The following is a 72,089-nucleotide window of genomic DNA, read 5'->3' as shown; positions in this document are numbered from 1 at the left end:
CCAGTCACTTATACTTGAAATTCAAAGAGAAAGCAGGAAGCAAATTCTCAAACAGTGAAAAATGGTATCAGATTGGCTTGTGATCTTGCAATATATAAGACTGATGGGGAAAGCGATGGATTTTTCTGAAATACAATAAACGGGTCATTTTTAAATAGATCAACCAAAGTATTTCTAATACTCTACTTTTAAAATCATTTTTGGTAGGAGAGGGGCTATTCCACAGAAAACTTAAAGTAATTTAAATACTGTTTTTTCACCTTCTGAATTGTATTAATCAAGTGTTTCATTTTCCTTAATAATGATTTACATAATATAGCTCCATATATTGAATACATGAATCTTATCACCATGTTAAAATTTTTTATCTTGACTTCTGTATTTTTGCTACTAAATTCAATTGTATGTTTGATTTTTAGAAATCCTTATGATTCTATTATCAATTTTTCCTCTCAGAAATTTAAAATTTACCAATGAAAGAATATTTGTCCTAAGTTCTAGAGCAAACTAGTCACTGCAAAAATACTTTGTGTTCTTTAAAAAGTGTTTATTTCTGTTCGGTTTTAAGGCACAGCATTAGATCATCCTCCTGAAAAAATTCTTTGTAATGAGTGACATTTAATATAAGTATAAATCTGATTAACATTAGTACAATATTGCTTAAATATTTTTTCTTAACCATGTGCAACTTTATGTCAGGTATGAGCCTATTCAATTACTGTTGCTACATTCTAGAAGCTTATATTAATTTCTATAATCAAGTGTATTTGTGAAACAAAGCCCATTTACTTGCAATTACAATATATTTTATTAATAAATGATTAAAGTCTGTTTCCATCTTTCTGATTGATAGAAAATATAACAAATGCATTAATGGACTTTACAAGAAGTCTTTCATATGTTAATATACTAGTATATTTACTTAATAGATTAGTTTTAATATATTAATTTATGAATAAAGTAATGTTTTATGTGTTATGAATAGACTTTTGATCTTATGTACATTTTGTGAAACCAGAAATATTTAAAGTACCTTTTTGAATTATCACTTTGCATCTTAAATATTCTGTGTTCGCGTCTAACATAAAGTAGAGAGATTCGGGGCATTGAAGTATGCCTTAAACTATATGGTTTTAAAAAGAACTGTAATTGCAGCTGACTAATACATGACAGAAATAGACATGCACATCTGTGTTCTATAAAAGCCATAATTACATATATTTTCAAAACAAAAATGTGTTATACAATGTGTTTTACTGAGATTTAAAAAGAGATACTTTAAAGACCTTTCGAAACATGTTTCAGAATGTCACTTTTTTGGCAAGGGGCAGGGTGACATACATCTGAGGAAAGTGAATGAAAATTATTTTGCCGGTTTCCCTATCCATCCTGTCAAAAAATTTTGCTATTATCCCTGTCATATCTGTGAAGGTTTATTAAATATCTGGAAACTCGACTGCATTTTTTTGGTATGTTTTAAAGCAAATTACTTTGAGTGTAAAATCCATAAAATAGTTTTCATGATGATTATGACATTTTAAAATTTCAGTGGTAAACTTAAAAACAATTTGATTACACAGGTTGTTAAATAAATAACATTGTCAGTACAATCTAAAGTTCCCAGGAATGGGATTGATTTCTTTGTTCACACCACCAACATTTACTGAACACTTGCTTGGATCCCAGAGGAAATAAAAGATACACAGTCTAAGTGACATAGATCAGTGAATAAAGCAAACAATAAACAAGAAGATTTATACCGCTTGTCCCTAAGAGTAGGAGCCATGGTGGTCAAGAATTTGGGATTCTATATGTATTTCTTGGGCTTGTCAATAATGTTTTTCTCATAATTTATGAGATAAATTTTAACATATCAGGGTAGAGTAGATGATTCTCAAGATAATGCAAATCCTCTGGAAGGGATTTTGGATGTGTAACAGGTTGGGTTCTCTTGGAAGCCATCCCTGGGATGAGGTAAGTAGTTAGGGAGTGCCTTTGGGACCAGTAACTGCAGAAGCAAGGAGGAGAAAGCAGGAGAGGGAGAGAGAGAAGCAAAGCCAGGGTACCAACCCAACTGCCGCCTGGGGAGAACCCTTCACATGGTGTTCTCGAGCTAAAATGGCCTGGGAGGGTTGTCCAGAGTTGGGCCAAGACTACCAACTCTTTAAAACTCCTGTTTGCATTTATCCACATAGCTCGGTCATGGGATGTTGGCTGCTCAGAGGAGTGTGAACTTGAGTGAAGTGGAAGTTTGAAGCTGAAACATGTATAGATGGGACCGAGAGCTGACACTGCCTTAGCAGCTGGGCAACAGAACTTCACTGAAGGAGGACCTGGGGACACATACACACCATCTCCACAGACTGTTATTGGTAAAAGAGCTTTTTGAGGATTGGACACTTCCATTTTTCCCTTTCTTCTTATATATTGGAAGATCACAGACAATCCCAATACCTTTTCATTGTCAGAGCGGTTCTTTCAGGCTTCCTATTCAAATTATAAGTATAGGTGACCCAACTGACTCACCATGTGATTCACAATCCAGTCAAGGTCATTCTTACAGTTATTCTATAATTTCATCAAATAAGACTGCAGTGCTCAGTGCTCTCCCAAAGAAAACAAAAGTAGTAAAAGTCTGAATTGTGTTTTTAGATCCGAAGTAATCAAGGAAACTTTTAGATATGCCACATCTTATCATCAAAAGGTTAAAGAGAACGTATGTAATTTAGTACCATAAAATCACATATGAGGTATGATGTTGGACTTAATGTTTGAATATACTGTTTCCTTATATGTGGGTAAAAAGCAAATTAATAAGTAGTCTGTATTATCAATCTTTTCAAGATTCTTATTTCAAGTTCTAGACCATCTATTGCTGTTTAGCAAATAATTGCAGTTCACCAAACTGTTTATCATTCATAAAATTAATGACTATTTGATCTCTTTGTTAATAATAACAGTTTTAATAACTGTATGTATTAATGAATGTACATTTAAATGTGGTCTATGAATTTTAAAGTATTTTTAAAGACATATGCAAAGATAAGTATTTTTTCATATATATTAAAAAATAGCTTGAAGATTTTGACAATAGGTTACATAACAGAAAAACAGTTCTAAAAATTGGTTATTTAGTCCAACTAATCCTAAGAGCAATATTTTGCTGTGTCAATGATTCTTGTTGCCTCCTATCAGTAAAATTACTGTCACCATTTCCTGATTGGAGAGTATTATCAAGATACTTAGATATCTATTTATGAAAATTAAAAATAAGCCACCTAGAATAGTGTTGTATTATTTACTTTTAGTAATGGTAGTTAATTTATTATCAATCTGTCTTATATATCATTTTCTTCTGCATTTTCAGAGAGCGTGCCTCTCTGTACTCTTTCACAGACTTGCTCTATACCAAATGTTTCTCTAGAGAAACACGTGATTAATCGATTTCACCTTTCCCAACTAACAACTGACTCAGTATAATCCCCTGATATGGATCACTCCCATTTGACAGTCACACTGATGTCTGAAATTCTTTTAAACATCTTTTGCATAGATATCGAATGAAGGCAGATTAGTTTTCAAAATTCATGGCAGCTGCTCGCTTCAAAGTGTTTTGCAATCTAAGACAGAGTATAAAAATAAGACATACTAGTCCTGTTCTTTTAAATGAGGATAATTTGCATAGTTTAAAAAGATCATATTATTCACAATAGAATTTTCATATTCTAAGTTTGTAAAAAATATTCATGCTGTACCCTGAGATTCTAAAAACTTTTCAAATAACTTTTTTCTCTAATCTTTTTCTTGTAAAAACTTCTATAACTTTATTGATAATCCTTTCCTGAAATTCTATTTTATAGAAAATCAATCTTGTTTTATTCATGTAAAATTAATACATCAATCATTTACTGCAAATCCTTTACACAGAAGAAAAAAACTAAAAGTTCACTTTTATCTTTCTCAGACATGGATCATAAGTTTGTTTTTTAAAGTTCTTTTCTTATATATTTTGTTTCATTATGTATATACACTTAGGTTTATGCATCTCTGTATCTATATATCTAATTTGTTTTTACTTTCATAAATTGGATCAAACTATATTGTTTATAATTGTTTCAATTAATAATACTTGTTTTCTCTGTCATAACGCATAGACATACCATACTCTTAATGGTTGCATGGTATTTTCCAGTTGGGACACAGCACAAAACATTAGTAGTTCTAATGATAAATAATAAGTCTGTTTTAGTTTTTGATGTTTTAAACAATGCTTCTACTTGTACCTGTATAAAATTTTGCTTTCATAAACCGGCATTTCTGTAGAACACATTAATAAAAAAGAAACTGCTAGGTCAAATGATACTCCACTTTCCCCAAAGCATCCAAAATGTCTAAACGTATTTGTGAACCTCCTTCTGGAATGAATACACATTTTCTCTCCAACCTTTAATAACCACATTACAGTTTTTTCAATATTTTATTTGTTAAAAATATTGTATTTTGATTCATACTTATTCTAGTGGATTTTGGCATCTTTTATTTTTTCATTGGCCATTTGTATTTCTTGTGTAAATTGCCTTGTTATATAATGTGACCATTTTAAAAACCGGATTGTCTCTTATTAATTTGTGTATACTCTTCATATATCTTGCACATTAATTTCACATTCATGTCAAAGATCTTTAATAGCCTATAATGCTATGTCACTTTGTGTATTTTTTCAAATATGTTTTAAAACATTTCTATATATTTAAATCTGTCACAGTTTTGTGCTTTACACATTGTCCACTTTATGTCATATTTAGAAAGGCTGCCCCAAAATAAGTTTCTCCAGAAAAATTTAAAATGTCACTTCACTACATACTAAATTTCTAAATATATTACAAATTTTTTCTTAATTTTTCTGCTCTACTGATTTGCTGATTCTTGTACCAACAAAATATAATCTATTTTTGTTAATGTTTTGCCTTAAAGGATACAAATATGAATTCATAAATATATCAACAAAAAAGAGATTAAAGAGGTGCTATATTTACATAAAGCAAGACAAGTGAAAAACAATAATACTTGGTATATAGATTAAAACTACGGCTTCTGTGGTGGCACAGTGGTTAAGAATCCACCTGCCAGTGCAGGGGACATGGGTTCGAGCCCTGGTCTGGGAAGATCCCACATGCCGTGGAGCAACTAAGCCCGTGCGCCACAACTAAGCCTGCGCTCTAAAACCTGCGAGCCACAATTGCTGAGCACGTGAGCCACAACTACTGAAGCCTAGAGCCCGTGCTCCGCAACAAGAGAAGCCACTGCAATGAGAAGCCTGCGGACCGCAACGAAGAGTAGCCCCCACTCGCCACAACTAGACAAGAGGCCGCGCGCAGCAACGCAGACCCAATGCGGCCAAAAATAAATAAATAAAATAAATTTATAAAAAGAAGAGAAAAAACTAGACTCTAGGGACTTCCCTGGTGGTCCAGTGGTTAAGACTCCGTGCTTCCAAAGCAGGAGATGTGGGTTCAATCCCTGGTTGGGGAACTAAAATCCCACATGCCATGTGGCATGGACAAAAAATAAATAAATAAAACAAAATAAAACTAGACTTCTAAGTTGTCGAATTCAAGTTTGGCAGGATATAGGTAACACTTTTTCAGTCTCCCCACCAAATTCAACCTTAATGGGTTTAAAAATATATGAGGAAATTAATAATAGTAGTAAAAGGGAATGCTTTTTAGAGCTATGTTTATAGATGTGATTTCCTTTAAGAAGTCATTGTTTTTCAAATATTCGACTAATATTTGACTATAAGCAAAATCCTGAATATCCAAATGACTACTTTGCCTTTTGCTTACTTTATCAATAATTTGCAAAATTTCTTATTTACACTGTCTTATAGTGAGTTTCACTACTATTGGATTAATGTTACTGTTACTTCATTTTGTAAATCTCTGGTTTCAAAATAAGAGAAAACAAAGAGAAGATATACTGGAATTCAAAACCGGAAACTATTAAACCAACTGCTAAAGTTCTCCTCGTACACAATTTTGAATTTATGATGAAATAAAATTTAAGTAACTGAAAAAAGGGAAAAACATCAAGAAAAATGGGTCAAAACCACAGAAATTTGAATGAAAGTGTGGACTTCTGCACTTTATATTTTGTGTATTCAAATCAGGAATGAGATTTAATGCTTCCAATAGAAATCAAAGAAATGAAATTTAAAATGTATTGTGTCCTCAGTGTTACAGCGATAGAGATGAGTTTGTAACATATAGTGGCTAAGGGTGGGACATACATGCATGGGATTAACAGTAAAAATAAAACCTCACCATGAAGCAGGTATTAAAATAACTGTACAGGTAAAGGTTGGGACACATGCCCTCTCTCACCAAAAATTAATAACGTAGCTTTTTCAATAGACTTTGATATTTATCTTATAGACAAGAAAACATTTCTGACACTTAAAATCAACCATACCTATGTTTTAATGATGATTCATTGAGAGTGAAGGCTGGTGGTGGATAGAATGCTTTTGAAAAGTAGGGGCTAAATCCTGATCTCACCATGTAATTAGCATGTGGACTTGGGTGATTTTCTCAAAAATGGCTGAACTCTTGTTGGTTCACCTTTAACATTAACCATCAGGGCAATTTTTTTTTTTCTTTTTTTTTTTTTTTTCATCAGGGCAATTTTGAAGATTAAAGAACATATGCAGCATGTCTGGAAATGCTTTCCACCCAAGATGGCTGCTCCTCGCAGCATGGCTTTCATGGGGTCCTGGGCATTTTCCTTCTCTCCCCATCTTGTGCCTTGAACTCTGGTGTGGGATTTCAGACGTAGGAATTAAAGGTCTCATTTTGCTGTGTGGCTGCAGTTTGTTGCTGCTTGTTCTCCCTCATTTAATCTTTTTGTTCCCCTCTCATGGTTTAACTCATTTAAATATTTCTGAGTTTATCTGACAGGTAATCACTATGACTCTGAGGTCCAAATGGGAGTTTACTGAGAAGAAGGTTTTTCAATCATTCAGTTCACAGGTCAACTAGACACATGTGGTTCGGGTCCTGATATTCCTACATATATAGCCTTTCAACTTCCTTCCCAGAAGTCCTCTGAAAGAGGAGGGAGGTTGGTTATTGTAGGACATGGGAACAAATGTGGGTATTGTATTCAATATAGGAGAGAGGAAACAAAGCAACTAGTTAAATAAGAAGTACTTGTTCCATGTGAAATTAGTTATGTCAGGGCCTTGGAGGGCAAGAAAGGATTCATATTTACATAGTACCCCAATATGCTTACTTGAGCTCAGGGCAGTAATTTTTTTTTTTTTAATTGGAGTATAGTTGCTTTACAATGTTGTGTTAGTTTCTGCTGTACAGCAAAGTGAATCAGCTGTGTGTATACATATACCCCCTCCTTTTTGGATTTCCTTCACATTTAGGTCACCGTAGAGCACTGGGTAGAGTTCCCTGTGCTATACAGTAGGTTCTCATTAGTTGTCTATTTTCCATGGGGATATTCAGACATAAAGGATTAGGATAGGATTACTCTCTGCATATAACAGTTGGTTGAATGTGTCATTTTATAATACTCTGAATGAGAAGTCAGCAAAAATGAATACAGTAAGGCACTCAATTAGTAATTTACAGTTTCTCGGATATCTTGAAAAGCAAAATCATGTGACTTTGGTTTCTGTCCCTTTAGTCTGCCTTACACCTCATGACTCTGTCACAATTCAAACTATTCCTAGTCTTACAAGTGAGAATATATGTTCTGATGTATTCCTAGAAATTAAGAACTTTAAAAGAATTTAAGAGTTTTAGAAATTAATCTTGATTATTCACATTTTTAAGTTTCTTTATGAGAAGTTTGTATTAATGCTGAAGAGTCAGCCAATGTTTTAGATTTATGTAGTTTTGCTTTCTCATATGTATCGTAACATTTACAAAGTTCCAGGTGGATCAATGTCTTAAAAAATGAAACCACAGAAGTATCAAAATAAGACATGGCTGAAAGTTTTGTATAGTACCTCTAGTTATTTAACTGTCCTGCTTAATAAACTTGAAATGGCACATTCATGCACTATAATATCAAGTTCAAACTCCAAGTGTGGTACAGAAGATTCTTTAGCTATTCTATTCACTCCCTTTCTCTTATCTGCTGTGTGTCCTTAAGATCTGCTCACCTATAGGTAATTAAATGTTCCTAACATCCCTTTTGTAAAATCGATTGTATTACAGTTGTTTTTGCTTTCCCAACTCATTAAAGACCAAGGAATGCTTTATTTCTGCCTAGAAACGCCTAATACATAGCTTAAATACATGTTTAAGTAATGTTTGAAAATATATTTTCAAAAAATGTCTTGGAGAACGCAGCTTTTCAAGAACTCCAGCTTCACTATTACGCTGGTTTTAACAAATATACATTGGCTAATCTATAGAAAGATACTGAACATGGTTTCTACTGTAGAGTTGGAGAAGAGAATCCAGACTGAAAGGAAGACTGTTACCAAGTACCCGCACATTCTAAAGTGAGCAGAAAACAAGTCTACACAAGCATCAAACGGTACAATGAAGGTGGTTATTTAAAGATTCATTGCAATATTGATACTGGTTTAGTGGGGAAGTGAGGAGTGCTGTAGTTTCCCCTCCTCATCAGGGATGAGGGCATTCCCCACCTCCAGGGATAACCAAGTAGAGGGACATTTACAGGACAAGAGGGTGACACTCTCTCCAGAAGAATACATGCTGAACTGCTAAACTTTTACGCCCACCCTTTTTTTGTTGCTACAGTAGCTTGGCAAAGGATATCCAACCAGAGTTTGACAAGTGTCCTCCAGACTGCATGTTTCTTGCCTGGATATTTCATAAGTCATTAGGTTTGCTGGAGTAGACTGTGTTAGCAGAAGAAACCACTTTTTTTTTTTTTTTTTTTTTTGCGGTACGCGGGCCTCTCACTGTTGTGGCCTCTCCCGTTGCGGAGCACAGGTTCCGGACGCGCGGGCTCAGCGGCCATGGTTCACGGGCCCAGCCGCTCCGCGGCACGTGGGATCCTCCCGGACCGGGGCATGAACCCGTGTCCCCTGCATTGCAGGCAGACTCTCAACCACTGCGCCACCAGGGAAGCCCAGAAGAAACCACTTTGGTGCAACGTGCTTGGGAAGACAATGCCTTTTCCTTCCACACTGTTTCCTATGCCCTTGGAGGACATAGACAAAGACCCTTCTGTGGCTCCACATGGAAACTGAGGACAAAGAAGAAGGGATGGTTTTTGCACAGGCATTTGCATGCCATGTAAGGTAATCTCCTTACATGGCATGCAAATGCCTGTGCAAAAAGGAGGGGAAATTAGGGGCTAACAAAGATTTAGAGGATAAAAAATATACATAAGTGGCCCTTCTAGGATGAAGTCATCGTTGGAAATGTGTGCTAGGGCGAAGCTGAAGATCTACAAGATAATCACACACAGGGTATGCAGTGGGTCGCCATATAAGCAGGGGCCAGTAGCAGGTGAAATCACTAGTAGCCCAAGAACATGGGGTATCTCCCCATAGCACTGACCAGTAACTGGTTAAATAAGACAATCCCAGTCCCACCCATTTTCCATTACACTGAGGGAGTAAGAGCCTATACTTTTCCATCCATTTCAAAGATAGGGGATGTGGAAAACTATTAAAAAAGCTTGCTTATGCTCACCTCTTATAAGTAGTCAGAGCAAACCCTAGACATTGATGTTGAGGGTGGCTGGTAGAAAAGGGTTATAAATTACATGAGATCAATTAGAAAGGACCACATTGTATGTAACTTTTCATTGAATGTGATTGGAGATACATGGACTTAACCTGAGAAATCATAAAAAAATGGAAAAGATTCAACAAAACATGACTGAAGGAGTAATTAGAGAAAAAACCCTCATATATGTACCACCACTTATTTCAGTGTATTTGCTAAACTGGATACATGTACATGATAATATCTATATATGAGTTTTAGTTGCTACTGAAGTTTAAATGAAAAAAAAATTTTTAAACTGTAAATCATTAAGCCACATATTTTGACATGAAATAACAAAGCTATTAATTCTTATGATTGTGTTCAAATGATAGACTAAAAGTCGTTTAGCCAAACTCTTGTGCTCTGTGGGTTTCAACAACTATACCCTTATTTGCATGCATGTGTTATTAACAAATTTAATCTTCATTAGTCACTTCTAGTGAGGCTAGAGATATTGCTGTGTGATTAATTAATGACCAGTCAACAAGTAATTTCTAAGCATCTACTTTTTTCATATTATAACTTAAAATCAGGGTAACTATACAGTAAGCCTTTATTTTTTTATTTTGGTAAGACACCGTAACAATCCAATATATAGTTCAGACAAAAGTGGGTGGGATGTTCTCCCATAGGAGACAAGGGAGTTATACAGAAGGTCCAAATATCCAGCTTTCCTCACCCCCATATAGGCTTCTTCACCAGAAGAAAATATAGAGTATGAGAAGTGCTTCCTGTGTATTTTCCTTAAACACGCCGAAAATAATGCACCGAAAATAATGCAAAAGGGAGAACAAAATGTCAAGAAAAAGACTACAATACTTTTAGATACCTGAGAGCAGATGAATAACTCACTTAGATATTGCTGCAGTCAAAGAAGGTAGGTGAGCACTTCAGGGAAGAGGAAGAAGCTAGGAGGATTTAGAAGGGAGGATTTTCACCTCTTTGTGAAAATGTGTAAATTTTTTAGTTCAGCACTTTTTGGGATAATAAAACTATTTACTTTAGATCAAACAAACCAAATGTCTCCAACTTTTTTTCCAGTTACAATTGGAATACTGGCCAAACAATGTGTCTCATTATAACATGACCCCGAATTTCATGTGATTCCAGTGTTTGCACCCTGCCCACTGTTTTATGGCAAAGCATTTTCTGTATTTCCATCTCTACTCCATTCCTTCTTTCACCTCACCTGGAGGTCTAACTTCTGTAAGGTTATTATGGCAGAAACCAAAACTTGTTTACGTGGTTCCACTACTTCTTGAGACCCGTTCAGAGGACAGCAGATCTAATTAATATTTTGTGGCCTGTTTGATCAATCTTGGGGAGAGAAAAATTAACTTTTAAAAATCACATTTAAGTGATTTTATGATTCCTTGACAAGTATAAAGTTATTTCTTATTAATTATATATTGAAAACTGGAACTTAGTCACTTTACATATCTAAACAGCATACCTTTCTTTTCTTACTCAAAACAAATTAATTCTTAAAATATTCTGTATACATTTCCATTTATTGGCTATTCTTTTCCTCATATCTCCTTAAAGTGAGGTAATTACTAACAAAGCTTTAATAAATCTATTTGGCGTGTCCTTATCCACAGATAACTTAAAACCTATCTGGGATGGCCAGACAAGTGAAAATTATGATCATAAGAATTTTGTATGTATCATCCTCAAATACTGATTCTCAATAAAAGGCTAAATTCTGTCACACCAAAAATTAGAACTAGGACATTAAATATTTATGTGACAGCTGTATAGTACTGAGTATGTGATCTAAATAAAATTAAGGGCAAGATGGGAATTGGGAATCACTGGGGGAGACATTTCCACAGAAGTATAATCTGACTTGGATCATAAATACAAAAATACCTCAGTTTAGGAGCAATCAATTATAAAAATGAAGCAGTAATATGATAATAGGAACATATTTTACAGTACTACAAACATGCACTGATGCTTTTGCTTTAGTTGGTATATTAGTTTACAAACTGAAAATGCTTACAACAATTATTTTGAAATATTACTTTGTTGTTTAAAAGGGGAAGAAGTTCAACTCATTAGGACTAAGAACACATGCTACTTTTTGAGAGAAATATGAAGTAATCTAAAGTATCTGCATTTCCTTGAGTAAAATGTTTTAAAACTTTTCTTGGCCTCAGTTATATTTTCTGAAAAATGGGTCAGTAATAAGCTGTATAATGTTTCAATGTTTAAATAAAATATTTTAAAGTGTAAGGCATACTGCAGACACTAAATATTAAACTTTATCTTTTATAATTTTATATAATGGTATTTTTTCCAAAATTAATCGTATTTTAACTCAGTAAGGATGAAAGAAGATTATATCAGTGCAAATTAGTATCTTGTGAGGCATTCTTAAAAGTAACTGGAAAAACTCAGAAGGATGACTTTCCAAATCTGGCTCAGAAATATGATATTAAAAACCCTGATGATGTGAGTTAAAACTGGCTGGGGTAATTATGCTGTGGATCAACAAAGCACTATGACTTCTGCATTCCCTCATGTGAGAAAACATACACAGAAACTCTCTATATACTGAACTATTTCATTCAAAATGGGATGACTGTACAGACCAGTTTGCCAAAGCACAACCGTTAAAACAGCATGACATAGTTTCTGAGACAGAAGCAATGTGAATGAGTAGCAGAGAGAATTAAAGGATGTGAAGATAAGGCAAGGAGTCTTGGAGCTGTTTAAACTTAATTTCCCAGCTTTGGTAACTTTCCTTAAAGCACATTTTAACAAATCAAGTAAATTTCCAGATACCATGAGTGTGCTTTTTGTATATCACCTGGGGAATGTGTAAATTATTTCAGACCCATTTTGGCATCAAAGACGACAGACCTGTATCAGACCAAAGCGCTATTTCAAGACATAGTACACCCCTGTGGTATGCCTCAGCAAGGCAGTGTATTTCATCTATAATGGTCAGGCATTAAGGACATGACAGTTAAGATCTATTGCCAAGAAAGTCAGTGATAAGCCATTCTAAGTGAGTTTGCTGTTTCGATTCAGGTTATTTGACTATGTATAGACCGTACATATCAAAGGCTTAATGTAATACAGTAATAACATGTCAACTTTCACCAATGACATGACAAAAGCTGACACAGCATCAGTTAACAGTTCTTAATGGAGAAACAATAAAACATTTTTTACCTGTGAAATAAATTCGCTGGAAATACAGAGTTACTGCACTGAATTATTTTTTAGATCTTTGCTAAGCTGGATTTACTATATAATTACATAAGTCCAACGCTTTGGGAATGCAATGAAACGCCTGGAATTTTTGCTATGGTATAGCCAATGAATATAAACTACACAGATGAATATAAAATGTTTTTACTCTCATTGGTTGAATTCCTATATTTGTATAATAAGGTTACAATCAATAAATGCCATAAATAAAGTGAAAACATTACCCAATCATTGGCCAGAAATGGAGAACTGGACTGCATCTCAGTGCTGAGCTGGGCTGCCACTGCTGCTCTCTTTGGGATGCAGTTCTCCTAAACTCTCTTCCTGGCCCTTTAGCCCTGAGCTCATCTTCTCTTGCTCTTAGGAACTCACAAAAATTCCTAGAAAGTTTTCTGACTTATTGAAAATAACAAATCAAGGGCAGAGAATACGGTAGTGATATTATAAAAGCAGTGCCAGAGTTCCCAATACTCTCTCCTTAATTTAAAAGCTAGGAAATTCAAATATTACTGGTTTCTGATGCCAGAGTAAAGGTAGTTCTACTCCACCAGCCCCTCTGAATCAAAGTGGAAAAACAAACAAGATAAAAACAAAATGTATATATAAAACTTAAATTAAAAAAAAAATGACCACACTAACAGTCTGCACATGAAACCAGAAGTGTGAAGAATACTGAGAGAACTTGGACCAAGATGTAGTGATAATATGGGAATCCCCTCATACCTGTTTAGATGTCAGATGAACACAAATATCCCTAAAAGTGAATGTCACGGTTTTGGAAGAGGCACCAACTGATGCTTGGATTACAGTGATTAGATTTAATGCACTGGGACAGCCAAGAAAAAAGGGATATCATAGAACACAAGGCAAAGTAGAACTTAAGGTGGTGTGCTGTCAAATATTTTCAGGCTGTACAACCTGGCATTCAGCTTCACAGAGATGGCTACAAATGACTGCGGCCACAGAAGAAAATGGAAGCTGCCTTTGCCACATCACAACTCTGGAAGACCATTAAGATGCTTTACTGTGAACCACACTGACCTGCTAAAGATGGGAAACAAAGGAGATGGACTTTTGGGGGCAGAAACATTTACTATTCAGGTTCCAAAATCAATAAGTCTGAACACAACTTTCAGATCATACTGCAAATACTGCATTGTTATTCAGCAAATAGCACATCAAATTCAGAGATGAAAATGAATCAAGCTATTGGAAAGGTATAGAAGAGAACAACGAAAACATCATAGATATAATGCGCCCACTGGAACCAGCCAAGAAAAATAAAATCATCAATGGTGTTATAGTAGACAAGTCTGAAGAGATCATGTAAATAAAACTTGGTGAAAATGACTGAAGAGACATGAAAAAACTCTAGTACATATACTTAGTATTTATAAATGGGGAAAGAGAATGACAGACTATTCCAAACTCTCTATCCAAGTGTACATCAACAGATGAATGGATAAAGAAATGTGGCATATATACACAATGAAATATTAGCCATAAAAAAGAATGAAATACTGCCATTTGCAACAATGTGGATGGACCTAGAGAAGAGTATGCTTAGTGAAATAAGAGAAAGACAAATACTGTATGATATCACTCATAAGTGAGATCTAAAAAAAATACAAATGAGTGTGTATACAAAACAGAAACAGACTCAGAAAACAAACTTGTGCTTACCAAAAGGGAGACGGAAGGGAGGAGGAACAAATTAGGGGTATGGGATTAACAGATACAAAATACCATACATAAAATGTAATAGATAAAAAAGGAAATAGTATATAGCACAGGGAATTATACACTTTATACTATAAGAGCGTATAATGGAATATAAACTGCAAAAATACTGGATCATTATGCTGTACACTTGAAACTAACAAAATATTATAAATCAACTATATTTCAATTAAAAATACTTTCTTGATATAGAGAAAGCTTAAACTCTGTGGATCAAAAAAGAATAGTGTCCAAGAAAAACTGATACAGAATGAACAATAAGACATGACTGATAAACTACTGAACTCCAGTAGATAAAAAAGAATCTCATGAATAATCAGTCAGAAAAACCAAATCAGCTAAAATGTATCCAAAGCTTTACTTCAAAAAAAAAATAAAATCAGACAGATTTCAACCTAATCTCCATAAACCCTCTTGAACATATGATAATGGAGGAATATCTATGTGAGTCAAAGAAACTATTAAGCATTCATGTGATATCAAAATATAATTCATGTATTACAAACCACGAACAGAGTTTCAACCACACAAAAACTCAGACTATAGCACCTTTATCTTACTCGTAAAAAAAAATTCTTAACGAAAAATATCCTAACCAGTAAAAGCTAAAGTTATAGCAGCAAGATTAAGAAAACAAGTGGCAGAGGGCTGTGCCTCTGAGGTGGGAGAGCCAACGTCAGGACACTGGTCCACAAGAGACCTCCCAGCTCCCCATAATATCAAACAGCGAAAATCACCCAGATCCACTCAATGACCAGCAAGCAACAGTGCTGGACACCCTAGGCCAAAGAGCTAGCAAGACAGGAACACAACCCCATCCATTAGCAGAGAGGCTGCCTAAAATCATAATAGGACCCCTGACACCCCAAAACACACCACCAGACGTGGGCCTGCCAACCAGAAAGACAAGATCCAGCCTCATCCACCAGAACACAGGCACTAGTCGCCTTCACCAGGAAGCCTACACAACCCACTGAACCAACCTTACCCACTGGGGACAGACACCAAAAACAACAGGAACTACGAACCTGTAGCCTGCGAAAAGGAGACCCCAAACACAGTAACTTAAGCAAGATGAGAAGACAAAGAAATGCACAGCAGATGAAGGAGCAAGGCCAAAACCCACCAGACCTAACAAATGAAGAGGAAATAGGCAGTCTACCTGAAAAAGAATTCAGGATAATGATAGTAAAGATGAGGCAAAATCTTGGAAATAGAATGGAGAAAGTAAAAGAAACGTTCAACAAGGACCCAGAAGAACTAAAGAGCAAACAAACAGTAATGAACAACACAATAAAGTGAAATTAAAAATTCTCTAGAAGGTATCAATAGCAGAATAACTGAGGCAGAAGAACAGATAAGTGACCTGGAAGATAAAATAGTGGAAATAACTACTGCAGAGCAGAATAAAGAGAATGAAAAGAATTGAGGACAGTCTCAGAGACCTCTGGGACAACATTCAATGCACCAACATTCGAATTAAAGGGGTCTCAGAAGAAGAAGAGAAAAACGGACTGAGAAAATATTTGAAGAGATTATAGTTGAAAACTTCCCTAATATGGGAAAGGAAATAGTCAATCAAGTCCAAGAAGCACAGAGAGTCCCATACAGGATAAATCCAAGGAGAAACACGCCAAGACACATATTAATCAAACAATCAAAAATTAAACACAAAGAAAAAATATTAAAAGCAGCAAGGGAAAAACAACAAATAACACACAAGGGAATCCCCACAGAGTTAACAGCTGATCTTTCTGCAAGCCAGAAGGGAGTGGCGGGACATACTTAAAGTGATGAAGGGGAAAAACCTACAACCAAGATTACTCTACCCAGCAAGGATCTCATTCAGATTTGACAGAGAAATTAAAATGTTTACAGACAAGCAAAAGCTAAGAGAATTCAGCACCACCAAACCAGCTTTACAACAAATGCAAAAGGAACTTCTCTAGGCAGGAAATACAAGACAAGGAAAAGACCTACAATAGCAAACCCAAAACAATTAAGAAAATGGTAATAGGAACATACATATCAATAATTACTTTAAATGTAAATGGATTAAATGCTCCAACCAAAAGACATAGACTGGCTGAATGGATACAAAAACAAGAACCATATGTATGCTGTCTACAAGACACCCACTTCAGATCTAAGCACACATACAGACGGAAAGTGGGGGGATGGAAAAAGATATTCCATGCAAATGGAAATCAAAAGAAAGCTGGAGTAGTAATTGTCATATCAGACAAAACAGACTTTCAAACGAAGACTATTACAGGAGACAAAGAAGGACACTACATAATGATCAAGGGATCAATCTAAGAAGAAGATATAACAATTGTAAATATTTATGCACCCAACATAGGAGCACCTCAATACATAAGGCAAATACTAACAGCCATAAAAGGGGAAATCGACAGTAACACAGTCATAGTAGGGGACTTTAACACCCCACTTTCACAAATGGACAGAACACCCAAAATGAAAATAAGGAAACAGAAGCTATAAATGATACATTAAACAAGATGGACTTAACTGATATTTATATGACATTCCATCCAAAAACAACAGAATACACTTTCTTCTCAAGTGTTCATGGAAAACTCTCCAGGATACATCATATCTTGGGTCACACATCAAGCCTTGGTAAATTTAAGAAAATTGAAATTGTACCAAGTATCTTTTCTGACCACAACGCTATGAGACCAGATATCAATCACAGGAAAAGATCTGTAAAAAATACATATATGGAGGCTAAACAATACACTACTTAATAACCAAGACATCACTGAATAAATCAAAGAGGAAATCAAAAAATACCTAGAAACAAATGACAATGAAAACATGACAACCCAAAACCTATGGGATGCAGCAAAAGCAGTTCTAAGAGGGAAGTTTATAGCAATACAATCCTACCTTAAGAAACAAGAAACATCTCAAATAAAACACCTAACCTTACACCTAAAGCAATTTGAGAAAGAACAAAAAAACCCCAAAGTTAGCAGAAGGAAAGAAATCAAAGATCAGATCAGAAATAAATGAAAAAGAAATGAAGAAAACGATAGCAAAGATCAATAAAACTAAAAGCAGGCTCTTTGAGAAGATTATCAATTTTGTTTAACCATTAGCAAGACTCATCAAGAAAAAAAGGGAGAAGACAAATCAACAGAATTAGAAATGAAAAAAGGAGAACTGACACTGCAGAAGTACAAAAGATCATGAGACATTACTACAAGCAACGATATGCCAATAAAATGGACAACATGGAAGAAATAGACAAATCCTTAGAAAAGCACAACCTTATGAGATTGAACCAGGAAAAAAGAGAAAATATGAACAGACTAATCACAAGTACTGAAATTGAAACTGTGATTAAAAATCTTCCAAAAAACAAAAGCCCAGGACCAGATGGCTTCACAGGCGAATTCGATCAAACATTTAGAGAAGAGTTAACACCTATTCTTCTCAAACTCTTCCAAAATATAGCAGATGGAGAAACACTACCAAACTCATTCTACGAGGCTACCATCACCCTGATACCATAACCAGACAAAGTTGTCACAAAAAAGAAAACTACAGGCCACTATCGCAGATGAACATAGATGCAAAAATCCTCAACAAAATACTAGCAAACAGAATCCAACAGCACATTAAAAGGATCATACACCATGATCAAGTGGGGTTTATCCCAGGAATGCAAGGATTCTTCAATATATGCAGATCACTCAACATGATACACCATATTAACAAGTTGAAAGAGAAAAACCATATGATCATCTCAATAGATGCAGAGTAAGCTTTCGACAAAATTCAACATCCATTTGATAAAACCCCCCAGAAAGTAGGCATAGAGGGAACTTTCTCCAACATAATAAAGGCCATATATGAAAAACCCACACCCAACATCATCCTCAATGGTGAAAAACTGAAACCATTTCCACTAAGATCAGGAACAAGACAAGGTTGCCCACTCTCAACACTACTATTCAACATAGTTTTGGATATTTTAGCCACAGCAATCAGAGAAGAAAGGGCAATAAAAGGAATCCAAATGGGAAAGGAAGAAATAAAGCTGTCACTGTTTGCAGATGACATGATACTATACATAGAGAATCCTAAAGATGCTACCAGAAAACTACTGGAGCTAACCAATGAATTTGGTAAAGTAGCAGGATACAAAATTAATGCACAGAAATCTCTGGCATTCCTATATACTAATGATGAAAAATCTGAAAGTGAAATCAAGAAAACACTCTCATTTACCATTGCAACAAAAAGAATGAAGTATCTAGGAATAAACCTACCTAAGAAGACAAAAGACCTGTATGCAGAAAATTATAAGACACTGATGAAAGAAATTAAAGATGATACAAAGAGATGGAGAGATATACCATGTTCTTGGATTGGAAGAATCAACATTGTGAAAATGACTCTAGTACCCAAAGCAATCTACAGATTCAATGCAATCCGTATCAAACTACCACTGGCATTTTTCACCTAACTAGAACAAAAAATTTCACAGTTTGTATGGAAACAGAAAAGACCCCAAATAGCCAAAGCAATCTTGAGAAAGAAAAACGGAGCTGGAGGAATTAGGCTCCCTGACTTCAGACTATACTACAAAGCTATAGTAATCAAGACAGTATGGTACTGGCACAAAAACAGAAATATAGATCAATGGAACAGGACAGAAAGCCCAGAGATAAACCCACACACATATGGTCACCTTATTTTGATAAAGGGGCAAGAATGGAGAAAAGACAGCCTTTTCAATAAGTGGTGCTGGGAAAACTGGAGAGCTACATGTAAAAGAACGAAATTAGAACACTTCCTAATACCATACACAAAAATAAACTCAAAATGGATTAAAGACCTAAAAGTAAGGCCAGACACTATCAAACTCTTAGAGGAAAACATAGGCAGAACACTCTGACATAAATCACAGCAAGATCCTTTTTGATCCACCACCTAGAGAAATGGAAATAAAAACAAAAATAAACAAATGGGACCTAATGAAACTTCAAAGCTTTTGCACAGCAAAGGAAACCATAAACAAGATTAAAGACAGCCCTCAGAATGGGAGAAAATATTTGCAAATTAAGCAAGTCACAAAGTATTAATCTCCAAAATTTACAAGCAGCTCATGCAGCTCAATGTCAAAAAAACAACCCAATCCAAAAATGGGCCGAAGACCTAAACAGACATTTCTCCAAAGAAGATATACAGATTGCCAACAAACACATGAAAGAATGTTCAACATCACTAATCATTAGAGACATGCAAATCAAAACTACAATGAGGTATCATCTCACACTGGTCAGAATGGCCATCACCAAAATATCTACAAACAGTAAATACTGGAGTGGGTGTGGAGAAAAGGGAACTTCTTGCACTGTTGGTGGGAATGTAAATTGATACAGCCACTATGGAGAACAGTTTGGAGGTTCCTTAAAAATCTAAAAATAGAACTACCATATGACCCAACAATCCTATTACTGGACATATATCCTGAGAAAACTGTAAATCAAATATAGTCAGGTACCACAGTGTTCATTGCAGCACTATTTACAATTGCCAGGACATGGAAGCAACCTAAGTGTGTCCATCGACAAATCAATGGATAAGGAAAATGTGGCACGTATATACAATGGAATATTACTCAGCAAAAGAAGAAACGAAATTGAGTTATTTGTAGTGAGGTGGATGGACCTAAGGTCTGTCATACAGAGTGAAGTAAATCAGAAAGAGAAAAATAAATACCGTATGCTAACACATATATATGGAATCTAAAAAAATAAAATGTTGATGAAGAACCTAGGGGCAGGACAGGAATAAAATGCAGATGTAGAGAATGGACTTGAGGACACCAGGAGGGGGAAGGGTAAGCTGAGACGAAGTGAGAGAGTGGCGTGGAGTTACATACACTACCAAATGTAAAATAGATAGCTAGTGGGAAGCAGCTGCATAGCACAGGGAGATCAGCTCAGTGCTTTGTGACCACCTAGAGGGGTGGGATATGGAGGGTGGGAGAGAGGGGATATGGGGATATATGTATATGTATAGCTGATTCACTCTGTTATACAGCAGAAACTAACACACCATTGTAAAGCAATTATACTCCAATAAAGATGTTAAATAAAAATAAAAACATACTATCAACCTTCAAACACACATGGCAAACTTTCAATGGATTTTATTTATTTTTTTTTTTAACAATGCTTTGTAAATGCAGTTCCTTGGACACTTTTGCTGAAGTTGTCAAAACTTCACTGTATGATAAAAGTCCTCTCTTGATTGTAGTGCACAGAGGGATTTCAAATGCGATGTTTTATTCATTTTTTCAAAGTCCAAAAGCTCCTTAGAATCTCTAAGCGTTTTATTGTTTTCTCCTTCTAGAAGTTGGCAGCTGTGGCACTCCTCTGAATGAGACCTTTCCCCTTCTTCATTTTCACTCCCCACTTCACTCATGAACCCCCGCCCAACCCCCAACCCTCTCTCCAAGCTCCTTTCCTTTTCTTCTAAATGGGATTTCAGACTGACAACGGGAAAAAGGAGAATGTCTTGCTTGAAGTTGTTTTGCACTTTAAAGGATTGTTTAGTGACAACCTTTCTTCTCCAGAAAGAAGAAAATTCCAAAGGTGAAAGGTTGTTGTATACACTTGAAAGCATCAATTTCTGTTAGGAATCAATTTATTCTCACTCATATTTTTTACTACAACTAGATCATACTTAGTAGTGGTTGACTCTTGTAAATATTTATTCAGAACCATTTGAATTACATAAAATATTTTGGTTGGAAAAGTTATTTCTATGTAAATAATTCTGCATAAAGATATAACAGAGTTTAGATTTTGAACTATGTAAACAACGTGTTCTCAGATTCAGCAATTTTTGGTAGAGGAGGGTTTTTTTTTGTTTTAACATAAAATAATACTCATGAAACCAACATCTAGCATTTAAGAAAAGCCTAGAGAAACATGTTATACATAGAGCTACAGGACCCAGATGTTTACTTTTAATTATATGAAATGCTGCTTAGCCTTGATATTTTATTTTCCTACCCCCTCCCTAGTAGTCATGGCTGATTTTAACTTTATTTGGAGCTATGGCAATGAACCCCAAAGGGGACACACTGAACTGTTTCTTTAAAAGAAACCATGTATTGCCCTCAAAACTGATTTTTTGAAGAACTATTAATATGTTTCCTATTCCATAGGGATCACAAGGACCTGAAAATTCAGGGCTATATTTGTTGCCCATGTTTCCTTCCACAGTATCCAGCATGGGTTTCAGCATACTGTAGGGTTTCAGTATTTATGGACTAATTAATCATTGGCTTAAACTGAAGTGTTAAACAGGTGAAAGTGCAGTGAAATTGATATTCTAATCCACTGCTGATGGTAATGCAATTTAGTACAACCTACTTAGAATGTAAAGCTTAGCTGCAGGAGCCATTAAGATGTTATGCCCTTTGACACTAACAACCATTTACTTAAATATTTATCCTATAGAAATAAACCACAAAAATCAAGATTAACAGTTTAATATATTAAAATCTTTGTTTTAACTCAAAAAGAAGAAACACTGAAATGTTTAATATTAAGGGAATAGTTTGTTAATGTAATTATGTTAACATAATTACCTATTATGCAGTTACTAAATTTATATTTATGAAAATGACATAAATTGAAAAATAAAGCAAAAATATTGAAAAAGAAACGTGTGCATACTATCATTATAATTTAAAATGGAAGCATATAGTCAAGAGAGTTGAAAATGAAAACATTTATAAGGAGAAGCAAATATATTTTAAAAGTATAAACACACGTTAAAATATTACAGAAAATGTTCTTATAAGAGTGTTCTGGGATGAAAGTAGCACTTACTTTAAACTGGCTAGTTTTATTATTTGGGTTTTTTTTTTTTAAACTTTTGTGCTGGATTCATTGTCTGGGTTGTTTGAGAGCAGACATTAATTGGCTTCATTCAAAATGGTGACCATTCAAGAATTCATGTGCTTCTCAATAGTTACTCCAGCTATCTGAAGCAAAATTTTATTTAAAAAATACATTTTAGAGAACTATATATACTTTTTTTCCTTTCAAGCAACTACTGTGGTAGGTATTGAGTAACCTATATTGTTTGGGTTGGTCCCAGACAAAAATTGCCTTGACAAACCACACCATAATTAAAGTAACATGAAGAAATAGGCACTAAAATAAAGGACAGTATTATTACCGACTTCAAATAAGGAAACTAGGTTATTTTAATTGAATGCTTACATTATTCAGACTAAGCAAATAATTACTCTAGTTCCTATTGTTACTGTGGTTACAACTAAATTACCTAAATAAATGTAGAGCACTAGGAACTCTGTGAAGGTAGTACATCACATTTGGAAGATGTATAGATAGATGCTTTCACTATTATGTTCAAAACTATTTATCAAGCTCCAAAACTTGAATGATTCAGTGGGTGCATTTTAATGAGGTTAAATGGATGTCCCTTTGCCTTTGAGAAGGAAGATCTCATGAGCTCTAATTTTGTTGGCATGATTATTTTTGCATTTTAATAAGGAGTGAGAATTAGAATTGACAGCTTCTGTCTTGCTAGTTTGTTAATATGAAGTACTTGAAGAACTAAAGGATGGCATGCTTGAAATAAAATATTCCATCGCCATGGATGGATAACCAAGAGTTATCAGGCAGGGACTGGTAGAAGAATTTTGTAAAGCAAAGCACCACAACGTCAAAACTTACAGAGGCTTTAAACCACTAGGCTTATTAGGAAATAGTTAGGGATTTGGTTTGGTTAGGCCATAGAATAGAAAGCAGGAATGGTAGAAATTAAGGGAGGAGTTACAGGGAGAGGTCAAAATGGAGAGTGTCTTTTAGACCATGTGCCCTATTTGTACTTTATTACTTACATCACTGCCTACAGGATTTATATATTTCACAAGTAACGTTTAAACAAGGAAACAATAACTAAAATTGGAACCAATATATGGGTTTATTTTGCCAGATAAAGACTTGAAAAGCATACGAAAGCAACAACTACGATTTACCAGCTCTTCTCACCATATTGATTTCCAAGAAGTAAAAATGATTTTGCAGAATAAAAGATACACTTAACTTCAATGTAGAAAACTCGTAACATTTTCCACATTTTTCTTATGGGGACAACACTAACCTATTGAGCACAGAAAAGGAATGAGAGAGGTAGAAGGAAATAAGATTATAAGGTATTTGACACAAAAAACCTCAACAGATGCTATCGTGTTTATGATTGTCACCAACTTTCTGCTTCCTGCTTATCTTCAAAATTTTAATTTACTCCATTCTAGAAAATTTACCAGGGGTCCTCTGACAGTTATACTAAGAATTACACTATCAAACATTTAGGGAGCCACAGTCACCTATCGTTTTCCTCTTCGCCACCACCACTATGTGCCATGAGTCTATGAGAGCTCATGCCATCATGTCCTTTCTCTCTGTGTAATTCCAGTTACCACCTAAAGATTCAGAGTTCCAAGACCTCCTTCTCTCTCAGTTACCTTAAATTCTGCATATCCTCATTTGAACCCTAGTTTCTCATCCTTAATTTCTGGAACCCTTTCCCTATGACCATAAGGTATTGAATGACCCATCATTGGCTAAACTTTTCTTATGTTAACTATTTTCTTAAACAATTCTGTTCTTGTTATAAATGAAAACTGGCTCTTAGAATCTCTGCTTTGCCTAGAGCCCTTGGTGTCTTTTTTCTTTTTCTCAAAACACTTGTACCTTTGGAAAAAGAGGGCAAGAGGAACTGCTTACTCTTTATTGTTGCTTCCAGACTATGCTCCTACCTTCCCTTCCTAAAACCACCACCTCTGTATCTCATGTCACCAGACCATGTCACCCATGACCCATCATAGCTATCAACTACCAATCCATAAGTCAGTCAGTCACATTCATGGCTTTAGCTCATAACTTTAGCTCATAACTTCCTCTCCTTTTCTCCAACACTACTCTGTCTTCTTTCTTTCAATGATCTTATTCTTCATTCCAACCAAATAAGCCATTTATATTTTCATACTCCTGACCTTGTCAGACCTCATCCCCCTGTAATCGTAATTTCACACAAGACAGTTTGGGATCACCACCTCTTATCTTTCCAATTCAGTCCCTTAGTGTCATGACTTCAATAATCTTTTGACCTAAAAGAAACCCGATCCATTGAATCTACTAAACTCCTCTAATCTGTTATCTTTCCTCCTTATTGAAAACCCATGGTAAATCATTTTAACTTTATTGCATAGATCTTCAGTCTTTCTTCATATTGGTTTGGAATAACAAAAACAATTGTTAACTTTGAATATGGCTGGAGAAAATTACGGTATGCAATAGATTGGTCTAGCCTGAAAATCATGACCACAAAGGGCAGTGAATCCCAATGCTCACTAGCAATCCTACTCTACTTTCCCAAATTATTTCATACCTTCTCTAAGCAAGCCCCAATACCTCTCTCAGCTGATAAGTTTATCTATTTCACTCAAAGAAAAAGGAAACAAAATGAGAAAAAACTTCAACAGGTTTTCACCTCCTCATATACCCACAAACCTTTATACATATAAATCTCACGTAAGTGATAATCTGTTCCTTTTATTCCTTTTTATGTCAAACCCTTAAAGGTATGTTTCCACTCCCCTTTTACTTTTTCAAGAACAGTACTCTGTCAATCCTTTTCTCCTCTCATTATAGATTTTTCCTTCAGTTGTTTCCATCTGAGCTAATACGTGCTCTTATCTCTCAAAACTTGTCAAGAGAGTTTACCATACGTGCACTTTCAAACACCAATTCTTTTCCCCCTTTAGCTAGTCTTAAAGGGAGTTGTTAAACTCATTGTCTTCACTTTCTTTCCTCTCATCCACTCACAAACATCCACATGCCACCAGAATTACAGAAATTATGTAGTGATCTTCTGACTGTGGCACCCAGTAGGCAATTCTCAATTCTTATCGAGCTCATTGTGATATTACCCATTATTCTCTCCACCTGGAACACTTGTTCCACATGATTTAAATAACATGCCATGTTTCCTTCTGCTGTTCTTTCTCAGCTTACTTGGCTGATTTTTTCTTTTAATACTCACCCTTAATTTTGGATTGTTCAGAGTCAAAATTCTTGTACCTATTTTCTTATTTATTTGCACTTAGTCTCATAGTGATATAATCCATTTGCACAGTAACACTGATTTCTTGATAATCAACAAATTATGTCTCCAGAAAAATTCTCTTGTGAGCTTCAAAATCATGTTTGGTATCTTCACTTATTGTTTGATAGATCTATTTCACTTAACATACCCTAAAGTTCTAATGTTTCTTCCAAAACCTGGTCTACCAACTATTGCCCCATCAGTTACTGGCAATATCACCCTTCTAGTTGCACAAACCTAAACTCTTAAAGTTACCTTTTCTTCCCAGAGTTCATCCCTTTCTTCAGAAAACCCTACTGTGTCTTTTTTTTTCCCCTAGGCATATCCAGAGTTTATTCTTCACCAACTCCACTGCTTCTGCTATTTTCCAAGTCACCACTATATTTTGCCTGCATTATTAATAATGACTTTTAAATGGTTATGTTGTTTCTAACTAATCTTGTCTAAATGATTCTCAAAGTAGAAGCAACTGGTGACAGTTAATAAAATCTTTTCATGTATCTGGTTAAACCCTGCAATAGCTCCTTATTTCTGCCTGAGTAAAACCAGCTTTCTTAGAAAGTCTTACCTGTTGGCCCCCATTACCCCTCAGACCTCATTTGTATCATGTTTCCTTACTCTCTGGTTTCTCTAACATCACATTAGATGCTAAAAATGCATCTGATAAAACCCAAAACTATTAACAAACAAGGGACAGAATCAAACTATAAACAGTCTCTGAAAACCTATAGTTAAAATCATACTTAGGGCTTCCCTGGTGGCGCAGTGGTTGAGAGTCCGCCTGCCGATGCAGGGGACACGGGTTCGTGCCCCGGTCCGGGAAGATCCCACATGCCGCGGAGCGGCTGGGCCCGTGAGCCATGGCCGCTGAGCCTGCACGTCCGGAGCCTGTGCTCCGCAACGGGAGAGGCCACAACAGTGAGAGGCCCACATACCGCAAAAAAAAAAAAAAAAAAAAATCATACTTAATGAGCAAATAGTCTATGCTTTCCTCTATGTTCAGTCAGCAATAAGACAGCTTATCTTATTGTCCACCATCACCCCTTCTATTAATAGATCTAATGAAATTATTCAAGGAAACATAATATAAGGTATAGAGATTAAAGAAAACACAAACAATTTTCATTATTTTGCAAAGGATCTAATTGTGTCCGTATAAATCCAGAAGGATTTATGAACAGGGTTAATTCATAAAATTAAAGTTTGAGTTCAAAGAAGATATATAAAAAGCATATATATATTTACATATTAGGACTGTACAATAAGTAAAAATAAAAAATACAACACCACTAGCAACAATCAAGTATCTCAGAACAGTTATGGAAAGATGCTCAGGACAGCTTCCCTAAAAACTATAAAAGCTTCCTAATGAGACTAAATATCTTAACAAATGAAGAGATATACTATGTTAATGCCTTAGAATGCTCAATATTGAAGTTATCCGTATATTCCATGCAACTCCAATAAAAATATCACAAGAGAATTTTTTTTTAGTAGAAATTGACAGGGTTTCTAAAATGTAAATGGAGAAGCAAAGGGCCTAGATTAGCCATGGCAAGTTGAAAGTAAACGTTCAAATATGGATGACTGACACTACCAAATACTGACATTTTTTACATTTACTAACACAGTACATTATTGGTACTAAGTTCGACAAAATAAATTGATGGAACACAATAGAAAGGACAGAAAAAGAGACATAGGTATGCACTATCCCTCATGCTGATGAAAACACCACTAAAAATCAATGGGAAAAGATGACCATTTTAAGAACTTGTGCCAAGTAAACTGGATATTCATCTGGAAAAATGATCCTGAAACTTTAGAGAAAACCATATAAAATTTTCAATGGGATCTAAGCATAAAATTGAATGGTATGTCAATAAAACTTTTAGAAGGGAACATTAGAAGTATTTGACTTTTATATACCAAAAATTTAAAACTATTAACCATAAAGATAGGATTAATTGAATTTGTTAAAATTACCATCTTATGTTTATTAAAAGATAATATTAAGATATGAAAATGCCAGTCACAGGGTAAAATTGAAAATATCCAGAATACATGAAGAATAACTACAAATAAAGAGAAGTAAACCAACTTAAAAAATGGCTAAATGGGCTTCCCTGGTGGCACAGTGGTTGAGAGTTCACCTGCCGATGCAGGGGACACGTGTTCGTGCCCCAGTCCGGGAAGATCCCACATGCCGCAGAGCGACTGGGCCCGTGCGTGAGCCATGGCCGCTGAGCCTGCGCTCCTCAACGGGAGAGGCCACAATGGTGAGAGGCCCGCGTACCGCAAAAAAAAAAAAAAAAAAAAAAAAAAATGTTTAAAAACCTGAAAATATAGTCCTTTAGACAACACTGACATGTAAAAATTAATGGGGCTTACACTTAAGATACATATACTCTGCTCTAAGTTATATCTCACAAGAAAAAAGAACATAGCAAAAAACTGGAAATTTTTTGCTATGTTTTATTGAACCATCCTCATGTAGTCTCCAGGATACATTAAATAAATAAATTTGCTAATTTTGTCCACACACCACTGTGTATTCTGAACATACAATCTTTAGAATCCTACCACAGATTCCATAAACATTTAAGCTTGACACTTTGTTCTTGAAATGGTTTTAATAATTCTTCCTTTCACTTAAGAACATATTTTCCAGTCACTCAGCATATCTTTGTATTTATCATTAACCATGTAAAAGTAAACAATAATACTGACATAAAATAAAGTATAAAAATTCAAACAGATTTATACTAGAGGAATTGACTGGTATTGTGAGTTATGTAACTTCTTATCAAAACAAAGAAGAACGCTTTAAAATTCAGTGTGGAAAGGAAAGGAGGAATTGATTTGAATTATTTTCACTTGTAAAGTAAAAATTTTTCCATTTCTGTTCGTTTCTAATATATTTTTAGCACTGTTTAAGCACCACTCCATTTGTATTTTTAATTTCAATTACCTAGAAAATGCTTCTTTTCAAGTCTATGAGCTAGTAAGTAAAATAAAGATTTATTTCATTCAATATACATGTTCTTCTCTTCAAGCATAAAAGTTTTGGCATCTTTATTTCTCTGGAATTAAAGTTTCTAGAGTGTGGGCATTGAATACAGTGTCCTGAATATTTTCCTTACGAGGTTCAGGTGCCCTTTTGTATTTTTATATAAACACAACAACCTATTTTGTGGAAAACTTAAACGCAGAACATGGGGGAAAAGCTTTACGCCATTACCCCTAAAGATAATCAGTTAACAATTCAGTGTGTACTACTTGATATAAGAAGTTATACATTTGAGAATATGATCACAATTTCTCAGAATAGAAGTTTCAATCCAACTGGAGCACCTAGAAGTTTTTTGTGATTTAAAAAAAAAATACTTAAAATGTAACAATGTATATTCCTGAGATATCTTGCCTAACTTTAAGTACAGACATAACTATTTCGTGGCCTGGAAATCCACTATGTTGCTGTCAGCATACATGACACAGATGGTTCTCAGACCTTGTGGTGCTGTAAACCACCTTGAACACCTAGTGATACAGAAAGACACTTTGCCCGCAAATATGCAGATAGTTAGAATTTTGCAAAGCACTGCAGAGAACATGCACTGCCTCGCCCCCAAAATCTTACTCATTAATACCAGTAAAGATTCAAAACTCACTCTCACAGCATATTACTAATATAACATCTCTCTTCAACATATTTAAATGTTAGAATGATATGTTCTATAGATTATATACCGGTTCTCACACGCATTAAAGGATGTTCCTTTAACTGCAAACTTGAAATCGCTTACTGAAATGTATTATGATCACTATACTGAGATAAAAAATAAAGTTCTCATATAAGATAGAGAATAGAGTTGAAATGTGTCATGTTTCTATCTAGAAACAAGGATTTTCTTTAGTAGCAGGGATTTTGTACATGTAATTGAGAATACAGTTTAGTTTCAGAACTGTCTTCAGGTGACAAACTCATCCATAATAATTCTTTGAAAGCAGTTTATATCATTCTTCGAAGACAATTACCATTATCAAGAAATTTGAGGAATTTATTATAATAAAACTTTAATACAATTGAGAGTTTGTTATTATAGTGAGTAAAGGATAAACATGTAGGTCTCACAGTGGCAAAAGAGTTTAAAAATATTTGAAAATAATTTAAAATGGTTAATTAGGAAGAAGATTTGAGTAACTTTTGAAGTTTTGAGATTTCAAAGGTAAATGATTGTCTTAATCCCTAGAATCATCAATATTATACATAGATGGATATATAGATGGATGGATAGTTGGATGAATGAATAAATGTGTGATTGAAGAACCACTCTAATTCAGATGTAAAATCTGAAAGATGAAAAATATTGAAAGAAGATGAAAAGTTCAAACATGACAATGTTATTGATCAATAATATATCATTGATGACCCTTCTAAAACACGTTTCAATAGAGAGACTCTAGTAAAAGCCTGATGGGAAGCAATTAAATTTGATCAATTTACAGGCAAATCTACTTCATTCCTTTCCTCCAGTAATTTAAGAGGAATGAAAATGGGACGATCAGACATAGTTATTTATTTTAGCTAATGAGAGTTTATCTCTGTCTTTAAAAAGTTCTTGCCCCTTCTGACCATTTTCCTACTTCTTAAAGCCTCCTCTTCTTTTGATATAAAAATCACACAATTCTTATAATTTTCTTCCTTTTGTTCTTACTGAAAAAGCTGTCCCCTTCTAATTTGGGGCCAAGACTGTTTAGTTTGAGCTTAGGATGGATGCTCCAAGACATGTTCTAGGTAATTTTTTCCCGTGATACAAACCTATGCTTATTTGTTCTAAGAACTGGATTAAGAAACTCAAGAGGAAGTGAAACTCTTTTGGTTGAAAAATATTACTGAGCATCTAGTAGATGCTGGGTATAACGGGAAAAGCCATCAGAATTCAGAATAACCTGAAAGCAATTCATATGTATTCTTTTCTTTTTTTTCCATATGTATTCTTCTGCTTCCAATACTCTGTTCTATCTACCTCTTACAGGTACTCCCTTCCCTCATGGCAACAGATCATGGATGAACTAACTCAATCTTATCCTTCCCTGAATCATTCTCCTATCTCTGCACTGACAGTTATTACCAGCGTAAACAACGACAACGCCTGGATAAATTAGCTAGGAGGTATATAGGTATATATAATATAGAAATTCAGGAAAAATGACTTCATAATTTATTATTTATCTGTTATCCCACTACATATATCTCACAAATTATTGTCAAGATATATCCATTCCCCACATCTGAGATCACTTAATCACTCTGCCTGCTTTAATAATGCAGTCATCCTAACTGAATTCTCTTCCTTCAGCTTATTTTAATACTTTCAGACCAAGCACTTATCTTTTGTTTGTGAAGTCTTTCTTCTTAGCAATTATAAACCAGATTAGACTTTTCTGTTTATGAGCTCATGGACTTTTGTTTATAGAGAACAATTCAGGACTGGAATTCTCGGTATGCTGAGTAACTGGGAGACCAAAATCTTTTTTTCCCCCTGAGTTGATTAAATGCTTCTTTAAAATAGTATTTTTTTTTTTTTTTTGTACTTGAAGTCATCAAGAAACCCAAAATACAGAGTGGATCCTTAATTAACATTTGCAGGCATTACTCACCAATTATATTTTTGAAATATTATTTGTTGAAAGTTTGTATTTAAATGTATTTTTGATTATATCAAATAGTCAATATGTAATTGATATAGGTATATATATCAATATAACACTTTTATTGTGATTCCATTTTTTCCTTAATGCTATATCTTTTAACATTGAAATAAAAGATGTTTCAAATAAGACCAGAGTTTAATTAAATGTAATATAGCTATTTCTAAGACATAAAAGTTACCCCTATGTCTTGAATGGGTAAATAAGATATTCACAAATTCTTCAAACCAATTTTGTTTTAGGAGTAAAACCATGTGTGTGCTATGCAGAAACCAGTCTACTCAAATGTTAAAATACCCAGCTGTAGCTGGTGGTGATAGTGACTTGGTTAGCTGTTCACTACCTCACTGTTGCTGTTTTTGCTGTTGGTTCTCTTTGGATGTGGATCAAATCTTTTGATGAGGTTAAAGTAATCTTCATTTCCAATATATTTCAGACATATATGCACACATATATACATACACATATACAAATATATACAACATAAACATACATATCCAGAGACTGAAAAAGAACAGTGAGGGCTTTTCCCCCTGATTTTGGATTTCCTTTTCCAATATTGGGATTTCTCATCTTCTGCAGGTTAGATATTTGTGGCTTCTACTGTAATTCATGCCTTTAACACTCACTATTAATGGAGATGCTTTATAGCTGAGAAAAGTTTAAAGGCTTGTTTTAGTTCAGAAAAATAACCTTACTAGGGTTGCTGATCACAATTGCATCTCACCTACTCAAACCTTTAGAGTTTGTGAAATTGAGCTGAGAGCTCTAGTAGAAAAATGCAAGCTTTATAACAAGGTTTAATCTTTCTGCAAGCAGCTAGTCCAGAAATACCATATCAACAGCTGTTCTCATGGAATATTAGCATTTCAGCTTCTGGCCTCAGCTGCTTCTCAGAATTGCAAAGAAAGGCAAACATGGAAAATGTTCATTTTTAACATTAGCTCGAGTTTGAAAATCAGGGTACATTCATCGGTCCCCAAAAGTAATGGATGCACATTTCTAATTATTTTATTCCTGAAGTAGCGTGCGACATATACATAACTCAGAATATCCTTGTTAACTATAGAAAAAGGAGAAAGGCATATTCATCCTTTGGCAGCATGATTTTCTACTGGTGCCACAATGTGGGTGTGGTCTTTGCATGCAGACGAAAATGCAACGTAATTATCAATATTACCATAATCTCATACGTATTCTCTTGTATTCATGACTAACAAACAGAAGCTATGAAACTGTAGCAACTGTGGTAGTATTTAAGTAAATAAATTCCCTTTCCAGTTTGAATAACAAGGATGATCATAACAGAGACCAGCTCCACGATGGGGGACGGGGACGGTGAAGTGGGTGAATGGATTTGTGTCACAGGTAAAAATTTATTTTAATTCATCTTTTACTTTCTTTTCCTGAATACTAATAGCCTATCTAGTCATTAAGTTCCTCAAATAATATGGTTTTCCATTATTATATCAAAATATGCAGACACTTTAAGACAGTAAGACACATGCCTTCTGTCTGCTAGTTAGAGCCTATTTTGCTAAGTGTAAAGTTCTTCAGAGTTTCTTGATAATTGATAAATTTCATACCCTAATATTTCTTATTATAGTGTTTAATCTTTCCAAAGATATGAACATTTCCTTAGGATGAAGAATTATGTTTCCATCATTGTGACTTAAGTATTTGCCTTGCTTAGATACCTTCGTATTAACTGTTGTGTTGACCCAGTTCATTAACAATGGATTCAAGGCTTTTGAAACTTTTGGGATGTTGGTTTTGTCTTCAAAAAGTCTACTTAAAATGATATTTGGAGAGAATATTTTATTACAGAACTTTAAAAAGAAAGCCAAATTTAAAACAAGAATTTTCATATGGAATTAATGATATACCAATAATTAAGCAGTCACCTTAAACATACACCCACACCTTATGAACACCAAGAAAGTAGGGAAATTTTGAAACCACCATCAGTGTGAATTAAAGAACTGTTCCTCTCTTTACCTAAACCCTAATGTGCTCTTGAGAGCTTCTCCACCCAACAGCCCCCCACCTCCATTTCGCTTCCTTTCGGATTGGTGTATTTTTTATGGAAAAATTTGCATTTTCTGTAGGATATTTACAACAGTTCATACTGAGGAACAGCAGCTTTGTCAGCAAAACATCTATAGCTATGACTGTTCCTGCTGTATCTTGCATATACCCATGCAAACACTAAGATAAGAGGTTGAGGTTCTCTCCCTTCACTTTTAAATAGTCTCAATTCCCTCCTAATATGTATGAATGCCTTTTATTTTCCTATCAGAATGATAGCAAGAGAGGGGCTGATGGATGAGGTTTATGAATTGACTTTTGTAGGAAAAGAAAATAATCTCTGATGAACACTATTTCATTAAAAGCCCCCCACCAGTTTAAAAAAAAAAACAACAAAACTTTGCTTCCAAGTTTACACTCTCAAATATGAACCTGAAAACTGAGATTTTAGACTTTAACCATGTCATGCCCATTTATGTTCATAGTACATGTCTCAAGATTTATATCAATATTTTTAATAGTACAATGCAGACAGTTGAACTGATTCCGGTAGTTATGTGAGGTCATGCCATTTAGATAATTATATGTAAATAAACTAAATTGGTTTAAGTATTAAACTTGAAAATTACAGATTGTTTTTTAATCATAAAGAGAGAATAAAAAGTGAGGAGCGGTTAGGGCATGGTAGGAGATAGAGTGAGTATTTGAAAGCATAAGGGGTTCTTTCAGTATAAAGGATCAGGGAACTTTATATGAAGCAGATGATATTGGAAACATTCAATGATAGGATTTTTAGAGTGATTGGGCATTTAAGTAGGATATTTCTAAATAAAGGGAATTATGTAAAAGATTAGGAAAGTTCAGAAATACTAAGGGAAAAAGGAGAAAGAGTCTGACTTAATGGCTGAGTTTTGAAGGACAGCTGTAGGATATAATGGAGAAATGATGTGAGCCATTTGGTGGAAGGTCAAGCACAGCAGGCTGAGAAGTGAGCCCTTGATTTAGAAAACACAGGGCAGGTACTGCTTGAGTTTTAAGGGAAATCATCCCTCTAGGCACAAAATCCCAATCATCTCCTTCAGAGCGTTCCAGAAGAGAAATACCCATGACTTAGAACTGAAGCAACAACTTGGCTACGGTCTTTGAAAATTTTGACCCTATTGCTTATAAATGTCATTTTATTGTGAAATAAGAAACCAGTGACAGTGGTCACAGGTGGCATTTGCTCCTCTTCAAAGCACATACTGAACTTACAGCAGAAAATTGGAAGCAGCTGTAAACTGCAAGCATCCCTTGTCTATGTGCTCTCAACTTCCAACAACACAAATTCCCTGTGCATCCTCTTCTTCTAGTGGTCCATTGGGGAAAAAAAGACAAACACTGAAATTCAAGAGTTCTAAGAAAAAGTACCTAAGGGTTGTTGTTTCTGTGAATTACAGCAACCACATGGTGATTTGGTCCTGCCTGATTTGTGAGGCCTACATTATTTATCATAGTTTTTGCTCAGGGTAGAAAACAATTCTTAAGTATTCAAAAATATATCATGCATTTTCTAACATCCCACAAGTCCCTCAGGAGGAAAAAGTATCAGCCTAATAATTTGCAAATTTGTTTTAAATACTAACTTGCCATAGAACTAGACAAGACATCATTTCCAACCCTACATCTTCACCTTACCCTGGATCTCCAGAGAAATTACCCACTGGTGATGACTTCCCTCTGTCTGCCATAAAGTAGGGGAAGGCAAATCCAACTTGTAGATTAGGGAAGATACAGTAATGACTTGAGGTAGAGTCAAGAAGGTATTGTCTCAGAAAAGCAGAAGAATCAACAGTAAAGGAGCAAATGGCAAAACATCAACATGAAATAATTCACAGAGTAAATTTAGTAGGGAAAATATTCAAGAAGGTCATGTATTGTAAACATATTTGGCACACCTCTGAGTGGAGATGGAGAAGTATCTAGCCACTTACCCATATATATTTAAATAAGCAATAAATAATTTATGAGATATTATTAAATATATTTTTATAATAGGCTAACAATACAATATGTGGCTTTTTCTAATTTCAAGTCTATCACAGAAGGCAGTGATACTGGCTTTTAATATTTGCCTTCTTGATATTCCTTATAAATCATGTTAGGATCAAATTAAATATTTACGATTGGTGGTACCTTCATGGATTTGCCTACCCTGCCTGCAACACTTCTGCTAAAACCTTCCACTGTAGAATTACAAATGCCTTATTTATCACAGTGATATTCCACTGACCTTTGCCTCTAATAAGACATTTTACAGAAGGGTGGCAATGGGCTCACGCTCTTGGAAATCACTGTTATTAAGTTATCCATAATCCCGAAGCAGCTGGCCTGATAGAACAATGGAACAGTCTTTTGAAGATTCCTTTCTTAAACCAACTGTGTGCCAACCTCTGAAGGCAGCATGATGTCCTCAAGGATGCAGTCTCTGTTCTGCACCTGTGACATCTGTGATTTATATATGTTGTTGTTTCTCCCACAGCCAGGATTCACAGGTCTGGGAATTAAGAGGGTGAAAATAGAAATGGATTCCCTCATTACTGCTGCTAGCGGTCCACTAGTGAAACGTTTGCTTCCTAGTCCCTTGACTTTTGTTTCTACTGATCTAGCAGTGTGAGCTTCCGGGAGGGATGGTTCTATCAAAAGACACCACAGTGATTCCATTCACTGGAAGTTGAGACCACTATATGTCCCCGTTGGGTTCCTTGTACCAGTGAATCAACAGGTAATTAATGGTGCTAGCGTGCTGGCCAGAGGGATCAATTCTCATTTGGAAGGGAAACTGGGTTGCTACTATTGATACATAACAGTGGTAAAGAGAAGAATGTCTGGAATGCAAAAGATGTGTTAATATAAACCTTGTATCTCTGTATTGAAGTAGCAATAAAGCAAAAGGCAATTGTGATTCAACCAGGAAAGAAATGCACAACACCCAAACATGTACTAGGGCACTCTGCACCCACTTTTGGGGAAGATTATTTTCCTCCTCTCAGCTCTACCAGGGATAGTAGTTGCATCCCGTTAGGTACAAGCACAATTTTGTTACTGTCTCTGCTTGGGAATTAGTCAGGATTAAGGGAGGTGTATACGGATGCTAAGTGGACAGTGCTGACCATATTATGGGCCAACTTAAATTGGAAATACCTTTTCATAAATTCTATCTCCTCTATGATTCTAAATTGGAGTTAGCCATGAGAAAAATATGCATGAGATTTGGACGGAAGACATGAAGGAGAAGTCATTTCATATAGTTTCAAGTTTGGAGGCAGGTACCAGGTACAGTGACAGCTCACACGCGTAGTCAAGCCTTGGCCTCTCCACCTTGTTGGCATGAGGTGCACATAAGCCCACGGGTCCCCTTTTAGCTTCTCTGAGCACTGATCCAAGCGTGGGTTGAAGGGTACCTATTCTACTGCATGACAGGTAAGACTATAGGAAACACTCTTCATTTCCATTTTGTTCTCATGTGTCCCTGTTGACTCTTGCAGGGTCTAGCTTGCCCTTATTCTTCTCCACTTCACATTCGGCTCTCCTCCCTACCATCTGCCTCTTCGACCAGATGGAAAAGTCTTGCATATACTTTACCAGCTACCTAAACTGAGTACAGTCTAATTGCCGTAACAAATTCCTTATTCTATATTACTCATATCAACATATTTTTATGAAAAGATTTCTATAACACAGTCTTTGGAAGATGTGAATCAAAAAAAAATAGGAATCACAACAAGAAAGAAAGAGCAATAGTCAGTACTTGAGACCAGGGAATTGAATAAAATTGAAATCAGTTATAACATCTGTACACATTTTCTCAGCCCACTTTTCTACTCAAGCTATTACTGCTGCAACCAATTGACCAGCATCTGCTTCAGTGCAACACGGATACCAACTGGAACATCTCTGCAGGCGCTCTCTCAGCTCTCATGAACTTGCACAAACGTGGAAGTGGGAGTGAGTTATTAACCTTTTCAGGCAACGCTTGCCAAAAGGGTTATCTAGTTATCTGATGAATAACTGCACTTTTAATCTGTCATTATGGTGGAGAACCATGAGGTGCCTTGTACAAAGCTCTTTAGAAAGTTGCCAGCAGGATAAAATCCATTTATCCACAGTGGTGGTCAGCTCAACATTTCAACTCTGCACTAATTGTCCCTCCTTCCCCATTATGCTCACCACTGCTTTCCTTTGCTTAGGTACACTTCCAAAATTAAAGTCCTTGCATTTAAGGTATTTTCTTAGGCTCCACTTTTGAGGAACCAAGGTTAAGAGAATCGGCTATAGATGTGGCCCTACCAAGAATGTCTTCAAGAGGGAATTCTGTAACTAGGTCCCCTGATTTGTACCAGAGTCAATAAGGACCCTATGACTAGGGGTGGTATGGAGGTAATAACTCTGATGTGTAGTTATTTTACAATTACCATTTGTTTCACTGGTGGTGAACTTTATAAAGTACAGGTGGGAAGTGAAACATTAGTTGGTTAGTGGTGGTATTTGAATGGAATGGGAAAACTGTAATCATCAATAGTGCAGAGTAGTTACCTGTTGATTATAGCTTATAAACTACAAAAGAAACTCAATGTTTAGTCTTGGCAGGTATCCTTTGCCAAAGTCAGGACTTTGGTAGAGAAAGAACAGGATACTGAGTCCTGGGACGGTGATATTTGGGTCAATAAACCTGAAAGCTCAGATTATCCTGCACGAGAAGAGCACTTTCCAAGACGGTATTTGTGCTCCTAAAAATATTCCCTCATCTATCTAGTTATATATAATCTCCAGATGAAAAACTTGGCCAGCATTTAAGCAGAGCCTAAGCTGATTAATTCTTTCTCTGCTATGAGAAGATACCACTCATTTACCAAAGGGTTTTGGGATCTGAAAACAGGTGAACACATGTAGTAAGTCTTGATGATGTTGGATCGGACAGGAAGACCTGTCAGGGTGGATACGGGAGTTTGCTGACATGGATATATATTCCTGTGATCTGAGATTAAACCTCCTGTCAATGAGAACTGAGCTATTCCTAATATGCTACTGGAACAGTTTTGTTATGGACACGGTGGAGGGCTACCATGAGTGATAGAAAATTTAAAAGATAAAAAAGCCTCACAGATGTGGATATGGAGATGTTACAATGGATTTAATGTGTAAGGCCAGAGATGCATCACCTATGTTCTTCAAGAGTGATACGAGACCACTTCCGTTGCTAAAGCCATTCATAAAGTGGGTTATAAGTTAGACAGTAACACCTTTGAGAAGTAATAATGGCTCCTCTATGCTATTGTTGATAGAAGGCTATGCTGCTATGAAACTAGGCTCTCAATATCAGTATATATAATAGGATTTTAGATCAGAGGCTAGGTGTGGTGATTAACCGATCAAGGCAAAGTGCAGGTAACCACCATAAAGGCAAGACTGGAGACATAACCAGGATGCTTTGGCCTGCAGGGATCTTTGACAATGGCTAAGTGACCTGAGGGCTGAGATAGATGGCAAACCATCTTGGATATTACTTGGCTTAGAGAAGCAGAAAGTAAAGACAGAACTGATAAGCAAATGAAGAGATCAGCCATAGCAACTGTAAACCATGACCCATCAATCACTTTCCAGATCGAAGTCAATTATCAGACCCAAGATGTTTTAATTGAAGGAGAATCCAGACCTCTTAAACATATACTTATGGATATACATAATGAAGAAATCAGAATACACAGGCCACCTAAAAGCTGTTGGGTCTCAGGTGTGAACTGATTCTGATACCAGCAGAGCCAAAACACTGACGTTTAAGTGAAAGCATATGGAGGCCTGGTGCTCAACGGGGTTGAGGCACACACATCTCTAAGTCACTCCAAAATGTGTTTCATTATGTGATTTTTCCAATTGTATAATTGGGGTGCATAAGGTGTAACTGGAGAAGAACGCTGTAAACATTTTCTTACTTGTGAATTAAGAGCCATTAAGATGGGGAAGGTCAAGTGGCAGTTCCCGAAACCCTCCTCTCCCCCTACCACACAAGCAAAGTCAAAGAGAATGAATTAAAAAGATTAATGCCCCTATCAAAGAAATAAAAGATGAGGCAGCAGTGTGCCCTAAACATCCACATTTAGTTCCCAGTCTGGGCACTGAAAAAAAAATCAAATTGTGCCAGATAATTGTGGAATATCCTAAACTTAAACAGACGACACTTCAACTGCAGCTGGTACATCAACATATGGTATTGATACACAGATACAGTAACGTAATGCAGCCTCTGGCACTGGGTGTGTGGCTATTGATCAAAGTTAAGAACTCCCTGGAGAAGCCATCAGTGAGAGAGTTCAAAAGTCAAGCCCAGAGAGGTGATAGTCGCAATAATTACGGGCAACAAATTATTCATATTCAAATACAGAAGACTGTGTAGCAAAAATTCAGCCTATTCCATTGGAAGATGGACAAAACTAATTGGGCAGCTTCTTCACAATAGGACATCCAATTGGCAATAAATACAAAAATACACTTAAATTCATTCGTTACCTAGGAAATAATAAGATCACAATAGGATACTTCTAAACACCCATCAACATTGCCAAAAATGGAAAAAAAAAAAGAATAGTGTTGGAGAGCTGTGCATCAAATGAAATTCTGAGATATATGTCTTAGTGAGGTGTAAATTGGGGTAGCTGCACTTGAGGACTGCTTAGCAGCATACGCTAAAACTGTACATCTGTAAACCCTCTCACCTAATGATCTCTCCTAGGTTCACACAAAAGAAAAATTCCTATAAATATTTAACAAAAGACATGCACAAGAGTCTTTTAGAAGCGCTACGTGTAACAGCCTCAAATAGAAGGCCCCAACGTGCCTAAGCAGTTGGCTGAATAAACCGTAATATACTCATAAATGAGATTCTATGGAGCAGTAAGAATAAATAATTTACAACTACACACAGTAACACGGATGGATATCACAAAGATAACGTTGAGCAAAAGACGACAAAGAGGTACTGAAAACAGGCAAAACCAATCTACGGGGTTAGATGCCAAGCTCATGGTTGTCCCCCTTGAGAACAGCTGGCTTCCTTCCCGCCCTGGGGCTGATTAGCAGCACATGTCCACTGTGAAAATTTACTAATGTACAAACTTCTGATTCATCTACTTTTCTCTATTTTATACTGTAAGCTTCCTTATGTGAAAATGACAGCAGGACACATGTACGTTCTTGCCCCAGGGCTGTGTTTATTCCTCCATTTCTGCTACAGTATAGTTGACAGAGGTTTTTGCCACCCTATTGCCCTACAGAACATCACACTGGTCACGATATTGATACAATCACGTTCGCTGCAATCGCACTAACCGGGAAGTGGTACTCGGGGTAACTCAGTAAGACATACGCTGCAGAGGGCGAGAAATAAGGCCCACAACGGCCAAGGGCTCTGCCGCAACAGTAACAATCTTCAGGTTCTGATAGGATGAGTCCTGTCTACCTACCTCCTCTAAGGTACAGGGCAGTTTCTTGCACTTTGGTGCGACCTCTCCTTTAAGCCTGCTGGGCCACCTTGGACTCTGGAGGTGACATGTATCACACCTGGAATGCTATGCCAGTGCATTTATCAGTTGATTCAGATGTCCCTTAGCAAGAAAGGGTTCTGCAGAGCCAGCTGCCTTTCCACTCATGCCATGTGATCCTACAAATCGGCACTGCTAGAGGTACCCCAAGAGAGAAGCTCCTGTGTTACAGCTCTATTAAGCCACAAAGGAGAGTCACAGAGCAGACTTCTCAGGCACTAACGCCAGGTCTTGCCTCCTCGGGTGGGGAACTACTCATTGCTTTAAAAACAGCCGTCAGTTTGGGCACTGGCCCCTATTACAGACAAGCATCTGACCTCGGGATAAGAGGCTATGCAGCCAGAGCAGCCCATCCTGACCTGGTTCCTCTGAGATCCATCAGGCCGCCTAGGGCTGCAGCAGAAGCAATCCACTGAGCACTGACAATAATGCACTGTGGACTTGACCTTGAGAAGGTCCAGAGGCAAAAATGTGCTGAATAGGTGACTTTGATTCCTTTGTCACCTCTCTCTGCTACATCAGTGCTCACTTTACATGTGTAAATTTTCTCACTGCTGTGGCTTCTCCCGTTGCGGAGCACAGGCTCTGGACGCGCAGGCTCAGCGGCCATGGCTCACGGGCCCAGCTGCTCCGCAGCATGTGGGATCCTCCCGGACCGGGGCACAAACCCATGTTCCCCGCATCGGCAGGCGGACTCTCAACCACTGCGCCACCAGGGAAGCCCCTTACATATGTAACTTAGGGACTTCTCCACAATAACCACATAAAGGAGAAGAGCACTGTTTACAAACTCATTGCATTACCATCACACACTGCAGTGAGTGTGTGTTATATTTATTCTGCTACACAACAGGCCTATGAAGGATGGTCTTGCAGGCAACGGTCAAGAGAAATATTTCCACTGAACAGAGCAGTTAGCTGTATACTTGGTAATTCATCTTAATATGCAGGGATGCCAGAGGTACAGATAGATATGGATTCCTGAACAAATTGTTTAGAGGTTTAGCTAGGAACCAGGAAGAACAAAGGTTAGAAGATTGCAGCCAAAGAAGTTTGGGAAAGGGGCAAAGTGTGTGGATCTCTGGGAGTGGGCACAAAGAGTAGCTGGCTTTGTATCTCTTTTCCATGACAACCAGACAGAATGCCCTGTCGAGGAGAAAATGTTTAAACAGATGGACAGGATTCTTCTAATGGAAGTCTGCTATCCTCTTTCCCCAACTAGAACAATTTTTGTGCAGTGGATCTGAACACATTAAGAGAGTTGGCCTGACCAGAGTCCTAAAATCAGGAGGCTTGACTAAGAGCAATGGCTCAGCATAGCAGTGGAAGGTGTGACGCTGCTTCTCCGCAGGACTTACAGAGCTATACAAGCAGAATTAGGCAAGCAGAGACATCATCTGTGGAATTCATCTCGTAATTTCTGAACCTTAGTGTGGGTTCAGCCTTGCACAGTCCTTACAGCATTATAGACACTGTTACAGTTGCAGTGAGCAAACTGTACAAGCAGAAAGGAGAAACAAGACTGTACAAAAGGACTGTACAATGCATTTTTTAACGTCTTTATTGGAGTATAATTGCTTTACAATGGTGTGTTAGTTTCTGCTGTATAACAAAGTGAATCAGCTATACATATACCTATATCCCCATATCTCCTCCCACTTGCGTCTTCCTCCCACCCTCCCTATCCCATCCCTCTAGGTGGTCACAAAGCACCAAGCTGATCTCCCTGTGCTATGCGGCTGCTTCCCACTAGCTATCTATTTTACATTTGATAGTGTATATATGTCCATGCCACTCTCACTTCATCCCAGCTTACCCTTCACCCTCCCTGTGCCCTCAAGTCCATTCTCTACACCTGTGTCTTTATTCCTGTCCTGCCCCAGGGTTTTTCAGAAACATTTTTTTAAACTAGATTTCATATATATGTGTTAGCATATGGTATTTGTCTCTCTCTTTCTAACTTACTTCACTCTGTATGACAGACTCTAGGTCCATCCACCTCAGTACAAATAACTCAATTTCGTTTCTTTTGATGGCTGAGTAATATTCCATTGTATATATGTACCACATCTTCTTTATCCATTCATCTGTCGATGGACACTTAGGTTGCTTCCATGTCCTGGCTATTGTAAACAGAGCTGCAATGAACATTTTGGTACAAAATGACTCTTGAATGACTCATGACTCTTTTTGAATTATGGTTTTCTCAGGGTATATGCCCAGTAGTGGGATTGCTGGGTTGTATGGTAGCTCTGTTTTTAGTTTTTTAAGGAACCTCAATTTGCAATGGGCATCTCTTGTGAACTAACCCAAGGAGAATTGGAACCTATGAATATACCTGTACATTTTGCTTAAAATATCTATCTACCGGATTTCCCTCGTGGCACAGTGGTTAAGAATACATCTGCCAATGCAGGGGACACAGGTTCGAGCCCTGGTCTGGGAAGATCCCACATGCCGTAGAGTAACTAAGCCCGTGAGCCACAACTACTGAGCCCATGTGTCACAACTACTGAAGCTTGCGCATCTAGAGTGCTCTGCAACGAGAGGCCACCACAATGAGAAGCCTGTGTACCCCAATGAAGAGTAGGCCCCACTCACCGCATCTAGAGAAAGCCCACGCACAAAGACCCAACACAGTCAAAAAATAAAATAAATTTAAAAAAATCTACCTACTAAGAGGTATTTAGTGACTTTATTTCATTCTAGTTTAAATTTATTGATGCTCATAAATGTTTATTTAGGAAGAAAAATAATCCTACTGCATGGAGCAGTAAGGAAAGGCTGAAATGGAGAAGTCGATAGTGTGACAGCTGAATGGGAAAGAGGAGCTAATTACTGCCCGCTGCTGTGCCTCACAGCCTGTGATGAGCCCTGAGCGCCCACTGAACAGAAGGAATCTCTTTCTGTTCCAGCGAAGAATGATTCATGGTTAGGATAGTGTTTCTCTTTTCTTCTTATACAAAGCAGACAATGCAACTGGGAAGGCAGGGAGAAGGGTGCTATCACCATAGAAGCACAAACCATTGTACAGCCTTGAGGATAATGACACTTTTCATCTATTCTTTCCTCTTCTTTGTTATTGACTAGAATAGTATCTTCAGCTTCTTGTGTGTGTTCTTGTATTATGTTGTGCACATAGCGATAACAGTCACTTAAATTACTCTATTTCCAATTATGATAGAAAAATATTTCATACAGGGACTTCTTGTTTCCACCAGGCAACATGTATCAGAAAATAGAAAGAGGAAATCACTGATTTATAGACTATGTTCCAGATGTCTGGCCAGTAATTGTCTAGAATGTAACACGTGTCAGAGAAACTGTGGATAAGAGTGGTGAGGTACAACCTGGATCAACAACTCCCCACAAAAAGAAAGCTATTTAACTCATAATGCTCCTGAACCATTTTAATAGCATTTCTCATTCATAAAGGAAAGGGAGGAAAGTGATTAGACGGAAAGAATGAAAACTAATATTAGTTGTGAACCTTCTATGTGCCGGACTCTTTTGATAGAGTATCCCACTTACAGGCAAGTGTTGTCATTTCCCCATTTTATAACTGTGAATGTTAAAAACAGAATTATTGATAACTTGTCCAAAGTCACTTGAAGCTTGTGAATAGCTAAACTAGGTATTTAAGCCCAGTTCTGTCCGATTCAGATTTTCTACTGGATCTCCTCAGGATGGTCAAGAATCGGATGCCGCCTGAGATTTCTTACAGGCTCCTAACACCAGTTCATGGAAAAGATCCTGAGAGTACACACGCATCTTCACCTGAGCTCAGTAACACACCTCTTAAATTCACAACAACCTTTTCAAAACCAGACCATTATCGTTAGGATTCAGACTTGTTCCTGGGGATTCAAAGGGTATAACCAGGGTGGTGGGTGAGAAGCAGAGAGCAACTCTGGGTTTCCTGAAGTGTCCACAACAGGCACCTATTAGTTTTCATGTACAAAATAGAAGTCTGAGAGCTGTGTTTTTGTGTCATTAACAAAAATGTTTTAGGTCCGTTTACTTATAATCCACTTAGATGAATTTCACTACTTTAATCAGACTGAAGAAAACCTCTTCCTCTGGATCACTGCTTTATTAAAGGATAACAACTATCTAAAAAACCACATGGGGGAAAGTATCCGGGTTCTTTCTTTCGTATTTGCCTCCCAAATTGAGAACTGCACTCCCATGAAAAGAACGACAATCCCTAAGGTGTATTTTAAACACGAAGAAAGCAGAGTTGATGTCTTGCCTCAGCCTCATTATCATTTTTCCAGCTGTGTAAGTGTGATTGATTAGCCATGGGGTGATCAAGGATGTAGCTATAGCGTTCTGTTTTTCCATGAATGCTAATCAAAAGGAAGAGGCACTCACTTAGTCACCGTACAGAACATATGCCCTTCCAAGCACAATCTTACAGTCTAGCATGTGTGACTGACATCAGTGATACCCAAGATGCTATTCTTATATTTTGGCTGGTGAGAGAGTGATGGGAAAACAAACTCACTTTCATGAACTGGCAGGTACTTAAAACAACAACAACAACAGAATTCTAGGTGTCAGTGCCTCCCCTGAAGAAAAAGACAGACATCTCAATACTTCTGTAATTTGCTAACTAATGTTTGCTGTATTTGCCATGGTCACCGGTTCTGTGCAAAGAAGGGAACTACCCATTCTTAAGAGCATAATGGCATTACATATCTTCACAATTAAAATATAATACCAAACAATACTCTAAGAAAACTCATTTTCTCTTTTCTCAGAGTGAACCATAGGCACATTACCAACTTGTACATATTGAAATTATTTTTAAAGAATGAAAGTTTTCATTTACCCTCCTTAAAGCAAAATTCTTCTTTTTATTAATGCAGACACCAAACATCCTGGTAAAAATGGCAACATAGTTTATATGCTACAATTTAAGGTTGTCTTAATAAATCGTAGGGGAATTAATGAGGTGTTTATTGCATATGGGAAAAATCAAGGCATCACATTGACATGATATATATTCACACACCCATCACTTTACCGATAGTTCTTATTTTGGACAAATACACATGTTCTGTGAGTTTATTTGTATACATTCATAATTTGAGTGAATTTTCAAATGAAAAATTTCAAATGAAAATTCACTCTGGTTATTTACAGAGGAAGATCTTTCCTAGAAAGAAAATTATGCATTAATCCAAAATTAAGAATGTGAAGAAAGAGATGATTAATGTCTGTGTGAGAATAACATTTTTAACAAAACATCTCAATTTTTTAGGATAAATTGTCTTTGTCTTCACAATATATTCAGGCAGGTATGATAAAAAGAACACACATTATTTAAATAACTTCAATTAATTGCCCATTTGCATTTTCATATAAATTTTGACTACACCACCTGAGATTTTTTATAAGGCCAGAATTTAAATATTAAAGTAATTAAGTACTGAGGAAATTGGGAAAGTTTTCTCCGCTCTATTAATAATTGTGTTTGCCACCAACCACTGCCCAAGTATATCATGCTAGGAAGAAGGAAAGTACTTCCGGCTATAAAAAGTATCCTTAATTTTGTAATGTGGTCTCAAATTTGAATATGGATAATGAACATTTTGTATGCTACTTCTCATCCTAAGCAAAAGAAAAATATTTATGACTGATTGAATGCTATATTCTTTCCTTTCTTAGAGTGGACATTCAGAAGTTAAGGAAATCGTTAGGTAAATTAATTTTTAGAATGGTCCTTAATACGTTTAACATGTAACCTTCAATTTATCAGGCATTAGGTTGATTAGCAAAATTTGTATTTATCCTATGTACCCAGTACGCCGGCCTGGCTGCATCCTTCACCAGACCTAGTGGTATGTCAATGGCTGTCACCACGGCTCCCAAAGTGTTCTGCACGGCCTCGCCCACCTTCCGAGCAATCAGAGTCCCACCACCTTCATCGTCCGCCTGCGCCTCAGTAACATCTAACTGCGAATTCCTGGCTTCATAGCAGTTATCACCCACCCGCAACGGCGCAGGGCCCCAGCCCCGCTCCGGCACTGGCCAGGTCTTGGATGAACAGCTGTCACAGAAGCCCTCCCCACAGGCCCAGCAGTGATGCTTGGTGTCGTTATCTTTAAAGGATGTAGCGCACTTGTTGCAGCTCAGGGTCTGGGAGTTGGTAACTCCAGTAGGCAGGGGCGATCTGGTCTGTCAGCCAGGACGTCACAGCCTTGGTGGGCCCAAGGCTAAGCTCAGACACCGACTGAGCCATGAAGTTCATCCCATCCAAGAGGCGCTGGGCAGCATTGTTGTTGTCCTTCAGAAATCCATCAGTTCCAGGCCACACATGCACAACCTCTGTCTGGTGGGTTTTGGGGGGGTGGGTTGTACACACTGGGACTAGGTTACAACTTTGCATTTCTATAATAAAATATGTCTGGCTGATGTTTTCTATTTTTGTCAACTCAATGTTTTGCAGTCTCACATCTCTTGTAGTAAATTGTTTCCATTATAAATTTTGTTACTTATTGAACTTCCTGAATAATGGAGGTACAGTACGTTTAAATTCAGGAAAGGCTAAAAAACGTATTAGACTACGTATAATTTGCCCTTTCATATACTTGTGAAATATATCTGCTTTCTTTTTGAAGATAAAGCAATTGTACAGACATTTTGGGGACCCCTTTTTCCATCGTGAAAGCCACATGAAATTCACAGCTGTTTATAATACCCCAACTACCAGAGCAGCTACCCCATAAGGAGATGTACGTGTTTTAGTGCACCTGAGCTCCACGTTTGCAAAAACAGGCAGCAAATGTAGTTGATCTCTTTAACTGTACTTATCTGACAGCCAACAGGGATTATAAATACGCATATATGTCCAGTGGCACAATCTGAATAGCGCTAAGAGGGAGTATTAGCTTATAAATAGATCCACTGAATATAAGACAGATTGTGATTAGAGTTTAGGTTCCACATTTGTCCAAACCAATGACTCTGAAACCAAAAACTGGGGGGAACATATCATTGTTAGGGCTGTAATCTTAGTATGTATTTCTCCACTAATGTAATTTTCTCATTTATGATCGTTTTAATATCCATTGCACTAAACTCTTATAAGAAGCCAATGATCCAGGAAGTATATTAGGTAGTAAGCACTTAAAGATGAGGAAGACACAGCTCGTTCCTAACGAGGTCTAGGGAGTAACAGAGACAAGTACAGATACACAAATAATGTCATTTCAAGGCAGTTTCTCAAGCTCCCTACCTCAGCATCTGGAGCCAGATATTCTGTTGAGGTCTGTTCTGTGCCCTGCAGGACGCTTAGCAGCACCCCTAGTACCTACTTGTTAGATTCCAGTACCTATACTCCAGTACCTATACTCCAGTACCTATACTCCCCTAATTAAGACAACTCCAAATTGCTCACGACATGGCAAACGTCGCCGAGGGCCAAAAATCACACCTAATTTGAGAATAATTGCTCAAGTTATTAAATGCAAAAACACAAGTGCATAGAAATTTAACCACACTGCTAAGTGATTAACGCTGGTGTGTACCGAGGGGCAGGGGCTGGCTGTAAATAAAAAGATCCGTCAGAGTTGTCTTCACGTCCAGCATGTTTTCTGAACAGCTGCCTGAACTAGGATAGCGTCCAGGTCAGCCAGGATGAGGTGAGGCCACGAGAGGGAGGAGGTGGAGTGTAAAACAGAAGACCTGAATCAGTATGGGGCTTACTGATTCCTTGTTGTACACTGGGTACGGAGGTTTGGCAGAGAACGCAGCACGTTATGACGGCGCTAGATCATATTAAACACTGAAGCCTTTCTAGGAAACTGGGAGAACAGAAAGCCCTTTGGTGATGGGGGGAGTAAACAGTGAACATTCCTGTGAGCAAGCCATTTGTGTTCAGATTTCTGGCTGAGAAATGAACAGCTGTCTGTGTTGTGGAGAAAGAATTGGAGGGAGACAGCCTATAGGTAAGAAGAGAGCTTCAGTGTGTGTAGTCAAGCAGACAGGAGGATCTGGATTACAACAATGTGAAAAGGTAAAGAGAAGAGCATCTGCATCAGAGTGTAACTGGGAAAATATATTAAAATGACTTTTCGGTTACTGAACATAAGGGGGTGAAGAAAAATGGAATTAACTGGAACATTTTTGGACTAAGTGATATAGCAGATGCTTTCAGGGCTCACCCATAACCCCTTGGATCCCTTGGCATTTTGAGTATGCTGACTCCCAACACTGAGCAACTGGGCCTATTCCAGAGGCATCCCATCTGTCTACGGGAGCCTGCTTGCTGGCATTCACACATAGCCAGATTGCCAGGGAGTTTACGTTTGTCCTGAGGTGGTCTTCAACCAGTAACTGCCAGGTACAAGAGAGCTATTCTATAGCTCCCCTGCATCTGAGCAGGGCAACTCTGACATGTGGCCTGCACTGTCTCCAGAGCTTCCCTGAAGGATTAAGCCAAAGTTCTACATATCGTACTTGATAGTTCACCCTTTCTTAGCCTCCAAATTTTTCTGGTACTTTTTTTTTTCCCCCCATAAACACAGTTGTCAGTCTTTCCTGAACACAGCTTTTAATAAATTATGTTAACACATATCTTTGTGTCAAGATCTCCCTTCTGAGAAACCAAACCTTTTTGTATATTTCAGGCATCTATGGGATATTGGAGGTGACCAGTCATCATTTGGATATCTGGAAATGGAGCTCAGAAAAGGTCTGGTTGAAGTTTTTGGTTACATAGGTATTGAGGAAACAATATTTTTAATGCCATTATGGTCTCCTACTGTATATAATACTATGTATTAATTCACATTCACTCAAGTCTTTCCATATGCAGAATCAGTTCTTATCCAATAAAAGGTGAAAACATGTTCTGCTAATATATTATCACCTCTTAACAAGAGGTGGGTTGTGAAATTAATATCCGATCATATTTCTAGTACATGTTTTTTCCATAACACCTCTATCCTATTTGTCATTTGAGCTGGAACTTTCTGATTAACACTGCCATTCACGCATTTATTTGCTTGTTCCATTATTTGTTCATATGTTCATCTTTAATAAGTAGTTGTGACCATCAGTAAAGTAACAGGCTCTGTGTTAGTCATTGGGAAACAATCATGCATTAAAGAGTGGCTTTTCTACATGAAAAGTGACTGTGATGTGCTGTATCTGAGAAGCATATGCTCCTACCAATTAGGAAAGATACATAACTTGCCATATTCTGCCATGGAATATTAAGAGATTACAAATCATACTCATTATTAAAAGCAAAGCGTGACTACAGATATATTAGGCAATCTTGTTTTATACATTCAAAAAATATGAAAAACCTAAACACTAAGAAGATGGAATCAACCAGTTAAAGTCTCAGTAGTTTTGCATCAATAGGCTCAGGAGAGACACTTGCGTCTCTCATATGCTTTAGTCAGAACTTCATGGGAATGTTCAGTTAGGGGCTGCCAAAGTTTTCCAGATAAAACTTGAGGAGTCTGCAAAAGAAGCACTCTGATCCCCACCACACCGTGTGTTCCCTCTGCTGAATCTTCAACACTCCCCAGAACTGTACTTTTCATAAGAAGCCTCCCATTAAGTGTTCATTTAATTGAATAATTGCATTTAATTAATCCAAATACTGTTCCAAGGCAATGAAGTATTTTATTCCCAAATTAGACATGAAATAGTTTCAAATAGTCCTAGGAAACTAGCATACAATATGTTCTTATTGACATGTACCATCTTACAGCATTGTTTTGCTAAAAGCTGTCTTGTATTGAGTAGAGTACTAAGAAAATAAAATAGTGAATGTGCCCTTTCACCTATTTTAAACTTTGCACATGGCGGGAAGAAAAGTCCAGGCCTTACATGTTTCATTCTCTGTTTAAGACAGCCTAGGGACTAGGAGTCAGAAATACTGGTTTTGAGTAGATCAGACTCTCCCCCTGCCGTACCTTTGTGCACTGTGAAAAATTTATTTAATTTCTGATAGGTTTCATTTCAGCATTTGAAACAGGAGGAAACACTGAAGCTTGGCACAGAGCTTCAAAATTTAAAGTTTTTCAATTCTATTCTTGCAAATGCATGTTTGATACAGTGCTCTATCTAACTTAGAGGGGTAGAGTAAAAAAAAAATAGGTACTTTGAGCAGTACAAAGTCCTCAAATGTGTGTCTATTTTAAGAAATCATAACACTAAAAAATATGTATTTCTCATCAGATTCTCACGCAATTCCTCCAAGGATATAAAATTGATTTTCAACAAATGGAAAAAAGGAAGAAAGTAGGAATTACTAATAGAAAATACAAATGGCAGTGGAAAAATGGAACATGTTTTTAAACAGTTTTGTTCAAATGTCTTGGTGTCAACAGATGCTCTGTTTTTAACAAGTTGTAGCTAGTCTAGCTGTGGATAACCACCAAACTATTTCCAGAACTTCTGTGTCAGCTAACTAAAAGAACACTGAATTGCTAAAGACAAAAAAAATGCATTTTTGTTCCACACATCTTGCTGTCCTAATCTAATCTAACCAAAAAGAACAAAGAATCTGGCAAGAAAAATCTGAAGCTATCAAGAGAAGTGCATGAATCTTACATGACAGGACATATAAGACTCAGCCTTTGGCCATGCTTCTTACATCACCTGAGATGAACACACTCTGAACTGATACACTGGGTAGTTGTTTCATAAGTCTGCTTCCTTTTCTTAATTCTATGAAATTATTTGCCCTTTTATTTTGAAATTTTATTATATGTTTTTAGTGCTACAGCTAAATAGTAGGACATTATAGACAAAGGATGGCATACATAAAAGTTACTTTTATCCTTGTACATTAATATTTTTAAGTAAAAGTAATCCATAACTCAAAGACTAGCTCAGAAACACAATGCAACTTGACAGAATTAGAGCATGCATTCATTCAAATAATACCAGTTTATATGAAGAGGGGGTATCTCCTGGATATGAAGAAAACACCTCTTTCAACAACTAAAACCATAAATCTTAGTTTGACACCTGGCTTACAGGTCTCCCATGATGTAAGGGGAAATTGTTCCCCTGTCATTGACAAACTTTTCATTGATTTGTTGTGGAAGTGAAATAATTTCTCTGTTGGAATACCGCACACACAAAGATTCTTACAAAGATATAAAAACAACAAATAGCACTGCATTATAGATTGTTATCCTTAGTGTTACTATTTTCCTTCCGACTTTGTATTTAAATAAACATTCTAAAAAAAATAAAGATTCCACCATTCTGTAATAAATTACAACAATTCTCTACATTGATTACCCTTTATATTAATTGAAAAGATTATCTACTGGTTACACAGGGAAGAGAACATATATCATACAGGCATATAACAGTAATAGAGTGATTCAGGAAATCCACAGTAATTTTATCATAAATTCCAGAGTTGGTTTACAAAATGGGCATTTGGGAGAGCATAAACTATATCACTGGTCAACTCAAAAAGTACCCAATATCCACCACTTCTTTAAGTATTAATGTATGGTTAAGATTGCATTAGGATGAATATAAATTTGCTTCACAAAACACTGATGTCTTGATAACTTAAGTTCAAGAGAAGAAATTCTGTGCTTTAGAAATTTGCCAAGGCAGTTAAGTAACAGTCTACTTATCAAAATAAGAAATGTTGACAACATATCTTTCTAGTACTGCACAGAGTTACACACAATGCCTCTTAAGAACTTATCTAAATATACACGGCAAAGTTTTAAGCACTTCCTTTGCTGCCTTCTGGTAGAGATTTCTCTACTTGCTTGGCTTGAAGTTTCTAGCATCACAATTACTCCTTTGGTTGAAGTTTGAAGACAAAACCATGGTCTCCAAAAGACTAAAATTTAAACAAATATGGTTTACCATGTCAGGTAGAATGGGTTTAAAAAAAAAAGACGACTTTACTCTCTAGTTATCCCATTTTTCTCTTACAGCAAAATTTCTTAATATTTTCTGGTTATTTTAAATTATTTCCTCATTTCTCAAATTATCTCCAATCAGTTTTGCCCACACTATCCAGCTACAATTAGCCTTCTCAAGCTTATAAATGATGTCTTATCTGATTAAAAGCACTTTACAACTAGTTTCTCTTTAAAACACTTTGATGGATTTTGACACCACTGTCATCTGCTTTTCCTCCTACCATTCTGTCTACTACCCACCCTCTTTTTCTAATTCCTCTTCGCCGTCCCCAATTCTAAATATGACAGGGCACCATAGATGTCTTTGGACCACTTCTCTTTTCTATATGCATTTAGATTTTTGACATTACTTTCTATATATGGAGACTATCAAATTTACATATCAGATTCAGAGCACTCCTCTGAATTCCAGATCTACATATCCACTGCTTTAGAAATCTACAGTTGTGCGTACAACAAGCGTCCAAGTCCTAAAATAGACACACAGAGGATTCAAACCAATAAGAGTAGGAGATACATGGAACATTCTCCAGGATAAGCCACATGTGAGGCCACAAACCAAGTCCTAACCAATTAAGAAAGATTAAAATAATACAAAGTATGTTTTTCCAAAAAGCCATGAAACTAGAAATAAATACAAGGAAAACTGGGATACCTGAGAATGTATGAAAATTAAGCACACTTTTAAACAACCAATGGGTGGAAGAAATCATCAAGTCAGTAAATATCTTGAAACAAATTGAAATGAAAATATATCAATATATCAAGTCTTATGAGATGTAATGAGCACAGTGCTAAGATGAAAGTATATGGCTATAAACGCATACATTTAAAATGAAGAAATCGCATAACTTCTTAACTTTCACCTCAAGAAACTGGAAAAAGTAGAACAAACCAAACTCAAAGCTAGCAGATGAAAGAAATAAAGATTGGAGAAGAAAATAGAGATGAGAAAAACAATAGAAAACTTGACACTAAGAGCTGGTTTTTTTTGCAAAAATAAAATTGACCAATGCTTAGCTAGATTAAGAGAAAAGACTTAAGTAACGGAAATCAGAAATGGAGGGAACATTACAAATGAAGCATCAGAAATAAAAGGATTGAAGAAAGAATACTATGAACAATTTAACCCCAACAAATTGGATAACCTAGAATAAATGCATACATTTCTAGAAACATACAACCTTCTAGGACCTACTAAGATTCATGAAGAAATAGAGACTGAACAGACCAAAAACGAGTGAAGATACTGAATCAATCAAAATACCCTAACAAATAAACGGCCGGATCAGCTGATCTCACTGAGGAATTCTATCAGACACTTAAAGAATAATTAACACAAATTCTCCTGAAACACTTCCAAAAAATTAAAAAGAAATACTTCCCAGCTCATTCTGTGAGGTCAGCATTACCCTGATACCAAAACCAAAGACATTCCAAGAAAAGTACAGACCAATATTCCTGATAAATATTGATGCAAAAATAAATTAAACTACATGTTAAAAGGATTATACAACATGACCAAGTAGGATTTATTCCTGGAATCCAAGAATGGTTCAACATATTAAAATTCAATTAATGTAGTACACCACATTAACAGAATGATGAAAACAAGATCACCTGAATCAATGCATGAAAAGAAAGTATTTGACAAGATTCAATACCGTTTCATGATAAAAGACTCAACACACTAGATATTGAAAGTAACTTGACATAAAAAAGGCCATTTGTGCAAAGTTCATAACTGACATCATACTCAATGGTAAAACAACGAATCTTTTCTTCTAATATCAAAACTGCACGGATGTCCACTCTCGCCACTTATATTCAACACAGTATTGGAAACCCAAGCTAGAGCAATAAAGCAAGTAATAATAGCATCTAAATTGGAAAGGAAAGTAAAATTCTCTCTAGATGACCAGATTTTATAGGTAGAAAATAATAAAGGTTTCACACACACACACAACAAAAAATTTGTTTTCAATTGGCTTATGTGTTTGTTACCTTATTACTCAATTATGTCCTCTCCTTATGTTAACTAAATATTTTCTAGTATATTATTTTAATTCCTTAGTATTTTTACTATATTCTCCTGAGCTATTTTCTTAGTGAAATAACAAATTTCTTTTTTATAGTAATTTTCTAATGTGTTCCCTGGGTTTTCGTTTTGTCTTACATTCCAGATTTAGAGCTGAAGCAACTGTCGACCCAGAAATGCCAATGTGCACAGACAAAAAACACAAACAATAAAAGCCTGTGCTCTCTAGCCAAATGAGGAAGAAAGAGGCAGCCTTTTTGACAATATGCTTTTAAAGGCAGAAAACTTTAGACAGTAACTGCTCTAATTCAGACAAGTAGTGCAGAAAAGAACTGTGGCTCCAGTTCACCCCATGCCAGCTTAGGCTAAATGGGGAACCAACTTCCAACCTCATGAAGATGTAAAAACGCACCAGCCTGATTCATGTCAGTGAAGGTCAGATAAGGAGCCAGGACTTCTATCATCACTGACCCATAATAACCACCCCGCAAATTGCTAATGGGTACCATATGGAAGTCAGAATGCCCACCCTCACGCAGCAGTAACAAGGGTCTTCTCCTTTAGGTGTCAAGGGATTCCAGGTGGGAAAACTGAGATTCTACTTCCACCTGACATTAGTGAGGCAGCATCTCCTCTTACGCTTTCCCCTTATATCTGGCAGAACAAGCCAGCTAAAGGAGAACATTGGAATAAGATCTAGAGTCTCATAATATGAAAATATCAAGTTTCACTTGAAAATCTGTTTCATACCAAGAACAAGGAAAATCTCAAACTAAATTTTAAAAAACATAAATGCCAACACCACGATGACAGAGGTGTTGAATTATCTAATGAAGGTATAAACTGTAGGAGATAAATGACTTTCTTTGTTGACTGGTTTTTCTATCTAGCATATAGAATGTGCCCAGCACATAACAGATACTCAACACATGCTTCTTGAGTGAATAAATGTCACTGAGAAGCCAAATTGTTTACTGCAGATTTTCAGCTATGTTTATAAAACTTGAGTAGCAACACAGCTTCTGATTTAAAAAAAAAAGAGGAGGACATTGAAGACCCAAATGCAGAATCTGGCCCAATTGCAAATAGAATCTCTTGAAATTAAAGAAAAATGATAACCTATTGTATTAATAAGATTACATCAAACTTTTTAGATTTTAAAAGGACAGCAAGAACATTTTTAATTTGCCATATTTGTTGTTAAATTTTAAATTTTCATTTGCTTGTAATGTTCCACTTATTTGAAAATGTTTGGTAATTTTTGGTTTCTGCATAAAACTTAATATTGACAGGATCTTAAAAACTGACTTGTTATTGATAGTATTTACTTTTCTAAGATCTTAGCATTTAAGAAGGATGAAGAAATGAATAGTGCTGAGTTGGGAAGACATTCTACAGAAATATTGAATTTTTATATGTTTTAAATCTTGGCATTATTTGGAATTTATATATTCATACATTATTAAATATATTAGTTGTCATAAGGCAGCATAAATATAATTCCAGGTCTAGTTTATGCAACTATTCAAAGATTTATAAGGGAAAAAACACAAGCACCTTTAATTCTTACTGTTTTGAAACATTCAGTCAAAAAGTGGTACTCCTGCTAGTAAGTGTTTATTCCCTGATTTGTAGTAGTAAAATGAACAAAACACTATTTTACATTTATCTGACCTCAGATTAAATATGCCCCAGAAAACCTCTTGTAAGTTGATGGCCTAGGCTAGTTTTTTTTTTTTTTTTAAATAAGCTCAGAACGTATAGACACCAAAGGGGGAAAGCCGCAGGGTGGTGGTGGTGGTGGTGGTGTGATGAATTGGGCGATTGGGACTGACAATGTATACACTGATGTGTACAAAATTGATGACTAATTAAAAAAAAAAAGCTCAGAAAGTGCACATTTCTTCCAGATAAATTTTTCTTTCAGCATTATGACTCCAATATCTTGCACCGAATTTTGCATAGTATATGTTTACTAAATATTAATTATTCAATAGTTTAGATTTCTCTTCTAACTGCATCTTAGCTTTGCTATTTTACATTTTCTTCTATAGATTAGAGAACACATCAGTTTTTCTTAAGACTACTAGAAATTTCGGATTCTATGTATTTACACTCCACCTAGAGCAAAACAAAATTATATAACCTACTTGGAGTATACATTGATATTCTATCAATTTTAATACAATTTTATTATTTTACTGAAATAGTTTGTTTTATAATTGTTATTGTTCATGAAATTGCAACTGTACAATCCAGAATTATAGCCTGAAACTTTAAAATTATTCCCTAAGATTACTGTCAATAGCAAAAATTTTTAAAGTAATACGAAGCATCCATTACATTTTTGTATATTTACATTTCAAAAGAAGTGTTAAGTGTTGAAAAATAACACCATAGGTATCTGACACAAAGAACTTAGTACAATGTTATGAAAACAACAACAACAACAAAACCAGAATTGACTGTAAGCTTGGATGAATTAACTTCTTTGTAGTTTGGTTTCCTATCAAATCCTACATAATCTCAAAGGTGTCCTAAAGTTAAAAAGCACAAAAGGGCTATATAAATGCATGGACAAGACTACATTACTCTGGTTTTAAATCTACCCAAATTGTTAATTAAATATACCATTTTTACAATAGTTTGAATAATAGATTCCGCTGTTGGTCTGATCTGAATGTTTGTGTCCCTTCAAAATTCAGATGTTGAAATCTTAATACCCAAATGATGGTATTAGGAAGTGGGGCCTTTGGGGGGTGCTTAGGTCATGAGGGTGAAGCCCTCATGAATGGAATTAGTGTTCTTATAGATGAGACCCCACAGAGCTCCACAGTACCTTCCCCCATGAGAGGATACAAGTCTGTATTTTGGAAGAGGGCCCTCACTGGACCATGCTGGCACTTTGACCTAGGGCTTCCAGAACTGTGAGAAATACATCTCTGTTGTTTATAAGCTAATCAGCCTGTGGTATTTTGTTATAGCAACACAGACAGATCAGGACAGCTATATTTAAATTTGAAAGTGACAGTCAAAGGGTACAAAGCTTCAGTTTTGACAGATAATTAATGCTGGAAATCTAATGTGCAGCACAGTGCCTATAATTAACAACGCTTTATTGTTTGCTTAAAATTTCTTAAAAGGGTAGACCTTTTATTAAGTGTTCTTATCACAAAATAATTTAATAAATAGTAAAAAGGGGTAGGAGGAAACTTTACCGTGGTGAAGGTTTCATGCGTGTATACTTATCCCCAAACTCATCAAGTTGTATACAATAAATATACAGTTTTTTACATGTCAATCATACCTCAGTAAAGAGGTTTCAAAGTGTGGATGGTATTTATAAGATGAGATAAAATGCAAACAAAAATGGTTAAGGTTCATCTCTTGTTAACTCTTACATCAGAAAGTTTTAGCCTTGAGAAACTTCAACAACGGCAGGAAGCACACCAAACTTGCATTTACTTGTAGGGATTCAACTGTTGGTGCTTGGGCTAAAGAGTAAGTAGTAGCAGCAGCTGCAGCAGTAACAAAGGGGGCGAAAAGAAGAAATGTACAGAGTGAGGTTGGTCCCCCTCCTCATTCCATTCGTGGACTGGAGACAATTCATCCAAGTCTCTTGAGAGAGAGGTGGGGATAGGAATCTGCTCTTTCACACGTGGTCCAGGTCTGCGAATGCTGAATGAGAGCCAAGTGATTGATCTGGTCTCACTGGGGAAGTGGGGACCAGGAAGTAAACCTCATGTGCTAGACACAATAAGAGACAGTCTTTTGGGAAGTTGCTGGGAACTCTATAAATCTCCTGACCTGTTCCCTGTCTGGGTTTGGAATAACTGAGAAACAAGTGAGTCACCTAGTTGCAATAGCACTGAAAATATGATGGAGCAGTGGCTTAGCTCTACAAAAACTGTCAGCATGGAGAGGAGAAGCTTACTCATTTTCTTTAGGCAACTGGCACCCAAGAGAAGGAAAAGTTGAGCAACCCAAGTCCACTTCCTTTCAGCAAACTCATCAATTCCTCATGTTACAGCCCCAGATCTGGGGAGAAGTGAGTTAGGTTATAAAGAGAAACATCATTCTAAGAGTCTTCTCTTAGAAGACTACATCAGAAAAGCTACATCAGAAACGGAATGAATTCCTCCCTAAGGTACACGTCTGTCTCCAGTCTAGCCACTTTCTAAAATAATTTTATTTCAATGTGATTTTTTGTCATATATTGATATTAGATGCTAATTATATTTTTGCCATTATTGAAACTTAGTATACAACAGTTGCTCACAAATTTCTTGCACTATTTTTTTAAACATCTTTATTGTAGTATAATTGCTCCACAATGTTGTTAGTTTCTGCTTTAAAGTGAATCAGCTATACATATACACACATCCCCATATCTCCTCCCTCTTGTGTCTCCCTCCCATCCTCCTATCCCACCTCTCTAGATGGTCACAAAGCACCGAGCTGATCTCCCTCTGCTATGCAGCTGCTTCCCACTAGCTATCTGTTTTACATTTGGTAGTGTATATATGTCCATGCCACTCTCCAATTCATCCCAGCTTACCCTTTTCCCCTCCCTGTGTCCTCAAGTCCATTCTCCACATCTGCATCTTTATTCCTGTCCTGTCCCTAGGTTCTTCATAACTTTTGTTTTACATTCCATATATGTGTGTTAGCATACGGTATTTGTTTTCCTTTTTCTGACTTACTTCACTTTGTATGCCAGACTCTAGGTCCATCCACCTCACTACAAATAACTTCATTTCTTTTGACGGCTGAGTAATATTCCATTGTATATATATACCACATCTTCTTTATCCATTTATATGTCAAGGGACACTTAGGTTTCTTCCATGTCCTGGCTATTGTAAATAGAGCTGCAATGAACATTGTGGTACATGACTCTTTTTGAATTATGGTTTTCTCAGGGTATATGCCCAGTAGTGGGATTGCTGGGTCACATGGTAGTTCTATTTTTTAGTTTTTCTTTTTAAATAACCTCCATACTGTTCTCCATAGTGGCTGTATGAATTTAAATTCCCACCAACAGTGCAAGAGGGTTCCCTTTTCCCCACACCCTGTCCAGCATTTATTGTTTGTAGATTTTTTGATGATGGCTATTCTGAATGGTGTGAGGTGATACCTCATTGTAGTTTTGATTTGCATTTCTCTAATGACTAGTGATGTTGAGCATCTGTTAATGTTTGTTGGCAATCTGTATATCTTCTTTAGAGAAATGTGTATTTAGGTCTTCTGCCCATTTTTGGATTGGGTTGTTTTGTTGATATTGAGCTGCATGAGCTGCTTGTAAAGTTTGGAGATTAATCCTTCGTCAGTTGCTTTGTTTTCTTGCACTATTCTTGCAGCTTTAAACTGTCTGGACTGTTAGCTTCTTTAGGAGTTAGGAACTGTGTTTATAGTTTTTTGTTTTGAGGCTTAACAAAGACTAAATATTCCATACATTTTTATTAAATAACTGACTGAATACAAAATGAATGATTAAATAGAATGTATTATTTCTATGATAGCTAAATACTACGTATTAAGTGACAAATACATTTGGCCAAATATAATAAGTCCCCCTACAAGTATTTATAACCCCCAAAGAATATGTACACATAAATTTAATTTCAACTTAGAACATATAATTTTACACTAATTTTAAACCCACTGTATCCCAATACAAACCAACACGTCAGCATGATATTTAAAGCATTCTGGATCTTTGGAATTCATGCAGTGGGGTGTATCATGATCTTTCCATCCCCTGCCCTTGTTATAAATAAAATTTAATGAGGAGTCCTTGGTCCTTCAGTGTTTTCCTAAATGACTCTTGCCACTAATTGGCTAAATTGCACAGCTGCCACCTACTTCATTTAGCACAGCATGAATTTAGCAGACTTAATAAAAACCTATAATATTTGCAGCAAACTAACCTCTAATCAGAACATGAAAGATACATTCTGCATATTCAAATAAACAGTCCAGAGTTCAGCAAACTGATTTCAATGGTGAGGGAGTATTTCCACCATTTCAAATGCGATAGGAAAGGCAAGGTTAATAATAATATCTGAAACTATGGGAAAGTTTTTGTTTTGGTTTCGTTTTCTTTTTGGTAGTGGAGAAAATGGTGTTTCACAGGAAGTCTCCAGTTTCACACAAAGTTAAGGCTGTTTAGCATGGTTCCTCTGAATATACGCCAAGCACCTATTAAGATATGCTTTTCTCTCTTGGTCCTCTCAGATTGCATTAGGCAAGGGTTTCATGTCTCTAAACTGTTTCTGAATAATTTCTTCTTGTAGTAGCCTTATCATAAAGTATTTAAAAACATCCCAGTGGAAAGTCCCTAAAAATAGATGCTTTCCCAAAATAGAAGTACAGTGGGTCATGTGTTAAGAACATAATCTCACTAAGTTGAAAGAAGCCCTGTAGGGTAAAAACAGCTTAGGATCAGATGCTGAGAAAGAAGGAAACGTTTTCAGAGTATTAGATGCTTTGTAGTACAAGTTTTGCCACTATTTTAGAAAAAGAACTAATTGAAATGCAGAGCAGATAAAATATAATCATCTCAGAGACTTGGAAAACAACATTCAAACTGAACCTCTGAGGTGGTAACTACATGTAAGATCTTAGGTCACTTTCCACTGTTACTGCTTACTCCCCGACCCCCATTTTATGAGCTTCTGATTTTTCTTCAGATACTTATAAATATATATTTAAATTACTTTAATAATAACCTCTAGCCCTTGAAGCCAAATTAACCAACTTTGTGTACATAGTTAAGTGAAAAAAATTTTAATTCTTGGCTATGTTTAGAGTATTTCTCTAGAAAAGAATTTTTAAGTTAAGTGTGCACAAGAAGCATCAGCAGGGAATTTTGTTTTTTAAAGTACTTGAAAAAAAAAAACTCTACAAATAGAAGTTTAATTTGTAATTTTTGGCTGCATTGGGTCTGTTGCTTTGCAGGCTTTCTGTAGTTGCGGCGAGCGGAGCCTACTCTTCGTTGTGGTGCACGGTCTTCTTACTGCAATGGTTTCTCTTGTTGTGGAGCACAGGCTCCACGCACGTGGGTTGCAGTAGTTGCAGCATGTGGGCTCAGTAGTTGTGGCTTGTGGTCTCTAGAGCTCAGGCTCAGTAGTTGTGGCACACAGGCTTAGCTGCTCTGCAGCACATGAAATCTTCCCAGACCAGGGATTAAACCCATATCCCCTGCACTGGCAGGCAGACTCTTAACCACTGAGCCACCAGGGAAGTCCATCAGTGGGGAATTTTGAAAAATCTGACTACCTGAGCTACCTCCAAATATTTCCATTCAACAGATCTGGCTCGCATAGCACAATAATATTCTGAAGCAAATGTTCGTGAAACAAAGCTGCATAGAGTGGGTAAGGAATACGCTGGCCCAGACTTACTGGTCTCCAACAAGGTAAGGGCTGAAGTTGACAGCAAAATTTTAGAAACATTTATGGCCATTTGACAAAAGAGCTTAATGTGTGTTTAATTTAACAACGAAATTTGGCTTCTACTCCTATTTTGTGTTGTCCTGGCGATTGAGGAAATTTTTCAAAACAATTTTAAAAAAGAAATGACTCCAGAAGACTGGAGGAAATGGAGAAATCTATACTTGAGTACATTTCAGTAAAAATGAATTAGAAAATCTAGGAAGACGGAGCTTTGTAAACTATTATAAATTAAATTCACTTGTTGCTTAACTTTTAAAACATTCTGATTTTTTCTAATTATTTTGTTATTGATTCTTAGTTATATCTGTTATGGTCAGATAATATGGGTATGATTTCAATCCATTTAGATTTATCAAGATTTTCTTCATGACATGTTCTACTTTGGTGAAAGTTCCATGTGCAGCTGAAAAATGTGAGTATTCTGTAGTGGTTGGGTATATTATGCTATTAATGCCAATTGGTTAATGGTGTTCAAATAATCTACATCTGTATGTATATTTTCTACTTCTGCTATCAATTACTGTAAAAAATATGGCAAAACCTTCAAATTAGGAATTCCAATTCTGACACAGGAGTGTACACAAACTAAAGCTAATCCTATCCAATGATACAACTATAAATTCTGGTCAAAATAAAAACACAGAACAATAAAAGAGCAATGCAGAGGCAGACAGGTGGACACTGCATACATAATAAGCTTGCTTCAGAGCTGAGCTTAGAGAATGCGACTCTCATAGTAGGCTGCAAGCAAAGCAATCCTTTAATGCAGAGGGTGACGTTATTATCATTATACTGGATATTTGCTTCTGTTTCAGAGGGAGACACTATCTTCCAATTCCAAGCCTGTTTACTATACAAACATTCTTGAAAAGAGAGTTTTAAATAAAATCTGTCAGTGCATGTGCTTGTAGGGTTTCAAGATAAAATGAAGGACACCTAGATAAATTTGAATTTCCAATAAGTAATTTCTTCTAGTATAAATATGTCCCTGAAATACATGGGATATACTTACACTAAAAATACTGCTTACTTGAATTGAAGTGAGCATCTTCTACGTTTATTTACCAAAATGACAATCGCAACCGCTTGAAAGACATGATGAAACGTCAAAGACCCATGGAGAACCGCCTACCAGCAATGAGTTTCCCAATTTTGTTTTACTTTGTGTGCCTTCCTCCCCCAGGGCAAGCCTCAGTTGCCGACTTAAACAGAAGACACAATGTTGGAAAGCCCACCATCTTTCTGCCCAGAGGTACCAAGGAAAAGAGCCCAGGCAGGCTACAGAGAGGAAGAGAATCCCAGAGAGGAGAGAGCCAGAGAAAGGTATTCTGAATCTCTACAATAAATTACTAAAATACTCCATCAGTCCCTAAACTATATATGCACTGGAGTGACCCGAAACACCATGTTAAAATACGTCACTAAAATAAGATTTGCACTGCTGCCCATAGAAGGTGAGACAGCTTTCAATATGAGTTTAACAAGACTGATTCCTTGCTAAAATAGAAACACCAACATGCTGCTGATGACTGTGATGGAAATCTGAGTCTAAAGAACATTGCAGACAATATACAGGATATAATCTAGAAGGGCTCAATAAGTTAAAAAAAAGCAATTTAAAAGGACATTGACCAGGCTTCCCTGGTGGCGCAGTGGTTGAGAGTCCGCCTGCCGATGCAGGGGACACGGTTCATGCCCCGCTCTGGGAAGATCCCACATGCCGCGGAGCGGCTGGGCCCGTGAGCCATGGCCGCTGAGCCTGCGTGTCTGGAGCCTGTGCTCCACAACAGGAGAGGCCACAACAGTGAGAGGCCTGCGTACCACAAAAAATAAAAATAAAATAAAATAAAATAAAAAAAGGACACTGACCTATTCAAAGAAACAAAAAATCAAAATATGCTAATACTTGGTTACTTAGATGTTATAATTATCAGAAAAATATTTCAAAGCAGCTCCTATAAACTTGTTCCTGGAAGCAAAAGAAAATACATTTGAAGTGAATGAAAAGATAAGGAATCTCACTGAAGAAAATAAAAACAAAAGTTATGGAATGAAAAGTACAATTTCTGATTTTAAAGTATTGTCAGTGGGCTTAATAGCAGAATGGAAATAACAAAAACATCAGGAACTTCAAAATAGATGAACATAAATTATGCATCCTAAGGGGCACAAAGAAAAAAAAGTGGAAAAAAGTAAAAGGCTTAGGAAGTGTTGGGACAATCTGTCTAACCAATGTGCAATTGAAGCCCAAGAAGGATTAGTGAGAGTCTGAGTCAGCTAAGATCAAATATAAAGCAAGGATGATCCATTTCAATACTCCTTTTCAATATCATACTGGAAGTTTTAGTTAACACGAGGAAAAAATAGTATACAGATTGGGAAAGAAAAAAGTAAAATTATCTTTGTTTTCAGATAATATGATTATCTGCGTAGAAAATTGGGAAGAACAGATAAAAGTACTCCTGGAAATATGCAATTATAGCAAGGTTGCAGGATGCAAGGTTCTTTATAAAAATCAATTGCTTTTACATATACTAGCAATGAACAAGTAGAATTTGAAATTAAGAACATTTTTATTGCCCACCCCACCCCCACAAAAGTAAAGTACTTAGGTATAAATCTAACAATATATGTACAAGATCCATATGAGGAAAAGCACAAACTCTGAACAAAATCAAAGAACTAAATAAATGGAGATATTCCATGGGTATGGATATAGGAATACTCAAAATCCATGGGTATGGATAGGAATACTCAAAATTGCCAAGATGTTAGTTCTTTCTATCTTGATTTATGGATTTGATGCAATCCTAGTCAAACTCCAGCAGGTAATTTTGTGGATTTTGACAAACCGATTCTAAAGTTAGGGGTGGCAAAGACCCAGAACTGCCAAGACAACATTAAAAGAACAGAATTGGAGGACTAAAACCACCCGAGTTAAAAACATCATGATGCTACACTAATCCAGACACTGTGGTACTGGTGAAGGGACATATAGGTCAGTGGAGCACAACAGAAAGCCAGGAAGTAGATCCACATAAACTCAACTGGTCTTTGACGACCAGGCAAAAGCAATACAGTGAAGTAAATATAACCCTTCAGCAAACAGTACTGGAACAACTGGACATACATGCAAAAAATAAACCTAGACACAGACTTTACACCCTTTTCAAAATTTAACTCAAGATGGATCACAGATCTAGGCAATAACACAGGAGAAAACATACACGACCTTGGGTATGTGACTTTTTATATACAAAAGGCATCATCCATGAAATAACTGATAAACTGGACTTCACTGAAACTAGAAACTTCCACCCTACCAAAGAATGTGAAAAGAATGAGAAGACAAGCCAGACTAGGAGAAATATTTGCAGAAGACACATCTGATAACAGTTATACAAAATATACAGAGATCCTTTAAAATTCATCAATAAGGAAACAAGCAAGCTAATTGAAAAATTGGCCAAAGACCTCAACAGGCACATCTACAGATGGCAGATAAGCATATAAAATGATTCTCCACATCACATCACCAAGGAAATGCAAATTAAAACAACAATGAGATATTACTATATACCTAGAAGAATGGCTAAAATCCAGAACACTGACAACATTTTTTTTTTTTTTTTTTTTGCGGTACGCGGGCCTCTCACTGCTGTGGCCTCTCCCATTGCGGAGCACAGGCTCCGGACGCACAGGCTCAGCGGCCACGGCTCACGGGCCTAGCCGCTCCGCGGCATGTGGGATCTTCCCGGACCGGAGCACGAACCCGTGTCCCCTGCATCGGCAGGCAGACTCTCAACCACTGCACCACCAGGGAAGCCCCCCCAGAACACTGACAACATTAAATGCTGATGAGTTTGTGGAGAACAGAAACTCTTTCATTGCTGTTGGGAATGCAAAATGGAAAAGTCACCTTGAAAGACAGCTTGGTGCTTTCTTACAAAACTAAACATACTTTTATCATATGATCCAGCAGTTGTGCTCCTTGGCATTTACCCAAAGGAACTGCAAACTTATGTCCACACAAAAATCTGCACATGGATGTTTATAGCTGATTTATTCATAATTGCCAAAACTTGGAAGCAACCAAGATGTCTTTCAGTAGGTGAATGTATAAATAAGTCATGGCACATAGACAATGGAATATTATTTAGTGCTAAAAAGACATGAGGTATCTCATATCAAGTTTAAAAAGCCACGAAGAAACCTTGAATGCATATTAGTAAGTATAAGAAGTCACTCTGAAAAGGCTACATATTGTATGACATTCTGTATGTTTAATACATCTATATGACATACTATATGACATTCTGGAAAAAGGCACAACTATGGAGATAGACCCATAGAATCACACCGCCAGGAGTGAACTATGTAATATAATATAAACTATGGACTTTGGGTGATTATGATGTGTTAATGCAGGTTCATCAGTGGCAACAAATGTACCACTCTGGTTGTGGATATTAACAATGGGGGAAGCTATGCATGTGTAGGGATAGGAGGGCATTTGAGAAATCAAACTTTCTCCTAAGTTTTCTGGGAACCTAAAACTGATCTAAGGAAGTAAACATTTATTTCATATTTATTTTGAAGGATACTTTTTAAACAATTTTTTAATTGAAGTATAGTTAATATATAATGTTATGTTAGTTTCAGGTGTACAGCAAAGTGATTCAAGTTATACATAGCTATTCTTTTTCAGATTCTTTTCTGTTATAGGTTATTATAAGATATTGAATATAGTTCCCTGTGCTATACAGTAGGTCCTTGTTGGTTATCAATTTTATATATAGTAGTGTGTGTATGTTAATCCCTATCTCCTAATTTCTCTCTCCCCTGCAAGGCCCCCTTCCCACCCACCTTGCTATCCCCTTTGGTAACCATGTTTGTCTTCTATATCTGTGAGATGTTTCTGTTTTGTAAATAAGCTCATTTAAATAATTTTTTTTAGATTCCACATTAAGTGGTATCATATGGTATTTGTCTTTCTCTGATTTACTTCACTTAGTATGATAATCTCTAGGTCCATCCATGTTGCTGAAAATGGCATTATTTCATTCTTTTTATGACTAAGTAATATTCCATTGTATATACATATATATACCACAGCTTCTTTATCCATTCATCAATGGACACTTACATTGTCCTGGCTATTGTAAATAGTGCTGCAATGAACATTGTGGTACATGACTCTTTTTGAATTATGGTTTTCTCAGGATATATATCCAGTAGTGGGATTGCTGGGTCATATGGTAGTTGTACTTTTAGTTTAAGGAACCTCCATACTGTTCTCCATAGTGGTTGTATCAATTTACATTCCCACCAACAGTGCAAGAGGGTTCCCTTTTCACCACACCCTCTCCAGCATTTATTGTTTGTAGATTTTTTGATGGCCATTCTGACCAGTGTGAGTTGATACCTCATTTTAGTTTTGATTTGCATTTCTCTGATAATTATCAATGTTGAGCATCTTTTCATGTGCCTGTTGGCCATCTGTATGTCTTCTTGGAGAAATGTCTATTTAGGTCTTCTGCCCATTTTTGGTTTTTTTTTTTTTTGATATTAAGCTGCTGTTTGTATCTTTTGGAAATTAATCCCTTGTCAGTCACTTCATTTGTGAATATTTTATCCCATTCTGTGGGTTGTCTTTTCATTTTGTTTATGGTTTCCTTTGCTGTGCAAAAGCTTTTAAATTTAATTAGGTCCCATTTGTTTATTTTTGTTTTTATTTCCATTACTCTAGGAGACAGATCCAAAAAAATATTGCTGCAATTTATGTCAAAGGGTGTTCTGCCTATGTTTTCCTCAAGGAGTTTTATAGTATCCAGTCTTACATTTAGCTCTTTAATCCATTTTGAATTTTTTCTATATGGTGTTAGAGAATGTTCTAATTTCATTCATTTACATGTAGCTGTCCTTATGTTACATGTAGAATTCTATACACATTTTCTTTTCACTATTTTAAAGGTCTTAAACTTGTAGAGTCTATTGGAAAAAGTAAAAATACAATTGCAATGTTTTTAGTGAGTGAAATATCATATACACAATTCCCCTATATGAGAAGAATACCATATCATCTTCTAAATAACATTAGGACTATCTGAAAAATCTTTCCTGATGGGCTAGTACCTAAATGAACTTGAAGGAAGGAGCTTGGCAGGAAATGGAGGTTACAGTCAGACACTATTTAAGTAGCAAAGATATCCAAGGGATTTAACAGGAAAAAAAAAAATGACGGTCAGAAAAATGCTCAGTTTGACTGAAGTATAAAGTTTAAAGGAACAACAACAGGAGACCTTTTATATACTAAAGGTTTTAAAGGCTCACCTGAATAGTGCAAGAATTCATTAAAGAATTTTAAGCATGGGCTTTGAATACATTGTTTGGATTTTAAAAGATTTTGTGGGTGACTGACCTGACAAAGGATGAGTTTAAGGCAGTCACACTTAAAGGGATTCCAGTACGGAAACTGATGGGAGTAATCTGAACAGAAATAAGCAAAGATTGAAACACAGCACAGACCACGGGGATTATACATAACTTTGGAAATGTAAAATATAATGTCAAAGATTGGATTTATGGATGAAAGAAGGAGATAAGTCCAGAATGATGCCCACATTTGTGACCTTTGGAACTTGACATGTGGGGTGCTGATCATTAAGATGGAGGTCGACAAAGAACAGGAGAATACTGAATTCACATAGAATCAATTAAAACCTGAGGTTCCTGTTCACTAGGCAATTGTCTATGTAGGTCTGAAGTTCAGAAAAGATGTGGATGGTGGAAGTATGTTTTGGAGCATGTATCAAGGTCACCACATTTTTGGCATGATGAAACCCCATAGGGATACTGTGAGAGGAGAAGTTAGCCAAGGAATAAAATGTTAAGAAAACCCAGTCTTTTAGATACAGTCACAAAAATAGAAGCAAAGGTTACTGAGAAAGAGCTGCCGCAGAGGCAGAGGTAAATTAAGGGAGAGTGATGTCAAAGCCAAAGGAAGAGAGTGTTTCAATGAGATTTTAAAAAATCAGCATTGAAGGAAAGTAAAATCAAGATCTCTGAATCTGGAGAGATTACTTTAAAAGGGGATAAACAAGTAGATCTTTAAGACATCTTGCTATCCAGAAACGAACCTAGTTCAAAGAACAAACACCAGTTTTGTTTTTTTTTGGTAAGAGATTTTTTTGTTAGCCAGATGAATACTAAACTCCAGAATAGCAAAGACTTGCTTTTATAAAAATATTTAGTAAGATTTATTTAAGATCTAAAAAATTTCAGATTTAAATAATAGTTTTATTTTTAATTTTGTTTTGAATTTTATTCATTTTATATAGCAGGTTCTTATTAGTCATCAATTTTTTTTTTTTTTTTTTTTTTTTTTGGCCATACACAGGCCTCTCATTATTGCAGCCGTTGCAGAGCACAGGCTCCGGACGCGCAGGCTCAGCGGCCATGGCTCACGGGCCCAGCCGCACGGCAGCATGTGGGATCTTCCCGGACCGGGACGCGAATCTGCGTCCCCTGCATCGGCAGGCGGACTCTCAACTGTGCCACCAGGGAAGCCCTAGTCATCAATTTTATACACATCAGTGTATAAATGTCAATCCCAATCGCCTAGTTCAACACCAGTTCTTTTTGATCTGAGAAAATTCTTTAAGTGGCCTGTGCCTCAGCTGTCTCATTTGTAAAATTAGCATAAAAATAGTTCACCTGCTAAATGGATTTTCTTTCTGTCAGGAATATATATCAAGTATTGCAGCAATACGTAGTCAGCAATGCATGTAGGAAAAGTATTTGCTATTCTCTGAATTTCCTTGTTTTTCTTTGGAATCTATTGCTGAGGTTTTTGTTGTTGTTGTTAGAAGTATGCAAATATGCTTCTGTATGACTGATAATTTTGATGATTTTTGAAATTTGTTTGAATATATACAATATAACCTGCATCATATCCATGAATGTTTTAAACTACTGACTCCTGGATGCTTTGGGAGGAAGTACAATTACCAAATGTGACTGGGGTTTATTACTGCCAGAGAATGTGCCAGATTGCCTCTTATCTCTCCAAACCATGGGTCCAAAAGGTACAGTCAGACTAGGTGGTTAATCCTGGCATCAGAGATAATTATGGGATAGACGTTGTTATGGTAACAGAGGGGGTAGTACTGGACCACCAAACTTTTGAGAAAGCTGTTTTCTCTGAACTGTGCTTGGGAGAATATGTTTGGTATCCTTCTAAATATTCCCAGTTTAACTAATTGCACCTTCACTGCATTATGTCAACGACCTGAAATGAACCATGCTTATGCAGTGGGTATGTTAAAACTCAGGATGACTTTACCTGTTAAGAGATTATTGATGATGTTCTAAGATAATTTTAATGCAGCAGTTGGCTAGACACCAATATTGCAGTGGGTTTTGGAAAGCTAGGAAGTAAACAGTGCATATGTAGACTTTTGGTGAACTGACTGGGAATACCAAGTGGAAATCTGGAGGTTGAGGTGATTGAGGAAAGGTTTTCTTTAGTATGGGAAGGATCTTCATAATGAAGGAATTTAAATTCTGATGGGAAAATATTAAGAAGGGAAGATAATTGAGCAAAGGGTGAATAATTTATAGCAGCCTCTTGGAAGGGAAATAGAGAATGAGATCCAGATCACAGCATAAGGGATGCTCATTAGACTGAAAGAATGACCTCAGACAAAGTGACGGGACAGGACCAAATAGAAGATAACAGAATATAGTTTAAGCTCTTACTGTGGCCAGAAATTGCTCTAAGTCCCCAGCTGGCATTTATTCACTTCCTGCTTATTAGCCTTATCCTATTATTTCCATTTTACAAATGAGGGAACTGAAGTGTGGAAAAGTTATGTAACAGGCACGCAAGGTAAAATAGCAAGTGTCAAATGGAGCTATGGTTTGAGATGACAGATTGGCTGTAAAACCCCTGCCTTTTACTTTTAAATCCTAGATGGTAACTGATGAATACAGGTAGATGGAAAGTGGAAAGAATACAATTATCCTTAGTTTAAAAAAAGAAAGGAAAAGGAAACAATATCAAAAGGCTTGAAGGTATTGGCCAAGGAATCTTTAAAATACTGGATCAGAAATTGTAGCCTGTTGCTGTGCACCTGAAACTATCACAACATTGTTAATCAGCTATACTCCAATATAAAATAAAAAGTCAATAAATAAAATTTGAGGACACACACACACTCACAAAAGGTAGCCTGAACAGGAAATTAAAAGGAAACAATGGAGAGCTTCAGAAGATAAATGCATAGAGTAGTCATTAAGGTTAAGAAGCATCTGGGCTCAAGGGAACTAGTGATAGTGCGCATGCAATAGGGATTGCGTAAGATGTGAGCCATACCTGAGAATGCAGTCATGGAATTGACATGTGAAGAGGAGATAAGAGTCTGGAT

This window comes from Orcinus orca, chromosome 15, assembly GCF_937001465.1.
Source record: "Orcinus orca chromosome 15, mOrcOrc1.1, whole genome shotgun sequence".
Classification (NCBI taxonomy): domain Eukaryota; kingdom Metazoa; phylum Chordata; class Mammalia; order Artiodactyla; family Delphinidae; genus Orcinus; species Orcinus orca.
This window is presented reverse-complemented; position numbering follows the sequence as displayed.